This window comes from Saccoglossus kowalevskii, chromosome 17 (assembly GCF_978046115.1).
Source record: "Saccoglossus kowalevskii chromosome 17, keSacKowa6.1, whole genome shotgun sequence".
In the NCBI taxonomy this organism is placed as follows: Eukaryota; Metazoa; Hemichordata; class Enteropneusta; family Harrimaniidae; genus Saccoglossus; species Saccoglossus kowalevskii.
Window position 1 is genome coordinate 18,792,436 of NC_140657.1, and position 72,089 is coordinate 18,864,524.

The window sequence follows — 72,089 nt, forward strand, 5'->3', positions numbered from 1 at the left end:
TTCTATGTGTGGCCATGGTAAATCAAACCACTGTTGTGTTTTGGTATATCCAAGGTTGCCCGTCACAGGTCTCCGGCCTAAATGCAGATACCGTGGAATTGTTTTTTTGTTTTTAATTAATTGGAGAAATAATGAGCTGATGAATTGAGACTTTTGATTCAGTAGAATTTTTTTTTTTTTTAAATTATAGTGATAAACTACTTTTAATTGTCATTATTCTATGTATTATTTCTAGAAATTAATTAAAATTACTAATCATGCCAAACATTGGTCTGTACTTGTTTGTGGTGAATGAGAACATTATATTTTACAGTACTGCATCTAATAATCAGGCTTATATTCATTGCCTACCATCTATTTTGGTGTTATGCTGAGTGTGTATGTTGCCACTTTCTACAACTAATTGTCTGGGTATAGGGCGCCACCAAGTGGTAGATTTTGATAAATAACTCCCAGGGTTTAAATTTTGGGGATTTTTTTTGCATGGGAAATTACTCGTCTAATGATATTCCATCATATATAAGATCAACAAGAACTTTATTAAACCTTCTTATTTCTCTGAAGTAACAGTTTGCCTAGGACCACCTGAGGTTGTTGTTTTAACCATAATTATGGCTCTATTCACTGGAATTTAGTCATTTTTGGCAGATCTCATCTTACATAACCAAAGTTTACTTTGACCTACTTATTACAATTTTTGACCTCTCCTGACCTTGCATAGATCTGATAATTATGAGGTTGTGTGTTCAAGCACACATTTCATGAGATCAGCTCCATTGATTTGGCAGGTATAGTGCAAAGTAACTGGGAATCTTTTTTATTTTTATTTTACCACTTTTCTTGCTTTGTATTCAACTATTTAGACACAATGGAGTAATTTTTTATCCAGAAATGTTATATTTTGCTATGCGTTTCACCCATTTCTGTCAATCTCTTATATCTTGGTTGAAGATTTTGAAAATTTGTAATTCGGTATTTTTTTTGCCCTAATCTTATTAATTGGCTGTGGTTGAGCTGTGGTCTGTAAATATAAATGTTTTTATTAAACTGGTCCAAAAATTTTATTCATTCATCAATGAATTATTCATGTCACCACTAATTTCAATGGCTCTAGGAATTCTGAGAAAAATGCTTAACCCCATTTTATGGGTTTTTTGTCTTATTTTCACATTATGGCAGACAAACTTAACAATTTGTAGTGCGGTCATTTCTAATGTACCGTATTCAAAGTTTAATGAGGTCAAAATCCCAAATATTTAAATAAATTCTCAAAATTATGTTGTGTATCTTGTCACTGACAAGAGATTTGCATACTGTCAGTATATTAGCCAAGTATTACAACTCTTTCAATTTCACAATTATTGCTCTTTTCTCAGAATTTTTGTGAATAGTTAGCTAATTAATCCCATCTTGAGTTTATTATTGAACAGTGCATGTACCCCCCCCCCCCCCAATTAATCAGAAATCCTGTTGATTTGAATTTAATTTGACCAGGGATGTGTAATACAAGTATTTTATATTTAGATCCTTTTCTTGTTTGTATATTTTTATTTTTATTTCTTTTTAAATCATAAAATTGTTTCGTTGAACTACTTTTTTTCACATAAGATTTGATTAAGTATTTTATGTTGAGCAAATTCTATGTGTGGCCATGGTAAATCAAACCACTGTTGTGTTTTGGTATATCCAAGGTTGCCCGTCACAGGTCTCCGGCCTAAATGCAGATACCGTGGAATTGTTTTTTTGTTTTTAATTAATTGGAGAAATAATGAGCTGATGAATTGAGACTTTTGATTCAGTAGAATTTTTTTTTTTTTAAATTATAGTGATAAACTACTTTTAATTGTCATTATTCTATGTATTATTTCTAGAAATTAATTAAAATTACTAATCATGCCAAACGTTGGTCTGTACTTGTTTGTGGTGAATGAGAACATTATATTTTACAGTACTGCATCTAATAATCAGGCTTATATTCATTGCCTACCATCTATTTTGGTGTTATGCTGAGTGTGTATGTTGCCACTTTCTACAACTAATTGTCTGGGTATAGGGCGCCACCAAGTGGTAGATTTTGATAAATAACTCCCAGGGTTTAAATTTTGGGGATTTTTTTTGCATGGGAAATTACTCGTCTAATGATATTCCATCATATATAAGATCAACAAGAACTTTATTAAACCTTCTTATTTCTCTTAAGGTCTCATGCCACTAATTAACCAATGGCTGCTCGTAGCCCTCAATTTAAATGCCCAGCAAGAACCAATGAAATTTTTTATATATTATTTTTCTCAGGTGCTCCCTGTTTGAGGGCGTAATCACCTGGGTCAGAGGTGAGACCAACATGTGGTCTTTTGTTTACTACTTAGCGGCTGTGTACCTGTGGGTTTATTCTGTGTGTTAATGGATGTTCTAATCTTGGTGTTTTTCCAGTGATTTCTCTTGGTGCAATCCAAATACAGTAGGTGTGTCTTGTTTACCTGAAATTTGCAAGAGTTTGAGCTGGCCAACATGTTAGTTTTTTTCATATGGTTGATTACTGGCATGTTGATTTCCCATTTTTGAGCCATATTTTCAACTTTCTTCGTCATTTTCATATAGCAATCTCGTCATATGTTAACATTGTCGTCTATGGAAATTCAATTAGTGGTATGAGCCCTTCTGAAGTAACAGTTTGCCTAGGACCACCTGAGGTTGTTGTTTTAACCATAATTATGGCTCTATTCACTGGAATTTAGTCATTTTTGGCAGATCTCATCTTACATAACCAAAGTTTACTTTGACCTAATTATTACAATTTTTGACCTCTCCTGACCTTGCATAGATCTGATAATTATGAGGTTGTGTGTTCAAGCACACATTTCATGAGATCAGCTCCATTGATTTGGCAGGTATAGTGCAAAGTAACTGGGAATCTTTTTTATTTTTATTTTACCACTTTTCTTGCTTTGTACTCAACTATTTAGACACAATGGAGTAATTTTTTATCCAGAAATGTTATATTTTGCTATGCGTTTCACCCATTTCTGTCAATCTCTTATATCTTGGTTGAAGATTTTGAAAATTTGTAATTCGGTATTTTTTTTGCCCTAATCTTATTAATTGGCTGTGGTTGAGCTGTGGTCTGTAAATATAAATGTTTTTATTAAACTGGTCCAAAAATTTTATTCATTCATCAATGAATTATTCATGTCACCACTAATTTCAATGGCTCTAGGAATTCTGAGAAAAATGCTTAACCCCATTTTATGGGTTTTTTGTCTTATTTTCACATTATGGCAGACAAACTTAACAATTTGTAGTGCGGTCATTTCTAATGTACCGTATTCAAAGTTTAATGAGGTCAAAATCCCAAATATTTCAATAAATTCTCAAAATTATGTTGTGTATCTTGTCACTGACAAGAGATTTGCATACTGTCAGTATATTAGCCAAGTATTACAACTCTTTCAATTTCACAATTATTGCTCTTTTCCCAGAATTTTTGTGAATAGTTAGCTAATTAATCCCATCTTGAGTTTATTATTGAACAGTGCATGTACCCCCCCCCCCCCAATTAATCAGAAATCCTGTTGATTTGAATTTAATTTGACCAGGGATGTGTAATACTAGTATTTTATATTTAGATCTTTTTCTTGTTTGTATATTTTTATTTTTATTTCTTTTTAAATCATAAAATTGTTTCGTTGAACTACTTTTTTTCACATAAGATTTGATTAAGTATTTTATGTTGAGCAAATTCTATGTGTGGCCATGGTAAATCAAACCACTGTTGTGTTTTGGTATATCCAAGGTTGCCCGTCACAGGTCTCCGGCCTAAATGCAGATACCGTGGAATTGTTTTTTTGTTTTTAATTAATTGGAGAAATAATGAGCTGATGAATTGAGACTTTTGATTCAGTAGAATTTTTTTTTTTTTTAAATTATAGTGATAAACTACTTTTAATTGTCATTATTCTATGTATTATTTCTAGAAATTAATTAAAATTACTAATCATGCCAAACGTTGGTCTGTACTTGTTTGTGGTGAATGAGAACATTATATTTTACAGTACTGCATCTAATAATCAGGCTTATATTCATTGCCTACCATCTATTTTGGTGTTATGCTGAGTGTGTATGTTGCCACTTTCTACAACTAATTGTCTGGGTATAGGGCGCCACCAAGTGGTAGATTTTGATAAATAACTCCCAGGGTTTAAATTTTGGGGATTTTTTTTGCATGGGAAATTACTCGTCTAATGATATTCCATCATATATAAGATCAACAAGAACTTTATTAAACCTTCTTATTTCTCTGAAGTAACAGTTTGCCTAGGACCACCTGAGGTTGTTGTTTTAACCATAATTATGGCTCTATTCACTGGAATTTAGTCATTTTTGGCAGATCTCATCTTACATAACCAAAGTTTACTTTGACCTAATTATTACAATTTTTGACCTCTCCTGACCTTGCATAGATCTGATAATTATGAGGTTGTGTGTTCAAGCACACATTTCATGAGATCAGCTCCATTGATTTGGCAGGTATAGTGCAAAGTAACTGGGAATCTTTTTTATTTTTATTTTACCACTTTTCTTGCTTTGTATTCAACTATTTAGACACAATGGAGTAATTTTTTATCCAGAAATGTTATATTTTGCTATGCGTTTCACCCATTTCTGTCAATCTCTTATATCTTGGTTGAAGATTTTGAAAATTTGTAATTCGGTATTTTTTTTGCCCTAATCTTATTAATTGGCTGTGGTTGGGCTGTGGTCTGTAAATATAAATGTTTTTATTAAACTGGTCCAAAAATTTTATTCATTCATCAATGAATTATTCATGTCACCACTAATTTCAATGGCTCTAGGAATTCTGAGAAAAATGCTTAACCCCATTTTATGGGTTTTTTGTCTTATTTTCACATTATGGCAGACAAACTTAACAATTTGTAGTGCGGTCATTTCTAATGTACCGTATTCAAAGTTTAATGAGGTCAAAATCCCAAATATTTAAATAAATTCTCAAAATTATGTTGTGTATCTTGTCACTGACAAGAGATTTGCATACTGTCAGTATATTAGCCAAGTATTACAACTCTTTCAATTTCACAATTATTGCTCTTTTCTCAGAATTTTTGTGAATAGTTAGCTAATTAATCCCATCTTGAGTTTATTATTGAACAGTGCATGTACCCCCCCCCCAATTAATCAGAAATCCTGTTGATTTGAATTTAATTTGACCAGGGATGTGTAATACAAGTATTTTATATTTAGATCCTTTTCTTGTTTGTATATTTTTATTTTTATTTCTTTTTAAATCATAAAATTGTTTCGTTGAACTACTTTTTTTCACATAAGATTTGATTAAGTATTTTATGTTGAGCAAATTCTATGTGTGGCCATGGTAAATCAAACCACTGTTGTGTTTTGGTATATCCAAGGTTGCCCGTCACAGGTCTCCGGCCTAAATGCAGATACCGTGGAATTGTTTTTTTGTTTTTAATTAATTGGAGAAATAATGAGCTGATGAATTGAGACTTTTGATTCAGTAGAATTTTTTTTTTTTTTAAATTATAGTGATAAACTACTTTTAATTGTCATTATTCTATGTATTATTTCTAGAAATTAATTAAAATTACTAATCATGCCAAACGTTGGTCTGTACTTGTTTGTGGTGAATGAGAACATTATATTTTACAGTACTGCATCTAATAATCAGGCTTATATTCATTGCCTACCATCTATTTTGGTGTTATGCTGAGTGTGTATGTTGCCACTTTCTACAACTAATTGTCTGGGTATAGGGCACCACCAAGTGGTAGATTTTGATAAATAACTCCCAGGGTTTAAATTTTGGGGATTTTTTTTGCATGGGAAATTACTCGTCTAATGATATTCCATCATATATAAGATCAACAAGAACTTTATTAAACCTTCTTATTTCTCTTAAGGTCTCATGCCACTAATTAACCAATGGCTGCTCGTAGCCCTCAATTTAAATGCCCAGCAAGAACCAATGAAATTTTTTAAATATTATTTTTCTCAGGTGCTCCCTGTTTGAGGGCGTAATCACCTGGGTCAGAGGTGAGACCAACATGTGGTCTTTTGTTTACTACTTAGCGGCTGTGTACCTGTGGGTTTATTCTGTGTGTTAATGGATGTTCTAATCTTGGTGTTTTTCCAGTGATTTCTCTTGGTGCAATCCAAATACAGTAGGTGTGTCTTGTTTACCTGAGATTTGCAAGAGTTTGAGCTGGCCAACATGTTAGTTTTTTTCATATGGTTGATTACTGGCATGTTGATTTCCCATTTTTGAGCCATATTTTCAACTTTCTTCGTCATTTTCATATAGCAATCTCGTCATATGTTAACATTGTCATCTATGGAAATTCAATTAGTGGTATGAGCCCTTCTGAAGTAACAGTTTGCCTAGGACCACCTGAGGTTGTTGTTTTAACCATAATTATGGCTCTATTCACTGGAATTTAGTCATTTTTGGCAGATCTCATCTTACATAACCAAAGTTTACTTTGACCTAATTATTACAATTTTTGACCTCTCCTGACCTTGCATAGATCTGATAATTATGAGGTTGTGTGTTCAAGCACACATTTCATGAGATCAGCTCCATTGATTTGGCAGGTATAGTGCAAAGTAACTGGGAATCTTTTTTATTTTTATTTTACCACTTTTCTTGCTTTGTATTCAACTATTTAGACACAATGGAGTAATTTTTTATCCAGAAATGTTATATTTTGCTATGCGTTTCACCCATTTCTGTCAATCTCTTATATCTTGGTTGAAGATTTTGAAAATTTGTAATTCGGTATTTTTTTTGCCCTAATCTTATTAATTGGCTGTGGTTGGGCTGTGGTCTGTAAATATAAATGTTTTTATTAAACTGGTCCAAAAATTTTATTCATTCATCAATGAATTATTCATGTCACCACTAATTTCAATGGCTCTAGGAATTCTGAGAAAAATGCTTAACCCCATTTTATGGGTTTTTTGTCTTATTTTCACATTATGGCAGACAAACTTAACAATTTGTAGTGCGGTCATTTCTAATGTACCGTATTCAAAGTTTAATGAGGTCAAAATCCCAAATATTTAAATAAATTCTCAAAATTATGTTGTGTATCTTGTCACTGACAAGAGATTTGCATACTGTCAGTATATTAGCCAAGTATTACAACTCTTTCAATTTCACAATTATTGCTCTTTTCTCAGAATTTTTGTGAATAGTTAGCTAATTAATCCCATCTTGAGTTTATTATTGAACAGTGCATGTACCCCCCCCCCCAATTAATCAGAAATCCTGTTGATTTGAATTTAATTTGACCAGGGATGTGTAATACAAGTATTTTATATTTAGATCCTTTTCTTGTTTGTATATTTTTATTTTTATTTCTATTTAAATCATAAAATTGTTTCGTTGAACTACTTTTTTTCACATAAGATTTGATTAAGTATTTTATGTTGAGCAAATTCTATGTGTGGCCATGGTAAATCAAACCACTGTTGTGTTTTGGTATATCCAAGGTTGCCCGTCACAGGTCTCCGGCCTAAATGCAGATACCGTGGAATTGTTTTTTTGTTTTTAATTAATTGGAGAAATAATGAGCTGATGAATTGAGACTTTTGATTCAGTAGAATTTTTTTTTTTTTTAAATTATAGTGATAAACTACTTTTAATTGTCATTATTCTATGTATTATTTCTAGAAATTAATTAAAATTACTAATCATGCCAAACGTTGGTCTGTACTTATTTGTGGTGAATGAGAACATTATATTTTACAGTACTGCATCTAATAATCAGGCTTATATTCATTGCCTACCATCTATTTTGGTGTTATGCTGAGTGTGTATGTTGCCACTTTCTACAACTAATTGTCTGGGTATAGGGCACCACCAAGTGGTAGATTTTGATAAATAACTCCCAGGGTTTAAATTTTGGGGATTTTTTTTGCATGGGAAATTACTCGTCTAATGATATTCCATCATATATAAGATCAACAAGAACTTTATTAAACCTTCTTATTTCTCTTAAGGTCTCATGCCACTAATTAACCAATGGCTGCTCGTAGCCCTCAATTTAAATGCCCAGCAAGAACCAATGAAATTTTTTAAATATTATTTTTCTCAGGTGCTCCCTGTTTGAGGGCGTACTCACCTGGGTCAGAGGTGAGACCAACATGTGGTCTTTTGTTTACTACTTAGCGGCTGTGTACCTGTGGGTTTATTCTGTGTGTTAATGGATGTTCTAATCTTGGTGTTTTTCCAGTGATTTCTCTTGGTGCAATCCAAATACAGTAGGTGTGTCTTGTTTACCTGAGATTTGCAAGAGTTTGAGCTGGCCAACATGTTAGTTTTTTTCATATGGTTGATTACTGGCATGTTGATTTCCCATTTTTGAGCCATATTTTCAACTTTCTTTGTCATTTTCATATAGCAATCTCGTCATATGTTAACATTGTCGTCTATGGAAATTCAATTAGTGGTATGAGCCCTTCTGAAGTAACAGTTTGCCTAGGACCACCTGAGGTTGTTGTTTTAACCATAATTATGGCTCTATTCACTGGAATTTAGTCATTTTTGGCAGATCTCATCTTACATAACCAAAGTTTACTTTGACCTAATTATTACAATTTTTGACCTCTCCTGACCTTGCATAGATCTGATAATTATGAGGTTGTGTGTTCAAGCACACATTTCATGAGATCAGCTCCATTGATTTGGCAGGTATAGTGCAAAGTAACTGGGAATCTTTTTTATTTTTATTTTACCACTTTTCTTGCTTTGTATTCAACTATTTAGACACAATGGAGTAATTTTTTATCCAGAAATGTTATATTTTGCTATGCGTTTCACCCATTTCTGTCAATCTCTTATATCTTGGTTGAAGATTTTGAAAATTTGTAATTCGGTATATTTTTTGCCCTAATCTTATTAATTGGCTGTGGTTGAGCTGTGGTCTGTAAATATAAATGTTTTTATTAAACTGGTCCAAAAATTTTATTCATTCATCAATGAATTATTCATGTCACCACTAATTTCAATGGCTCTAGGAATTCTGAGAAAAATGCTTAACCCCATTTTATGGGTTTTTTGTCTTATTTTCACATTATGGCAGACAAACTTAACAATTTGTAGTGCGGTCATTTCTAATGTACCGTATTCAAAGTTTAATGAGGTCAAAATCCCAAATATTTGAATAAATTCTCAAAATTATGTTGTGTATCTTGTCACTGACAAGAGATTTGCATACTGTCAGTATATTAGCCAAGTATTACAACTCTTTCAATTTCACAATTATTGCTCTTTTCTCAGAATTATTGTGAATAGTTAGCTAATTAATCCCATCTTGAGTTTATTATTGAACAGTGCATGTACCCCCCCCCCCCAATTAATCAGAAATCCTGTTGATTTGAATTTAATTTGACCAGGGATGTGTAATACAAGTATTTTATATTTAGATCCTTTTCTTGTTTGTATATTTTTATTTTTATTTCTTTTTAAATCATAAAATTGTTTCGTTGAACTACTTTTTTTCACATAAGATTTGATTAAGTATTTTATGTTGAGCAAATTCTATGTGTGGCCATGGTAAATCAAACCACTGTTGTGTTTTGGTATATCCAAGGTTGCCCGTCACAGGTCTCCGGCCTAAATGCAGATACCGTGGAATTGTTTTTTTGTTTTTAATTAATTGGAGAAATAATGAGCTGATGAATTGAGACTTTTGATTCAGTAGAATTTTTTTTTTTTTAAATTATAGTGATAAACTACTTTTAATTGTCATTATTCTATGTATTATTTCTAGAAATTAATTAAAATTACGAATCATGCCAAACGTTGGTCTGTACTTGTTTGTGGTGAATAAGAACATTATGTTTTACAGTACTGCATCTAATAATCAGGCTTATATTCATTGCCTACCATCTATTTTGGTGTTATGCTGAGTGTGTATGTTGCCACTTTCTACAACTAATTGTCTGGGTATAGGGCACCACCAAGTGGTAGATTTTGATAAATAACTCCCAGGGTTTAAATTTTGGGGATTTTTTTTGCATGGGAAATTACTCGTCTAATGATATTCCATCATATATAAGATCAACAAGAACTTTATTAAACCTTCTTATTTCTCTGAAGTAACAGTTTGCCTAGGACCACCTGAGGTTGTTGTTTTAACCATAATTATGGCTCTATTCACTGGAATTTAGTCATTTTTGGCAGATCTCATCTTACATAACCAAAGTTTACTTTTACCTAATTATTACAATTTTTGACCTCTCCTGACCTTGCATAGATCTGATAATTATGAGGTTGTGTGTTCAAGCACACATTTCATGAGATCAGCTCCATTGATTTGGCAGGTATAGTGCAAAGTAACTGGGAATCTTTTTTATTTTTATTTTACCACTTTTCTTGCTTTGTATTCAACTATTTAGACACAATGGAGTAATTTTTTATCCAGAAATGTTATATTTTGCTATGCGTTTCACCCATTTCTGTCAATCTCTTATATCTTGGTTGAAGATTTTGAAAATTTGTAATTCGGTATTTTTTTTGCCCTAATCTTATTAATTGGCTGTGGTTGAGCTGTGGTCTGTAAATATAAATGTTTTTATTAAACTGGTCCAAAAATTTTATTCATTCATCAATGAATTATTCATGTCACCACTAATTTCAATGGCTCTAGGAATTCTGAGAAAAATGCTTAACCCCATTTTATGGGTTTTTTGTCTTATTTTCACATTATGGCAGACAAACTTAACAATTTGTAGTGCGGTCATTTCTAATGTACCGTATTCAAAGTTTAATGAGGTCAAAATCCCAAATATTTAAATAAATTCTCAAAATTATGTTGTGTATCTTGTCACTGACAAGAGATTTGCATACTGTCAGTATATTAGCCAAGTATTACAACTCTTTCAATTTCACAATTATTGCTCTTTTCTCAGAATTTTTGTGAATAGTTAGCTAATTAATCCCATCTTGAGTTTATTATTGAACAGTGCATGTACCCCCCCCCCCCCAATTAATCAGAAATCCTGTTGATTTGAATTTAATTTGACCAGGGATGTGTAATACAAGTATTTTATATTTAGATCCTTTTCTTGTTTGTATATTTTTATTTTTATTTCTTTTTAAATCATAAAATTGTTTCGTTGAACTACTTTTTTTCACATAAGATTTGATTAAGTATTTTATGTTGAGCAAATTCTATGTGTGGCCATGGTAAATCAAACCACTGTTGTGTTTTGGTATATCCAAGGTTGCCCGTCACAGGTCTCCGGCCTAAATGCAGATACCGTGGAATTGTTTTTTTGTTTTTAATTAATTGGAGAAATAGTGAGCTGATGAATTGAGACTTTTGATTCAGTAGAATTTTTTTTTTTTTTAAATTATAGTGATAAACTACTTTTAATTGTCATTATTCTATGTATTATTTCTAGAAATTAATTAAAATTACTAATCATGCCAAACGTTGGTCTGTACTTGTTTGTGGTGAATGAGAACATTATATTTTACAGTACTGCATCTAATAATCAGGCTTATATTCATTGCCTACCATCTATTTTGGTGTTATGCTGAGTGTGTATGTTGCCACTTTCTACAACTAATTGTCTGGGTATAGGGCACCACCAAGTGGTAGATTTTGATAAATAACTCCCAGGGTTTAAATTTTGGGGATTTTTTTTGCATGGGAAATTACTCGTCTAATGATATTCCATCATATATAAGATCAACAAGAACTTTATTAAACCTTCTTATTTCTCTTAAGGTCTCACGCCACTAATTAACCAATGGCTGCTCGTAGCCCTCAATTTAAATGCCCAGCAAGAACCAATGAAATTTTTTAAATATTATTTTTCTCAGGTGCTCCCTGTTTGAGGGCGTAATCACCTGGGTCAGAGGTGAGACCAACATGTGGTCTTTTGTTTACTACTTAGCGGCTGTGTACCTGTGGGTTTATTCTGTGTGTTAATGGATGTTCTAATCTTGGTGTTTTTCCAGTGATTTCTCTTGGTGCAATCCAAATACAGTAGGTGTGTCTTGTTTACCTGAGATTTGCAAGAGTTTGAGCTGGCCAACATGTTAGTTTTTTTCATATGGTTGATTACTGGCATGTTGATTTCCCATTTTTGAGCCATATTTTCAACTTTCTTCGTCATTTTCATATAGCAATCTCGTCATATGTTAACATTGTCGTCTATGGAAATTCAATTAGTGGTATGAGCCCTGAACAGAGTGATTGCGTAGACGAAAACGAGGCTCTCCAGCAATATAGCGCCCTCGTAGTTTGAACCCTCGCGTCAGACTGGTAGCGGCGGCACGGGGGATGTTGGGGGCGTCGCCTCTTCAAAATCAAGCTGATAACGTGGTCACAGAGTTGGGATAGATCAGACCAGTTGTGGTCCAAGCTGCAAGTGAGCTGTCACCTTAGGAGGAAATGCGAATACAATACAGTGACTCCCTCGCTAAGGTAAGTTGCGGGTAGTTGTGTTCCAAAAATTCTATTGGGTCTTGCTGGCAGTTTTGAAGTGAAGAAACTAATGTTTCGTTGTATAGCGAATTTGAATGGCCGTTAAAGTTAGAGGAGAAAACTCAACACCTACTGACCGTCAATTACTGAGATACAAAGAGTGACGTTACGAAGAAAATTGTCTTCAATAAAGAAAACTTACTATAAATAGACCCGTGTGTGTATAAGTGCTTTTTATCCATTTTCAATGCACGAAGTAAGTCGCGATCCCCGATAAATCGCGGTGTTTGTTTTTCTCTCGGCACCCGCGACTTAGCGAGGGGCCACTGCACACACAACTGAAAAAACAAGATCGCCAGTGTCATGGCAACGTCCATTGAATTAATCGACACTAATATCACTCCTGATTTGTCGCATTTTTTATAGTTAATTTACCCAATTTTTACATAAGATGGCTGTTGATCAAATCCTCTACAAAATGTTACATTGATTTGCCGCGGAGTCTACATTAACCTATGGTAATACCAAAGTAGTGGCTGTGATCTGATCGCCAAATAAATACCACATTCACATTAACACGTGACATTCACAAGTTTGTTGATAAAATAAAAACAACACAACGATATTCAAACCAAACAAGTCCTGATGGTACTACTACATTATCCTGTAAGTTGCGACTGTTGTCACAGCCACTGAACAAACAATATAACTCCTGGGCTACGGTTATTAAGATAAAAACAAACAAAAAATTACAATAAATCACACTAATTCGTGAAAGCAGTTTTGTTGTACAAGCTGACACAAACATATTCCTGTTCTACTATGTCGAAATCCAGTTGGTGATTTGTACGACTGGTTCTCATTCACCATTCTGACATATCGGCCACATACGGAAACCAAGTACTCACGGGCAGATTCCTATTGAAAAAAGCACATTGTTTTGTTCCTGACCATAACACCAGATAATGCAAATCATGCTCATGGATGTAACACTAACGAAAATATTTATGTAGCGGGAATAATAATAATGATAAATAACAAACCTGTATCTTTTCATCAAAGTCATGCAATGTGGTTGGTTCAATTAACTCGCGCTCCTCATTGCTGCCATCATCACCGACTTCTTGAAGGCACTGCTCGGACGAATTTCTACCCTATATGTAGCGAATGTGATTTATTTCATATTGTTGTGACCCATGGCATAAATAATGCAAAAATAATAACGCCACACTTGATAATAATCGGCAGAGGAAAATCAATTGGTTTGATGGCAAAAAAGTAATTATTTGATGAAATTTGTTTAGTAAACGCATTTTTATAGTAGTTGTTTGTTGTCGAGTTGGAGCAACCAATTCAGGAAATTAAACGTTTTTCTATACAAAACATGTATGGCCAGCTTACACCCATTGGTAGGTGTGCTATAATTGGTTTATATAATTAATATTAGTATACATCTGTCACCGTAACGCCATAAGTTACAGCGTGCCATAATTTTGCGGTATTTTACGGGGTATTTTCATCCTACCATATAGGAAATGCGAAATTCCAAATACGGAATGATTACGCGCGTAAGCCTCCTCTAATGATAAAAAACAAACATGACTGCCATCGGGGTTTGACCGGACTCCACACAAAAAAGTTCACTGATTCTGTTCTAAAGTTCGACATTGCAATAATGTATCATTGGAAAGAAAAGATGTAGAATAATAAGGTTATTACGTGGATACCTCAAAGTATGCACTCAGTACTGTCTTCGTGCATACTTTGAGGTATTCTCGTAATAACCTCATATTTGTTTATATTAATCAATATAATTATTATATTAATATACCGGTGTTACACATCCATATTTTTATAATAATCAATATTTTGAAAGTGGAACATAAACCATTTTGTATTTATTATAAACATCATGACCACAAATGCAAACTAAGTAATTTGTGAAAGAGGTCGATGCATTCACTACTTACTGCATTAATTCTGGGAGTTGAATGTCTAGCTTTGTCTCTTAGATATCGCTCCAGTGTGTGCTGCAAATAGATTGACAGTATCATAATTGTCGTGGCGTTTCTGGCTGACTTCTGTGTTATACTTATAAAGTAAAATGATATATTTAAGAGTATTAGGTGAAACCGTTGTCGGTTATGGGGTTAGATGATTTTGTTTTGACATATTGCGTTGTAATGTGTTTCTACGCGATTTGATGCGATGCGATACGATGCGATGTGATGCGATGCGATATGATGTGATGCGATGCAATGTGATGTAATGTGATGCGATGCGATGTTATGTGATATGTGTTAGTACTTGACCAATTCAACTTTTCTACAGCGAGACAATATTGGGAAATAGAAAGCATACTCACCAAGCATCTTGAAGTTTGAAAATAGACAAAATATATCTACTCAAATATAGGAAAATTATAGCGATCAAGTGAAAGACAGTGATAACATTATTCTGACTTTGTCGAATTTGTCATCACTTAAAAAGGATACACCAAAATTAGCAGACCTCTTATCACTACGGGCTATTCCAACAATTAACCCATGATCGATCAGATGCATATTTGCTTGACGTTCAGATGTTCTGTGGATTCGACGGCACTAATAGAACATAAAGTATAAACATTGTAGTGTTAGTTTAAAGCACACCTTCGTTAGTTTCAGTTCTCATTTGTTAGAAAACCCATATTATTGCTATAACAGCCATTAGTAGTATATCATGACACTTCTACAGCTTGTACTGATAACCAATTCGAATCTTTCATAGTGTTTTGAACATATCTGCGTGTATTTAATTTAATCTGATTTTTTGAGTAGAATATTTAGGCAATTAAACTTAATTGTGTGTGTCATCTCACAACCTTACCTTCATAAGACAAGTTATGGCGGCAAAACTTCCAAACATTGAGAGCATCAGCCCGAATGCATTATTGATCTTGTCCGTCGTACTATCATACACCGACAGAATAGACTCCATAAGTGCCAAAAACATTGCAAATGTTCCTAAAGTGAGAAATCCAAACACTGTCCACAGGATAACTTTTGTTACAAACGATCCACAACAACCATAACAACTATCATGTTGAACCGGGAAGCTTGTCAGCAAGGATTGAGCTGCAGCATTTATGTTTTCTCTCGGTACCTAAGAGAAGATCATACAAATTAATGTACGTGTGTTGTATTCTAACACATACAATGTTCTTTTCAGGGAAACTTTATTGTAGTAATAGTATATGCAATAAATATAATACATACTCGGATTCCCTTCGCTATGAGCAATTCATAGATACTGTTCGAGTCAAATTTGGAATTCTTATCAATTCGGATAATTGTTTTCCCATTATATGTATCTGTAATGAATGAATGAATGAATATAGATATATTGAGGATGATGATTCAATTTTTCTATAGCTGGTATCACAGAGGCGATGTGGTGCTCCAGTATGCTAGTTGATAATCTCACCTATTTCCGATAGCGACTCCTGCACAATTTCGTCAGTAATATCTGCAAGAAAGTATTTCACATATATATTATGTATTGATGGCTCTGTCAAATCCAGGTCAAGATGAGTGTTTCGAATCATGTATTAAATCACAGAATTTTGAAAATTGTTCATGGATCTGAACGCGTTGGGGTCAATAAATACTAATATATGTTATGTTGAGTTACCTGAAGTAATTCTTTCCAGGAACTTCTCCCAGAACTGTGGATCTCTAACATCAAGGTAAGTAAGATGTTTGATAAAATCTGGTACAATGCACTCACTCAGCAAAACGGGAATCATTACCTTTTGTTCTCGACAAAGATGCTCATTGAAAATCACCTGAGCTTCATAGCCACACCATGGGCTATCAAGAAAATCAGGAGTCAACACCAATACTGTTCTATCGGTGTTTCGGATGCATCTAATAATATTATCAACTATGGGTCTGCCCCCAATGAAATCTCTTTCATCAAACAGACACTCAATGCTATGATTTTGTTCTAGTCGCTCTACAGTTTCCTCGACCCAGGCACGATCTTTGCTACTATGCGAAAAGAACACCTTTGTCGCACCTTCTCTGGCAGTGGTTGATAATCCATCATTCCGAGTAATGTCCGTGACATGTTGCACACTTCCTTCATGGCAAGCGGATGCTGGAGTATAATGAATACGTTAATCACAATAAATACAAATATGAAAATTGGCTCTTAAGTTATGTTTGTGTCTGACGCAGGATTTAGTCATTAATGTGTGAAGGATAGCTTGAGTAATTTTGTATACAAAAAAATTCAAACATAGTTATACAGATCATGGTCATAAAATATTTCCCAGGTTCGATTGTCCTTGTCTAATTGTAAAATACTATGAGATATTGACAAAATTAAGCCCCAAATCTTTGAATATTTAACAAACAAGGATATTTTCCAATTCTTCTTAGAAACTAGCAGCAATTGCGTTGATACTTAATATATCTTGAGTGGTTCTCATATTTATGTTTGTGAGTTTGGTTTACACGTGTACTTTCAAATTAGCACTAGAAAACAACAACAAACTCAGGTGAGAGCAGTGAATTAATTTTCTAGAAATTTCTTCTGACACGCAAATATTTAATAAAATAATAGGTGAGAGAAATATGGATGGCTATGGATGAAGAATGCTTTGTCGTCTGAGCTATACAAACATCTTGAAGCATAGAACCGGAGTTGGTGGCTCTATAAAATGTCAACGTATTTGTAGGCTCAAACGACCAATAGGAAGTGTTACAGTCTTATAAATAATAGATAGTCGAGACAGATATATGGTGGTTCTTCATGATCAATGTTTTCGTATAATAAATAGGACATTTAAATAATATTCATGAGATATTCCTACGTCCTAACCTCATTGTTAACATAGTTAGTAAAAAACTGCGTTATTTTCCGGTGCATCACATGACTTGAGCTTACTAAAATACACATCAAACCCGAACATCTTAACAAATGGCTGACTCTAGAGTTTAGTAATTATTATATAAATTATGTTTTTTTCTTTAAAATTGCAGAATTATAGTGCATAGCTTATAGTTTCTTATTCTTTAAACATGGACTGCCGCCTAATAGTGAGAAGATGCATTCGTGTTAAATGGGTGCTTAGACTACCAAATGTCGGTTGTCTGTAATATTAATTCAATATTTACTAAGACGTTGTAGTTCCTACTATGAGAAATTAATTGTACAGTTTTCAGTTTCAAATATTTCATATATTTGCTTTATTCCTCCGACGGTTTTATATATTAAACATATAATTGCCATGATTACTACCGACTCATTTTTAAAATCCAGGCCACAGTCCCTACTCCTATTCCTAATTCTGATCGCCATAACTCTAAGTAGCTTGTGACGAAACATGCGCTGTTAACATGAATCCACCGTGAACTTTGAACCAAGTTAATATGTAATCAAATACAATTAAACGTCGATAACAGCAGGGAATATATGCGACTGAAATAATGCAAAATGTAAATAAAGTCAAGAATTATCGAACCTGCTTTCAGCTCAGTATTTTTTCGACAGTGTTCACAAAGTGTGTATATGACATAAGCGTGAGAATACAATACAGATAAAACATATACATTTGTTGCTACTGGACTTTGGCCATACACGTATTGACAACAACTACGTTGTCAATACGGTTATGTCAGCCATTGGTAAAAAAGGTGCTAACAACATTTTTGTATGTTCTGCATAAAAATATTATATCATTTCAGTTACACTTGGCCGTTACAATTGATATTGTTATCGTCATACTATTCTTCGTGTACCTACATAGCAGTTTTCCTAGATGGGACGTCGGTGCCATTCAACAGCTGATAGGTTGTTCATGATTCGACAGATAAAAGTTGTGATCATCATGCTTACCATTTGCATTATATGCAGTGTCTTCATAAACTTCGACCTCGGTGTGCAATGCAGCTGCGTCATTCATCGCGATCTTCGCACAGTGGCAGGTGTGTGTGTAAGAGCTTTGATATCAAGATTTCAGTGTTTGTTTTTTGCGTGTGATGGATACCAGTATGTCAGCTTATTTACATCATAGTTCCTGTGGACATAATGGTTTTTCTCGGAAATGTGCACGTGACGTGGTGTCATCCTCGTTCGATATAAGTAAAATGGGACGATTAAGTCCTTATATCCGTACGTAAAAAGAACACAGTTTTCTGTGGACGCATTTTAATTTAGCGTGATACTTTGAAGCACTAGAAAGTTTAATGTTTCCCATTGCTGTGTAATTAACAAACGATAACGAGACACACCGTTAACTATAAGATGTTGTTTTATTTGATCTGCGTACATATAATATAGATAGAAGCACGGTTACTAGAAACCGTGGTAGAAGCTCATTCGTGCCCTTACAATACAAGATATTATTGAAAGAGTCTAGTAATTTTTTGTGATAAATATGATATTATGAGCTCTCAATATGAAAACTAATAATCTAGAACACATTAATCGTTATTTGTGAGCGCGTATTCAAGAAATCAATCGGGACCCATCTCATTACCGTGGTCATAGTTAAAATACAGCTATATATATTACGGTTTTAGGGAAGCACTGGTAATATGATTACTAGCTTCGGAGTGAATGGGAAATGGCCACGACATATGTGTTCAGCAAACGTAGTATTCATGAAGTAGGGGTTGGGAGAATACGAAATGGTGGATCATGTGTATATGCTTCTTTATAACACATACATTGTATGTTTTAACCGACACCGTCTTATTACACGAGTCTGCCATGATATACAAGAGAAATATACACAATTGTTTGTATGTCCATTTACAATAAAGTATACTTGAATTAAGCTTCCAAGGATATTTTAATGTAATTTAATGTCATGAAAAGTTGTGTGACTGAGTAAGAGTCTAATGTGAAAAACTGGAAATATATTACACAAGTTAAACGTAAAAACACAAATGAGCAAGAAACAAATATCATAATCAATATGAATTTACTATTTTATCAAATCATAAAGCTATTCATTAGTATTGCCAATCCAGGAAACAACTCAAAGGTACAAAACACTTCACCATAGCAACTGTGGATTAATAAAACTAGCATACCAAGTCAATTACATATTGCCCGCATCATCACAAAATGAGGGTTATACAAAGGAGTTTAAATAAATGATATAGCTATAATCGTACGGAATTATTACTACATTTAAGCTTAAGTTAACCGTAGTTACGTATAGAAAAAAAACTTTGAACTACAACTAGATGTCATTTAAGTTGATGTTGTTCCTTTGAATCAAAATTCGACCACATTTCTAGAAAAAATATGTTAAATAATGTTCCACTATTCAGTTACAGGCGAAATCAGACATACATTCAACTGTCGTTATATTAATCCATATATCTACTCCCAGACAAATATATAATACTTAGTGCTGCTAAATTAATCGAGCAAAATAATTAATTAAATGATGGTTAAAATAAAGACAAAACAATACAATATCTTTTATAACTTCTACATTTCTAATTTATTTTACATAATTTTATTTAATAAATATACAGCACTCATATTTTCTAATAACTATTTCCCCCAAAACATATTTGGAAACTATTTTTATCATCCCAATATCATATGTGTTCCACAAAACCTACAGTACTTTTCCAGATTAAGTCATATATACAACATATATGTAAATAAATAAATACGTGAAATATTTCGACTCTATGCTATGTGGTATATAAAATACATTCAGAGAACCTGTCAAAATAAGAACTCGAGTTCAAACAGGTGTACATGGAATTAGAGGTTTGTGCATAATTATGTTGTACTAAATGACAGTTCTATAGGTCGCCCGCAATTACATCACTCTATTGACTCAGATGGTTTCTTCGTACACTTCCGCTTGTACAAGTTGACACAGGCACATGCCGGTTGTGGCGTGACGATGTCCAGTGACTGGATGTAGTAACGTTCGATTCATTAGCTTGTGTACATACAGACTACTAATCTTGATCAATTCTTTCTTGGCAATGTCCTGGTTGAATATAAAATATAAAATATTATTGTTAGTATCTAATCTGGGTGGCACATAATTGTTTGTATGTTCATGATTATAGTGCAACTATATCTCCATGTGTTATGCGAAGTCGGGAAAATGCCATTTACAGTAGCGATAATGTTACTCTCATTGTTATCTTGGTCGATGATATGTTAGCATATATGTAAAACAATATTAGTACTTACAGATGTATTTTTTATCTCGTCTTTTGGTTCTCTCCGGAAGCGTTGAGAAATAGAAAGCAAGGGTCGTTTTTCATTCTGCATAATAACCATTGTAATACTAACATAAATTATGGTGTCCATGTTTTGCATGGTATGTGGGCTACCTATGCCATGAACAAAATGTTAGCGGTCACTCTTTCGCCATATTTTTACAACGAAAAACGACAAAAAAAACTTGACAATAACATCTATGTATAATGTTCATTAAAGTTTGCAAACCTCTGTGTGATCGCTTACGTGGTTTGGCTGCCATCTTTATTTTTACTAAACAGGAAGTGGTTATGTACGAGTGCAATGTTCATCTTGGATTTTCGCCAACAATGGGACAAATTAGGTCATTTTTTTAATCGATCACCTGGATATTGGACATTTAACATATACGGACGTAGCTTCTTGTAGGAATAATAAATATTAAAGTCACAAGGTTGAGCCGCCATCTTGGATTTTTGCAAAAAAGCCCCAGTTTGTGTTTCATGAATGATTTAACTGATCAACTTGATATTGTGCATGTAGCAAGTATGACAGAAACATTTTCTGGGAAAAATAACATACCGGTACACCAGTGGCTACATAATAAGGCATATTCAACCTTCAAACTTGGACCCGACAAGACTGCTCTGCAGCTTTAATTCTTTGTCTTCTGTCTTGTATCCACCCAATTTCAACAGCATTCATTTATTAGGACAAATATAGTAATGTGTCTATGAACTTACTTCTTTTTTTTCTTTCTCACATCGTTCATCAAGATACATTTTTAGATATTCCTACAAGTTTTATGTTATGAGAGAATGAATGAAAAAATGTATGATTATAGGGTAATGATAAATTATATGTACTTTTTTACCAATAATAGTTTCTGACAATTTGTCTACTATTTGGCGTATTTATGTCTTTTATCGGAATCATCATAGGTGTCCTTTTGAATATATCATTATACATATTTAACAACAATACGTGAGTGTCAATTTTTGAAACAAACACAATTAAATGAACACTTACTAAGCACATGTTTGATTTGAAGTAGATGAAGTCTAACTGCATGAGATACTGAGAAAAAATATTGATTTGTCTGGACAATGAATAATGTACGCGTATAGAATTGTGACAATGGCTGATGTCTAATCAAAAATGTACATTGGAATCAGTTATATATATATCTTGCAAAATATGTAAATTGAATTTATAGACAATAAAGGATACACGGTAATTAATGTCCACTTCATTCCAATGAAATGCAGTTATTAAACCATGGTCTATTAGGCGTTCATTCACTGTGTATGATAGTTCCTTAAACGAATTAGTTGCCTAGCGAAAATAAAATAATTATAATGTATGATGCAGAACTTATAACACGAATATTTGGAGGAGCGGATTTTCAAACCAAATAAATCATTTAATGTGAAATAGGCAGAGATACGTTGCCCGTCGACCCGCTTTACTTATTTATTTTCTACCCAAGGATATATTTTTTATACATTTTTCGATGGCACTAAATGCAGTACACAAATACAGAAAGATGGCTGGTAAATCCCTGGATAACTTAAGTATAGCGACCCCCCACCACCACTATCTTAAGTAGGACTAGTAATTTGTATCCGTGGAATAATTGCCCTAGGATCTTCGATGTGAGCTAATACGCCACTGTATAAATTACTGTGAAAACAAAAATTACGTGATATATACTAAATTAATTACCCAGTTCAAAAAAATCCCAGATAAGATAGAAATTAATAAAATGCCCAATATTGCGTAGTATATCATGGCAATAATGACATCATTGAATAACTTATAACACAGTACAATTAGTATCAATGGTATTATTAATAATGCTGAATTGAAGTAGTTGGCTAACAGCAGTATTTTGCTAAACCAATTCATGAAGACAAATTGTACGTTGTGCCATACGTGGTCAAGAGCATTTGTTGTTACATTTTTCGGTACCTTAACAAGAGAAAGAAAAACAATATTATTAAAATAATATTATTGTTATTACTATAAATAGCTTACAAACATATTTATATATAGTAACACGTATCATTCTACTAATATATGGATATTAACAGATAATGCGCCATGTTTAAGCGATGCGTAATGCCTTAAGATGTGTTTTATACAGAATAAGCCGAATATTGAATATGACTAAAACAAAACCTGCATTTCAGAAGCTCCTAAAACATCCAATATCAAAATAAATCAAGCTTACGAATGTTAAAAGAAAAATGTCAATTTTGTCCATGGATATCATAAAACAGAAATATTATTTAGCATATCACTGAGATTATCAGCTGTAGTACATGCATTAGTAATACAATGATACAATAAATCGGGCAGAGACAATCAAACATATGAAGCGAAAACCATAGAATAGATACAACGGTATTTCAATGAACGTACCCGAATTCCCTTTGATGAAAGTGTTTTATGTAAACCCTCATAGTCAAAACCGCTCCAGGCATACGCGCTGAACGGTATACACCAGACATTTTTACCATTGTACTTGTCTGTTAAATAAAAAATTATGTGATTAAATGATTTCTGTTTTCACGATTTATATTAGGCAATAAATTGATGATATTCACTCCAGATACTACAGATAACTTACTTAGTGTCGATGCGAATTGGGATCCAACACCTCCTGTTGTGCCTTAAAAAAAAACAGCATAGTTATTTGTCTGTCTGTTCGTTTATTTATTTATTTATTTATTTATTTATTTACTTACTTACTTATCCTAGTTCGAAATGATTCGGTCTCGTCCAGCTGTTCGGAGTCATAACCCCTAGACCGAATCCACCGACTGGCAGTCATTTGTTTTTGCCTATAACTGTTCAATTTGTGATGGGATAATAAATTGACAGGACTAGCTTTTTGGCCATTTTACTTTATCTTAGGCATGAATATTTCCCCTAATTGCAACAGGTGCTGTCGTTAACCATAACTTGTTTTTTTTTATTTATTTTTTTATTATTTTGCCATCTAATAAACACAAGCGTTTGAATAGTCAACTGGTGACATGTGAATTATAAGTATCTAGAGAATGGTAAGCGCATTTAAATTCACATTACGACGATCTGTTGTATACAATACATAATTCTAGGAACATACAATATGAAGCTTGCTGTGTGTTTGTCTGGCAGTAATACTGAGCGGGATGAGAACGGCTACATGAACATGATTTAGTGCGATTTCTCCGGAATAATCACATTTGTAGCACAAGTAATGACGAGACTCGGGCCACTTCTTTTCTTATAACAATTTGACTATACACATGTTATATGTTTTTGGCCAGCTCTTATTGTGAATTTATTTAACATTTGACGTTTGAGTGCATATTTTTGTTTTCCTTGAAAATGTATGTTTTTCATTTTTCCACTCATAAATAAACATAAGCGAACAGTTTTGCAAAAAGAGGAAATAACAGAGTCCAGGTTTTTTTTTGCCTGGCTTTCTTTTTTTTGCAATTAGTCGTCAAAATGGTGATTCCTGAATTTCCAATCAAATTACCGCTAGTGTTTATTCATGTCAGGATTACTTCTTATCTTAGACTAGTCGTTTCTCTCTAAAACCCCCGATGCTATGTTATTGATGTGATATATGAAAACAGTTATTAAAGTATTTGACAAATCGCTTGCAATGGGACTAAACCTCCATTGATGTTCGTGCGAATATGTCAAATGTAAATTACTAATAGTGGGTCAATTTGCATAACAAATATTTTTAGTTATTCCCAAGTTATGAAAAATAAAGAAAAACCTCACATAATCTTGTTTTCTGTAACACATTGAATATGTCAATTCAATGACAATAGACCAAGCTTAATAGGTGTTTAGTGTAAACAAATGCGACATACTTTCAGCATTCAGCTAAAAATGGTGTCTACTACATGAAGTCTACTGTTTGTTAAGTAAATATGATGGAGGTAATCTACAATAATAAACAACAATACCAAAAATCAAATCATTTCGATTAAACGTAATTAATGTTGAAAGTGTAGTTTATTGTGAGGTCAAAATATTACTATTACTAACTTGGAAAACAACACCAGACTGATTATACAGAGTAGCTAGTCATGCAATTAGAAGGAAAAACGACGTTTGCCTCTAACGTTACTTATTGTTACGTCATATTATATGGGGTGAAATAATCTATCACTAGGTGATAACAAATAACAAACTATAAATAAAATATCTCCCAGCCTAATTAATTGTTGCCACGAGTGTGCAACCATTTAGAACTATGCAAATGAACGATGCTCCCGTCACCCATTACTTATATTACGCATATTTCATTGGACTAAACATTTAAAGTAAAAAAAAAACAGTTCTCTTCCTTCCCCATAACATGTTATCTCCATTCGCACTTAATATACTAGAAGAGTTTTGGAATTCATTTAAGTATTAAATACATGAATACATTGACGAAAAACAGCAATTCAAAATTATAGTCTGTACCTGAATTCACGCGCCACTGATTATTTTATTAAAAAATGCCCTTTGTCATTTTGGGACGGGAATTTTTTTCTGCAATGTAACGCATCATGGATTTTAATGTCACTTCTGCATTGATACTGTCGTCCTGTTTTCACTGTCATATCGATTATTTTTTAAACTCAACAATGGTTAGATACTATGATCTGGGTGGCGAAGATATTTAATTTAATAGAGACATTATGAGCTGACCACTCCGATCCCTTCACGTTGATTATTTTATTTCTATAATTGTTCCAGCTTCTTGGACTTTACTGAATTTTCATTATTTTTTCAACTGATCAGGGGGAGTGTAGTTTTCCAAGCGTTCTTGTATATTTAATATATACTCCCGCGTACGATATTTATTTTAATTACCTACAAAAGTAAGCAAGTATTCGGTTTTGTTGGTTTCTCAAATTTGATATTTTATTCGGCTAGTAAACAGTAAATAAATTCCGTCACAATTATACTGTTACCCAGGTCCCCTTGTTCCTCTACAGAGCTAACGGGAAGCTACAGTACTAATTGGCCAACCTGAGTCACAGTCAGTATGTTCTGAAAAAGAAAACTTAAATGCAAACACTTCTATGTGACAAGCTGCATGTATGTATTCTGAAATATGTGTTGTGTACATGTCTTTGTGATGACTAATTCTCCACACATTTACAATCCGTAGACTGAATAGTGTGATAAGTAAACAAACGAACAAAAGCTCACTGAATTTATAATAATTGGACAATCGCTATTATCCTACCTGTTTTCAGAATTAACAAAAACTTTTCCCAGAAGTTAGAATCTTCAACGTCAAGATAGGTGAGATGAGATATAAAATCGGGAATTACACACTCCTTCAATCGAATACTAACAATCTGCTTCGGAGCTGTTGTCAGATGTTCCATAAGGGCCATTTGGGTTTCATACTCACAGAACCGACTATCCAGAAAGGCTGGCGACAACGCTACGATGATTATAGTAGAATTTCTAATGCTGGTTACAATGTTGTCTAATATTGGTTTGCCGGGGTAAAAGTCCCTCTCTGCATAGATGCACCTAATATCATTTTCCTTCTCCAGCTTTGTTATCATTTCCTTAATCCACTCCGCGTCTTCGCTGCTGTGAGAAATGAAACACCTCTTTTCTTTTGTTTTTTCAGTCGCGGGGAATGTGCACGTTGTTGAGGGCAAAGCGGCCCCTGATGAATGAAGAATAAACAGTAAGAAAGCATTACTGGTGATAATATCATGCAAATACCAACACGAACACTGTTGAGGCATAAATTATTCCACATTCTCATCTTTGTGCGTATAACCACCGTTGTGTGTTTAAAATGTGGAATGTCGTCAGGTCATGCCGATTGTCTGTTGATCTGATTAATTAATAAATAAATAAACAATCAAACAAATACATAAATAAATGAATATATTAATGTGAGATAAGTTTAGGGACAATTATTTGCCGTATCCGACAAGTATCAATAAAGTCATCTGTGCCATCAGTAAACATTTCATCATCAGGATTTATCACATCTCACTGCTGTTACGTCTGCTATGATTGAATAAAAATGGGTGTTACATGGTATAATGCCCGCAAAGTGGATATTACATGGGTATATCACATGGATGACGTCACTGAAACAACTGCGCAACGATACTGCGCAGAAAAAAATGTCGTCCGATGCACCCCTGCTACCCGACCGCTGTTTTTTTTTTGGTTGCTTTCAAGGTTTTGAAGGAACTTTAGCCATTCGAAATAGACAGCGAACATGCCAGGGACGTGTAAGGGGAGGGCAATTTGATATCCTGGGGAGCTGGAAGATTAAAATGAAGCCTACTTTTTTTCCCCTATCTGATATGGATTTTTTTTTTCAGCAGACCTTGTTTCTAATTTTTATTTTTGCACTCAACAGTTGTTTATATTTTTTCCACTATTTTAAGCAAAGTAGATGACTTGTATAATAGCCCTCTAACATCATGAAAGGGTTTTGTTATCAGTCCTCCTCCTGGATGTCTTGTCTCAAAACAGGTTTCTAAACAGTACACTAAACTACTTTATTTACCAACCCCACCTAAGCCAACCTATCACACTTTGCTCAGAGACATGTCTATGCTATCTAGGAGAATGTGTATTAAATATTTAATGTGCAATAAACAATCTCAAAAACATCCTTCCACAATGAAATCAACATGGAACCCACCAGACTCACATAACAGTAGCCTCGAAAATTACATTGAGGCAACCAAAGTTGAAATATCCAAAATTACTACCAACAAACAAAACATGAATTCTGCCGAAAGAGCAGCAATAAATAGACTACATCATGATAACACAATTGTAATAAAACCATTCGACAAAGGTCGTGGCGTTGCAATCATGAATACAACTGACTATATATATGAAAGTCTTCGTCAAATAAACAACGAGCAATACTATACTAAAATTAGTGGTAACAACTATTTAGGTCCATGAGCTCATTACAGAAATGTACAATCTGGAATAAATCGATTACGACACATATAAATATACAGACCCATTTAACTACAAAGTTAGAACACCCCAGTGGTATTTACATCACACCTGAAATATTTTAACACGGAATAATACATCTGTTACGTATTCAGTGAGCTAATGCAATACTGCCCTCAGTCGGTGAGACGTTCATCAATCCACCAGTGATTATCAATGCATTGACAGTTTATACAGAAATACAGCAGAAAGTCATTGTGAAAAAAAATGCTAAACAACATAGTTGATGAAATTGAGGGAAAGGATCAATAAAAATCTTTCTTCAAAAATTTTATTTTTTTGTCATGTCTTTTCTTGAAATTTTTTTCAGGGGTTCTGAAAGTTTCAGATTTTTTTTTTACATACATATAGTGTAGCATTTTGTTTCAAGCATTGTCATAGAATTGTTTTTTAACAAAAATCTCCCTGGCCCTCCAAGATATCATGGTCCGCCCCTAACCGAAAACGCTCTAAGCTGTGTAAATTGCGAATAGAAGGTGTAGTACGTTCGTGAGTAAGTAATTTCAATCACTTCGATTCCACGGTACTCTGACATTTTTTTATCTGGCGAGAGGTAAATAACTTGCGTTTGAGAATTTCTCAATTCATTTCAAAAATGTTATACTCGATAAATTGAGTTGTACACACTGTGGAAACACGGTTACTAAAAAAAGTATACGTGGCTGAAAATAGCATTTACTGTGTGTATTTTGCAGTTTTTTCAGCAAACAATGTATGTATGATATTGAATAATGTGAAACTTGTTATAATACATAAAATGAAATATTGCATACTTATATTGCATATAAGTGTTGTTATTTTATTTTAGAGCGGGTGTGTGTGGTGTATGGTAGATGTATTTGTGCATGATGCGGATGGTGGATGTCTGCTCGATGTGATAAATAAATAACACATGGTCATTCGGGCAATATCGCGATTTGTTGTCTTCCCTCGAGCTGTTGGTCATGACCACCATCCCTTGGGCAGGCAACACATCGTGATATTACCCTTACAAACATGTGTTATTATTTAAATATATCACTCTAATATTGCATCCTACCGACCTTGTTTCCATAGTAACTGCCACCTCGTTTTTATACGGTCTGATAACTGTACCATTAGCATTATTGTTATTAATTGATTCAAATTTTAAAAAGTGATTAAGATAAAGTAGAATCCCTCTGTTTCTGGTTCGAAGTCGCAATCAGAACAATATACACATAACAGTAGTGTGTAGCTCGAATCAATCTCGCTGACATATCTCCGAACTTCTGACGTCAAAACATGACAAAATACCATGGCCTTTACCATTTTATATTTATGCAAATTATTCTTACCGAACCAGAATCTTGATGATTACGAATTTTCTGTACGTGCTGCACACGGCGAGGTCGACATAACATGCCGTTCGCACAACCCATCTCACATACAACCCCGGGGGATCACTTTATATAAAAACTTTACACCATGTGCATTCTTGCTAAAAAATAATAGCCCCTAGGGCTGGCAGCACATTGGCAAGCCATACCCCATATTGCGGACGCAATGTAATTTTAGTACCCTAGAGCAGACATATTGAAGAGCCTGGTCGGGCTATGGGTCCGCCAATTCGGGGCCTAGGGCGGTGTATAGGAGTGGTTGTTGCAAGAGGGGGCCTACAGCGGACACAGCACCCCTGTTAGTTTATTCCTGGGGGCCTATTGCAGACATTAGCATTTTAAAGGGGGCCTATTTGCCTCCCGCGCGGGCCCGCTTTAGAAAGTGAAAAACACCCTCCTTTTCCGCTAAATTTGGAACGCACATGGGGTAGTGATGGCATATAGAGTGACCCCCCGGGCTTATAACCTACCATGAATTAATTATTCCTCATATTCACACACAGGCACAAACACTCAATACGCTCCCTATAGCACTCTCACTTAGCAGACTAATCCAACATAAATGTCCAACATACCGCTGTCGTCACTTCTTTCAATCGGCTCTTGCGAATCGAACATAACTCGTGGATTGTTCATGTTGATCAAATTGCCGTGAATTCAGTCGAGACTGGCCCAGAATCAACTTCTCTGGTTAATCAGTGGGGTGTCAGGACGACTCGGCCCTGGTCGCCTACGGTACTGGTAAATAAAGACGTTACGGCCCTGGCTTGAACGTTCCGGCCCAAAAACAGGTTGGTCGTTACGACCCTGGCCGTAAATTATATCGATTATAATTTATGGGGACGGAACGTCCAAACCAGGGCCGTAACGTCTTTTAATTACCAGGGCTGTAAGCGACCAGGGCCTGATCGTCTAGAAATCGACAGTGCCTAGCAAAATGTATTTCAATACTGAGAAATGACGTCATTTTCCACGAATTAACCCGTCGACCTGCTATTTGCGCCCTCTATTCGATGCATTCATCTTTGTATACGGTGTGTCAACGACGAAGGTTTACTTCACCACCCTCCCTCCCTGCCCGATATTCGTCAGTAATGAGTGCTTCAATACCTATCGAAGTCGAAGTGGTTGATGACGGGATGAGTCACGGTAAGTGTCAAGTACACAATGTTGCAGCCACACGGGCTAGACAAAAGGTGGAAAAGCATGGTCAATGCTTATTTCCTTTTGTGTGCAATTAGTATAGTAGCGCGATAATGGTCATCCAGACTTTCATAGATTTGTGGCTCATTGTATACACATAACGATTAATTCCGTGAATTAAAGTGGTAGGTGAATATGACGTGTCTATTTTCGAGTTTGGGAAATGTTTGTGCTACGCAATTTCGTGGTCTCCCATAGACGTACGTGTTCAAAAGTGTGGGGGGGGCACTATAAACGTCAATATATATCTGTTCTATTTTTATAGAAGAACCTTCCCAATTAAAAAAAAAAATCTATAATTTAAAAATATAAGAGGTAGTCACTAAACCATGTACTTTCACACTCAAGCAAGAGAATATACATGTTGGTGAACTAGCCTTGCACTGTTAGTGTTTTATTGTTTACACTAAAGTTTTTTTCACAAATAAAAAAATTTAAAAAAAACGACTGCAGACCATACTTACTTATATTTACTAGTGGGCAAAATCTAAAAAAATTAGTATTGTGAAATTATTGTTTTCTTCCCAGAATCTAACATATTTTAGTGTGTTGCTTGAACGTAGTATTTAATTGCATAATTCATATTAGTTGCATACATTAGTTGCATATTCATATCGTGGTTTCATCGAGCAAGTTTATATATAATAATAATATTTTATAATAATAACATTTATATAATAAGAAACACTGAAAAATAATAACAAAGTAAGCCACATACAAAAACAAATACGGAGAAAAACGAATGGTAAGAATATATATATATATATATATACTGGGTAAAAAGGAAATCAGAAAATAGCTCACTGCTAGTATAGTCTGATTTCCAATATACCCTGGATGTAAATTATAATGTATATAGTGCAAGGCCAAAAATAAATAATAATATTAAGGTAGAGATGCAGTTTATCTGACAGCAGGTATCTTAATTAGTTAATTAGGAAACCAAGATGACCTCCCTTGTCCACAAATCTATATATTTTCGGAAAGCTTATTGTATGAATTTTAAAATTTTGTAAGTATTTTTTTATGGACACTGTAGTTTGAAATATGCACAAAAATGTGCTTTTTTGGTCAAAAGTGATTTAAATTGTTTTTTTGTCTAAACCATGCTTCTTGTTTCCTCTCAAAATTGGTTTACAGGTACATATTTTTACTATGAAGAAAGTGCTGTCTTGAAAACTGTCTACCAGTTGTCAATTTTGCAGGGCAGCTGCTCAAATTTCACTACTTCAAGTTTAGGCATAAATTAACACCCAGGCTAGTTGTCTGTACGATTGTTATAACAAAACAAAAAACAATGCCCCGACGGCGTTTTGAAAATAAACACATTGTCAATAATTTGTGAAAATTTCAAAACAAAAGGTCAAAGCCTCTAGGAGCTATTTTTTTAAAGTTCTGGGATGTGCACTAAAAAGAAGCTGAGATAATTGCTAATTTGCATAACCATTCACTCAGTAAGAAATTTGCTAATGCTCATAATTAAAATGGCTGCAACAGTTCCAAATTCAAATGTATTATCGTTTTGTAAAAAGTTAAATATAGTGCATAGTATGGAGATCCCATCATTACTTTTTTCACCATGTTTCTTTTTTATTATTTATGTACAGCCTTGCTAAATTTTGCTAAGCATTCAAAAGAGAGAATGTTTTCACCTGTTATCTATATTTTAAAATCGCCTTTTGAGTATGTTCCACTATTCAAAAACCAACCTGATGCCATACAGGACTCTGTAGTCTAAGAAAATAAGTTTTAGAAAAATAAATCAGGTTAAAAAATGAGAAAAAAATAACTTGGCAAACAAAATCATATGTGTCTAGTTTTCTGTCAATAATAATTGTTTAACCATTTTTTTGAACGGGCTGCGTGAGATAATTGACCTAATTGTAGCCGGGATATTATTCCATATTTTTGCACCTGAGTATGTCATCGAAAACTGGCCAAAAGTTGTACGGGTGTATTCAACAAAATTATTTTGATTGTGGAGTTGTCTGGTTTGATATGAATGATGGATAGGTTTGAAATAGTCATTAATATTATGGACAGAATTATGGCGGATTGAGTCATGTTTAGATGTTTAATTTTTTGAATAAAGGGTGTTCATTGAACGAACTAAACGTCATTGCACGAACTAACATGACATCATGACATAGGTATGACGTGTCTAAGTTTAAATAATAGGCCACACTTTTTTACATAAACCTATAACCCTATTATTTCATTATACGCTTAGCATCCGCTTTCCATGATGGAAGTGTGCAGCATGTCATCACGGACACTACCCGGCATGATGGATTATCAACCACTGCCAAAGAAGATGCGACAAAGGTGTTCTTTTCGCATAGTAGCAAAGATAGTGCCTGGGTCAAGGAAACTGTAGAGAGATTAGAGCAAAATCATAGCATTGAGTGTCTGTTTGATGAAAGAGATTTTATTGCTGGCAGACCCATAGTTGATAATATTATTAGATGCATCCGAAACACGGATAGAACAGTTTTGGTGTTGACTCCTGATTTTCTTGATAGCCCATGGTGTGGCTATGAAGCTCAGATGATTTTCAGTGAACATCTTTTTCGAGAACAGAAGATAATGATCCCAGTGTTGCTGAGTGAGTGCATTGTACCAGATTTTATGAAACATCTTACCTATCTTGATGTCAGAGATCCACAGTTCTGGGACAAATTTCTGGAGATATTACTCTTAGGTAAATTTATGTTACTATGACTTATTACGAGGATACCTCAAAGTATGCACGAAGACAGTACAGCGGAAGTATCAACCGACGCGCAGCGAAGGTCAATGTGACGAAGTACTGTCTGAATGTATACTGTGAGGTATCCTCGTATTAACCTTATTATTATACATATTTTCCTTTCAAGGATACATCATGGGAATGCCGAAATCCAAAAAGTTTAGAACAGAATCAGCGTCATCTTTGTGTGGAGTCTGGTCAAACCCTGGTGGACGCCATATTTGTTTTATTATTAGAGGACGCTTACGCGCGTAATGATGTCATATTTGGAATTCGCATTTCCTTATACGGTAGAATAAAAATACCCCGCAAAATTACAGCACGCTGTAACTTATGACGTTACGGTGGCAGATGTATAATAAATATATTAATTTTTTTGTCTTTTCATGTTTTTACCGTAGACAATACTGTTTACGCTAGTTTACAGATAGTAGTTCCCGAGAACGGCTTCATGTTAGTTGAACATTTTCTCAAATATAAACACATCATATGTTCTGTTTTAATGCAGAAATTTCTCACTGTTTTTATTTAGACGATACAAATGTGGAAATACACGACTCAATGTTAGAACAGTTTTCTTCCGGGTCTGAAACAGGTGAGACATTAAGTATAGATAAAGTTTAGTTCCCATATAAGGTATTCTGTTGTAATTTCAACTTTTTTAATATTCCATACTTTGCACTTTCGTTGGGTAAAGCTATACATTCTTGACATTGTATCAGCCAAAACACAAGGTCTGGTTTAAAAAGGCCGTTAGTTACATTTAGTTACAGTTATGTAGTTAATACAATGCAAATTTATAATACTTAATTTATAAAATCATGTATTGCCGGTTCACAGTTAACATAAAAATAATGCGTTTATGGCAATGCAGGTAGTGGTTGAACAACGGGTCACGTTACCAAAAGTCACAAATTAATCGATAACACCTGAGTGAAGCGAAACTACTACTCGACTTAGTCACCAATGATGGTGTGTGTGTGTAATAATATTATGACTGTTTCCCATATAACCACTGCGTGGTGTTCACAATAGTGCCATTAGCTACATGCTAGCCAGACCTAGGGAATGTTTGGTCTGAGGTTCGGCATACACCTGAAGCTTTGGTATCGAAGAAAAAACGCAGTAGTATGTGTCCCCCTTCCCACCATAGCCACAGGTGTTATCGCGCAGGTGTTATCGGTAGTAATAGTATTTGTCAGTCACGATGTTTATTATCATTGGACGGGTTATGACTTTATTAGTTTTTGATTGGATATAATTTTATAGTATCAATATTAAATTCCTTATTGTTGTTTATATTATAGTAAAATTTAATGGTAAAAGTATCCTGCCAGTGAACATGAACTTGACTCTTGATACTACTAGGATCTATGAATCTCTTGCATCAAAAGGAATCCGGGTGCGTCTCTCATGAACAATAACTGGGACATTAAAATGTTTCTAGATTACTCTTCGTTATTCGATTTCTTTTTTATTCCTTCTCGTCCCGATCAGCAATGACGTGAGAATTTTGTTTTTTACAGGTCCCTCAAGACAACATACATGCCGCGGTTGAAATTCTGACAAGAAGCTCCCCAGTCCGCTTTAGCTGTTGCTATGGGTGTTGTAAATCACACGCAATGCGAATAATACTATGGATATTTTCTCTTTTGTCTATATCGGTTTCATTGGTTTATTTTCTAGTATTCGCGATTCTCATCCAATCATTTGATGGAATTCCAGGGACTGTATTCTATTGCTTTGCAGTCGCGTTGATTACTAGTATGACATTACTTATATGCATGTTAAAGGTACATTTTGTATATTCAAGTATACGTTTTGTACACATAGCTTATCTCATCAATTATTCTACTCAGATCACCATCTGATCTTATGCGTTTAATGATTACATGATGACTTTGGATTTTTGTTAGATATAATATGGGATTTCGTGGAATTGTATGCAATATCAAATGATCACTGATGCCCTGGTGGCAAGAAATCTTTTCAATGGAAGTATAACTTAATTATTGAATAGTGCATTCATTTCTTTAAGCTCAATTACTTGCTTACAATAACATCACCGTGTTTTTCGTTGCTAGTGTGGTCGCATACATAAAAAGCCTGAACGCGAGGCAAATCTTCTCCTCATGGACCACGGTGTCATTCTTGGAATAGTACCTTCAACGTCAAGAAGATGCATGTATGACGTATCCTTTAATTTGTTACAATCTCAGTTTTGCACTGCATACTACTGTGTCCCATGGGTGTGAAATTTACATCATGAACAAAATCAGTAAATTGCATTAAACATATGGGAATTGTTGTTGATTGAAAAATTTAAACAACAATATTTCCATTAGCCACTTTTAATTTGACCAAATCGACAACAAATAGTAATCCATTTGTTGTATTTCCTATATTGTGATAGATACATTTTGTCCATTTCCGAACTGCTAAATGCTTGGTAAGTATGGTATATAAATATACACCGAATATTCAAACTTTTAATACATCACTCATTGTCGAAGTTGAGTCGTTGGGCATTACAGTAAGTACTATAAGCAACGAAATCGTCCCTGTATGTCCATCCGCCAGCGACGTAAATAGGTGAAAGAGACGTCATTTAGAGCGTTTCTTTATACTGTTACTGTGGTCGTCAGCCAATACAACTATATAATATATATATATGAATGACGCACGCCTGCATAGTCAAACATGGGTTGATATAATAAGATTTATTCAAAATAATAAATATAACTGAGTGATGAATATGAATAATTGATAAAATGTGCATTCACAGCGTACCCTGGAACGATATTTGAAAAGTAAGACCAAGAACAAGTTTCAAAAGGTAAGATAAAATCTATAAATACCATAACAGCTTTACAAAACGTTATCAACATGCATATTGTCAATATGAAGTTCAAGAGCACAACACACATGACTAGCACACAAGTGACAATACACCATAATCCTTCAAATCAAATAACTGACAAATAATTCACAAGGACAAAACAACTGACAACTGAAGTACGCAGGCAATTCAGTAAAAAAAGGTATATGAACCACACGAAGTAGTATCTGGCGTGCTATAAATGGTACCACACGAAGTAGTATCTGGCGTGCTATAAATGGTAGTATGGGTTGCAACATTATCGTCGCCAGTTGAGATTGTGAATTAAGCACACAGGTGACAATACACCATAATCCTTCAAATCAAATAACTGACAAATAATTCACAAGGACAAAACAACTGACAACTGAAGTACACAGGCAATTCAGTAAAAAAAGGTATATGAACCACACGAAGTAGTATCTGGCGTGCTATAAATGGTAGTATGGGTTGCAACATTATCGTCGCCAGTTGAGATTGTGAATTACTTCATTCATGGTCTATCGTGAATTAAGCCTTTTTTTCTTGCCCATTTCGGAATTAGCATACTCTGACTAAGATAAATTTAGAAGATAAAATGTGTGGTCCCTGTCAATCAGCAATCTAGGGCGCGGTTATAATCACATCGAAGAAATAGAATTATTAACAAATCTTGAAAGTGTCGATGCTAACAACTTACGCGGTGAGGCGTCTACGGACAGACCGACAATGTTGTGTTGGTAAAACATACCTGGACACAAATTATCATATCATATCAGCAGAAATTATATTATATTATATTATATTATATTATATTATATTATATTATATTATATTATATTATATTATATTATATTATATTATATTATATTATATTATATTATATTATATTATGCTTTTTGGTTCACGGGTAAAATAAAATAAAAGACGATCACGTAACAGTACAAAAACACCTTGGAACCCCGTAGGCAGGCCGGTGACACCGGTTCGCACTTAAGGGGGTACCAACCCCCCTGCCAAATTCCAAGGGAAAATCAAAACATTTAAAACACAGAACAAGTAACATAAAACATATATGCGCTGCTGTAAGTGTGTGCAATGATAGCCCACCAAGAGGACAAAACTCTTGGCTCCTGTGCGTGTACTAAGTTTGTAAATACAATGATGTTCGTTTGTATCGATGTTTAACAACAAGACAAAGCAACTTCCTGCTTTAAATAGATCGTACCTGCCATGTTTACAGTAGAATGCGAAGTGTGTTATCCTCGATTTTACATAGTGCATCCTCTACCGTCCACATAATCTCAAATTCAGGCAGTTGGTTCATGATCCGGAAACATTCATATTCTGTTTCAAGCCTCGACTTAATACTTTGAATAAAAATGTCCAGAGGCTCACTCGATCCTTTGTTTTGCCTTTTATTACGACGGCTGACATGAATTGCAACCTTAGCCATGCACGCTAAGAAACAAAATAAACCTTGTGCCTTGCTCGACATAAAGTGTTTTGAGCGATGGGGTGGTAAAATAGTGAACCACCAAATCGGAATGCGAAAATCTGGTTGAAGCAGTCGCGACGCGATGTTATTAAAATAATGGAGTAAGGCGCTATTTGATGGACAATCATAAAAAATGTGTTGAAGTGTGTCAACTTCATCACAAAAGGGACATTTATCTGAATTGTTCAAACGAGCTTTGAACAGAAATCTCCCCGTTGGAAAGGCACCATGGACAATACGCCACTGCAGATCCCCATATTTGTTAATGACTGGTGTTTCATAGCAATCCTTGAAGTTGGGTTTAGCACTTTCAGGCAGACTAAGGATGTCCCGCCAAACAGTGTCAAGTTTTTGTAAGTATTGTGTTATTGACTGGACACGTATTAGATATTTATAGATTGCGCCTTTTTCAAACTTATATAGTGGCAAATTTAGTTCATCAGAAAAGTGCAGTTCAAAGCTATGATGTGAAAGAGGTTGATTACACTTCCCATTCCCTTTGAAGTAGGTGTTGATAGTATCTTTCCATTTGGTAGGAATAGAATCGTGAATGACCTTGATACTGAGATGGAGAATACGCTCGGAATGGATTTTAATTTTATCCGACATATCAGCGGCCTCCAACCAAGTTTTATTCGTTTCTGATACCAAATCACATACTTTGGTTATTCCCGCGTCAACAAAATGTCTGAGCGCAAAAGGCTCATTTCGTATGGGATGTATGATGAGTGGGTTGTTAAACAGTGGCTCATTAAGAATATCAGTTACGTTATTATCATTGAACTTACGCACTTTCTCTACAGATTTCCAACACTGGAGGAGCTCATAATAAAATAATGGCAATCTTTGTAAAGGTGCTTTGATAGTGGTGCATAGAAGTTGACTTGCATATGACATATTGCTCGCTTGCATAAAAAAGTAGTCTGTGAACTTAAAACAGGGGTGGTCATGGTTATTATATAGATATCTTTGAATATAGGAAAGTCGCATAGTACTTATGCGTGTTGGAAGATGTGTAACATTTTGTCCACCTCTTTCCAAGGGGAGGTACAGTGTTGCAGCAGATACCCAATGTCGCCCTTGCCAAAAGAAGTCGAGCAGCATTTTCTGTACCTTCAGAACTACGTCCGATGGCGGCACAAGGCTATTAAAGCGATACATTAACTGCGATGAAATCAGATTATTAATGATAAGAGCGCGCGTTCTGTAAGACATGCTGTAAACAAAATGATTCCAGAAGTTGATCTTATTATTTACTTTTGCAACAAGTTCAGCCCAGTTCTGATTCGTATAAGTTAGATTATTCCCAAGATAAACACCCAACAGTTTCAACCCCTCGCTGTTCCATGTTATATTGAGAGGGGAGTAGGTGATGTTGCGCCAGCTACCTACCCATAACCCTTCTGATTTTTCGAGATTGATTTTAGAGTTTGACGCAAGCTCGTAGACATGTAACCAGCGACTTAGTAAGTTGAAATCCTGCTTGCGAGTTATGAAAAATTCCACGTCGTCGGCGTAAGCGGTGAGTTTAGAACGTTGGTTTTTGCTGTGAGGTATAACCAACCCTTCAATGTTTTCATCATTCCTAATTTTATGAAGTAGTGGTTCAATGGCAATGACGTAGAGGGCAGTGGACATTGAACACCCCTGCCTAATGCCACGGGCCACTGTGATGGGTGTAGTAAGGGCGCAGTTAACGCGGACCAGGGACTGGGCATTGGTATACATGAGGCGAATGTAAGAAAGGAAACGGTCACCAAAACCAAAGGCACGAAGCGTATTAAAGAGGTATCCGTGATGTATCCTATCAAATGCCTTTTCCTGGTCAATGGCAACAATAGCCAGGGGCGAGTTAGTTAAGTTGGCATAGTCAATACTGTCACGAAGTAGATTTATATTGTCGTGAATATGCCTGTTTGGTATGCTGCAAGTTTGGTCTGGATGAATAATGCTGCCTAAAACACCGCGCAAACGCAATGCAAGCGATTTAGTGAACATTTTGTAATCGCTACATAACAGACTTACGGGTCGCCAGTGTTTTACGTTGGTAACGTCACCTTCTTTAGGGAGAAGAGTGACCACGGCCCTTGTGCAGGATAGGGGGAGCACATTTTCGTTTGTGGCAGCAGTAAATACATCGCACAGATCACGTCCAATGATATGCCAAAAAGTTTGGTAAAATTCGTTTGGTATTCCGTCGATACCGGGAGTACGCCCATGGGGAAGTAGTTTGACCGTGGCACTCAGTTCGTCAAACGTGATTGGTTTGTCAAGGTCATCACGATCTGTTTCATTTAGTTGAGGTAGCCCTTCAAGGAGGCTATTTTGAGCTTCAATGTCAATGTTATCAGGTGTATACAGGTTATTGTAAAAGGTGTGTATGATTTTCCGTATTTCAGTTTGATTTTCAGTAAGAGTATTATCCTGGTGCCTCAACTGAAAGATCGCCTTTTTGGTTCCCTTCTTTTTCTCTAACTGGAAAAAGAAGGAATTGCAAACATCACTTTCATTTAAAAACTGATGTCGCGCACGCGTAGCACTGCCTTTGTGTTCACGTTGAACAAGGCGTGCGAGAAGTTTTTTCTTTTCAGTGTAACTGTTTAAAAGCGGTGCATCGTGTGCAGTACAACGTTCGATGGTTTTAATTTCCATTTCCAATGCTTGTTTCTCGGTTTTGTATTTATTTTGTTTGAGTGTGCAATACTGTTGTGTGAGTAACTTTATTTTATTTTTGCCAATATCCCACCATGTCTGTATATTTATATAATTATTTCGAAGTGTTTGCCACTTCGCCCAAAAATCAGTTAAGATTGCCACATACACTTCATCGCGCAGAATTTCTGTATTCATACACCACACTGGACTTTTGTTTTTACTGTCACCAATGGCGATGTTGATGTGGACAAGGGAATGGTCAGAAAAAGCTAATGCGCCATTGCTTATGTCAATATTCTTAATTTTCCCACGCATACATTTGCTGACATAAAACCTATCAAGGCGCACAAGCGTACCACCACGCCCCCAAGTAAAGTTTAATGTGTTCCCGTGGTATTGGCGCCATGCATCAAACAGTTTGTGATGATTCAGGACAGATTTGAGGAGCTTTGCAGTGCGCATGTTCGGTTCAGTCCCTCTATTACGGTCAATGTCGGGTTCAGTAGTACAATTAAAATCGCCTCCCATGATTACTGGGTCATTATTTAGAGAACTGATGAATTGTTCAATTTTAGTGAAGCATTCCACACGCTCAGCGCCATTAATTGGTGCATAGACATTAATAATGTGAACAAGATTTTCATTAATTTGAACATGAGCGTGCAACACGTACCCAGGCATGATCTCAGATTGTGATAAAATATTCACAGTTGCTCCTGGCGAAAACAAAATAGCCACCCCCGCACGATTAACAGTGCCATGAGAAAAAATACCAAGGCCACGCCACACAAGTTTCCAAATATTTTCATCGGAGACAAGAGAGTGCGTTTCTTGTAGCATATAAATATTACAGGGATGGTCACGCTTGAGATAATTGAAAACACTGTACCGTTTGAGGGCGTCCCGGCAACCATTGACATTGTAAGTTGCGCATGTAATTGTGTTTGCCATCATAACAAGGGAAATTAAAAATCAGCGATAAAGTTACCCGTTTTGATTTGCTGTTTAATTTTTTTAATGAGTCTGTGCATGCGAGATTTATCAGATGTGTTCAACTGCGTGGTATTGCGGTAGTTTATCAGATGTCGAACCAATATTTTAAGATTGGGGCAAAATTCAAAACACTTGTCTATAAATCTACGTGAGTGAAGTGTAGACACTAAAAAGGTTTTGATATTAGCGTTTGATATTGTTGATTCGCTGTTATCAGTACATGTTGAAACATTTGAAATGATAGACCCCTCATTCTCACTACATTCGCTGGCAGTTTCCTCCATATCATCAGCGGTTTTATTTTGTGACATAGGTGTGCTGAAAAGGTCTTGTGATTGATCAGTTAAACCACTTAAATCAATGGGGAGTTCGGATAGCGGCGAATCGCGCGGGGATTCAACTGTGAACTCAAGTGAGGGAGATGATGGAAATGGGGCCGACTCCGTAAGCTCGGGCTGTGGCTTTGGAGTGCACACTGTTACATTGGCATATACGTGGGGAAAGGGTTTGTGGGGTGGAGGGGGTGGGGGAGGCGATGGTGGTGCAATGGAAGGGGAAGTAGGGGTTCGTACCCTCTCTTCATCAATCGGACAATTTTGTTCAACAATTTCGATTGCATTTTCATCGTTACGCTTTTTAGAACTGGGTTCACATTTATTTTCGTCATTTAACTGGTCATTATTTTGTTCTTCTCTATGAACTGGTGATCTAGAGCGCGTGCGCTTTTTGCTCATATATTTGGATGAATCTGTATTCATTTCAGTTTCAATTTCAATGTTATCTGTTGTACCATCGGTCTCATGATTGTTTATCTCAGTATCTGGTGCTTGGGTGTTAATTATATCAGTTATGTCATCGTCTTTGTCGTGCAATGTGTCAGGGGAATTTAAATTAGTTGCTACATTCACCTGTTGAGAGTCTGTTTGAGTGCTATTTTGAGCACTATTGTTTTCATCATTCATCATTTGCATATTCGTTGTTTGAGAGTTTGGGCAAGTTTTACGTGTATGTCCCTTCATGTTACATGAAAAGCACGTCAATTCGTCAGACGAAACGTAAATATTATATGTCTGACCTTGAAAAGTAATAGGCAATAAACCATTGATATTGAGATCTTTTAAATATACATAAACTTGGCGGCGAAAAGACTTTACATGTTTCAGTGCTGGTCTTTTGCACCCGAGTGGGATCGCTCGCACCGCGCTCATGACACGCCCGTATTTAGCTAAGGCATCTGTAATAAAATTGTCAGGTAAAAAAGGGGGAACATTTGATAGCACAATTTTTGTAGAAGGGCGGACAAGAGGTTCAACAGAAACATGGAGGTCTCCAATGTCAAGGCCAGCGGCAGAAACCATGTCGACCCATGTAACCTTATTTAAAAAGACAACAACCGATCGGTTCATACGGGATGCAGCCACAATATTACCGGCCCCGACTAAATCTGCAACCGACTCCACATAAGTTTCAACAGGAATGCCATCAATGTTTTCACACCGTACCGCATGGTTTCTAGTAAGGTGACCTGTTGGTGTTGACGGTGGCCTTGTGTGAGCGGCAGCCATCTTGGTTGCCGACCACCTTGCCAAGGCAAAGGCAAAAACACTCCAAAACCCACAATAATAACGAAAACAACAACTATAAATTACTCACGTAAAGGGTAGACACACTATATATACAGCAGTGTAGAAACACGGGCGCACAACGAGCGCAAAAACGCAAAACAGGCAGAAAATCGGGGAGCGCTGAAAAGCACCGCGTTCACCCGATTGTATTATATTATATTATATTAAAACTGCATCCGGTTGTGAAGTTTTTGTACTTGGGAGAATGAGGTTACCCTTTGCCACAACTACCTCCAGGTCACCCTTGGGCAAGGTGTAGTACCTGTCAGCCTTGGGTGCCAACTTCCCACATAATAAGTTTGGTTGACGTCAGTAAGGGCATACGGTCGTAAAAGCCTTGCACCAACTCAACCTAAAATGTGAGGTATTACCTGATAAAGACAACGTGTATGGTTTAATTATGTATATATTTATCCTGGGCAAGATTTTAAACTACATCCGGTTGTGGAGTATATGGACTTGGGAGAATGAGGTTACCCTTTACCACAACTACTTCCAGGTCACCCTTGGGTAAAGTGTAGCACCTGTCAGCCTTGGGTGCCAACTTCCCACATAAAATGTTTGGTTGACGTCAGTAAGGGCATACGGTCGTAAAAGCCTGGCACCAACTCAGCCTCACGTCTGAGGTATTACCTGATAATGACAACGTGTATGGTAATTTAAATATGTATATATTTATCCTGGGCAAGATTTTAAACTACATCCGGTTGTGGAGTCTATGGACTTGGGAGAATGGGGTTACCCTTTGCCACAACTACCCCTAGGTCACCCTTGGGCAAGGTGTAGTACCTGTCAGCCTTGGGTGCCAACTTCCCACATAAAATGTTTGGTTGACGTCAGTAAGGGCATACGGTCATAAAAACCTTGCACCAACAGATCCGCATAGGTGGACAATATTTTATGTAAATATGTATATATACGTTTCAGTTTTCCTTAGCATTTGGCAGGGGGGATCGTAACCTCTTGTAGTGAGAACCAGTGTGACTGGCCTGCCAACGGGATGCTAAGGTTTTTATAGTAAAAGTTATCAGTCACGTTCGTTAATGTAACTTCGTTTTATTTATCCGTATATCAAAAATCACTATATTATATTATATTAGAAACGATCTGATAACATAATTACTGTTGAAGACACTGACGACAGCAGTAATTTAATTGACAGTTCAGCGATAATTACAAAAGAAGAAGAACACATTAAGGTTATTTGAATACATTTATTATGTATTTAATTAATACCCGCATATATCTTATGTTAACATACTGACCACACTTATAATTAACAAATGCCATATAAAATATTGATAGATATTGATGTTATGTGTATTATGTGTTGTATGTATATGACGTATGTGTTTAATTGTCTAGTTGCCATCTTTGTGATCTTGTGCGCCCATGCTGCATTCCACATTTTGATATTTATTTACCTTGAAATAGACGTCATTCTGCTTATTTGACAACAAATTGCAGTACAATGCAACATATATATCTCATACAATAGTTGCATAGAATATCTGTTAAAAGCTGTTGAAGTCAATAAATGATATTTGTATTTTGACTTGATAGGAAACTGCCCGGAATTATGTGGCTAATTTATGTGGACGATACGTTAGACGGATACATCAAGATAAGTTGCGCAATCCAACTGGTGGAGTTCGACATTGCAGTAAAGGAGTCTGTCTTTGTCAGTTTGTACAGATAGAGTACTTTAAGGAGTCTGTTTGAAATGGACGTTAATTTATTTATCATTACATTTTGGTAGCATCGCATCTGTAACGCGTTGTAACGCGCGTAAAACCATTGATTGTTCGCATACAATTCGATTCTGCGTTCTTCCCGACGACCGCCTCCTTTACATGACTGAGAGTATTTTGACGTCATTGATTGGTAATTGTTTTTACAAAGACGCTGATGTTCTAATTCACGTGTTTCCAAATTTATATATTCCTTGATATTCCGATTTTGATCTCACTGATATTGTATTAAGTATAATATATTTTAACTTGGACTTTGGCATGATGTTATTCCTAGCCACACAACCCGTCATCTTAATGATTATACCTTGGTTGACTTTTAGCTGACTTTCATCTGTCAAAATGATTGTTATTACATTGGTATATGTATTGTTTAGTTTGCAGTTCACATACATACAAACCTTGGCTAAGCCACGTTTTTTGGACATTTAGAGGCGAATAGGAATTAAACTCCTTTATTTATAGAAATGTTTTTTTTTCTTTTAGCGTATTCGGGTATAATATTAATGTCTATGCAGGCGAATGTGTGTATTAATAAGTGTTTAGTTAGCGATCAATTGAAGTGCCTGTTAAACACCGGGGTCCTACTTTTCAAAATAGATAATATGAATTTGAACCCGTATTGAATAGTTGGAAGGTGTTACAATAATTATCTGATCTCAAAAAATCGTTTTTATATAGCCGGCTAGGTGTTATGCGTATCTGAGGCCATTGTACTTTAATTGCACCCTTGTGAAAAGAATTACATCGGTAAATGTATTAAATATGTGAAATCCACTTTCTTTTCCTTTTTTGTAATATCACAAATAAACTATATTGCGTGAACTGCTGGCTGATAATATCAAGAATTAGGTTGCAATTTTTAATCATGGATCAGTGCTGTGCCCAAAGTACTAGTATATACAATGTTACTACTAGCACGACAGTTTTAGTTGTCAAGCTTCGCGAGAGACAACGGCAATTAGGAGTAAGTGCTTGCCGACCGCCAAATATCCCAACATCGTGTTTAGTGAAAACAATAGTTTATAGTATGAAAAAGCCTGGAATCCACTCATTCTCAATACACCTAAAGGAAGTCTCATAATAATATACGGCATCTAGTCTGAAACAACAGGCACCTCAAATTTTTATGTTATTTATAAAAACATTTCCGATAGAAGACAAACAAACTTCTAACAAAGTCATTGCCATAACAGTAGAAAGACTGCCCGCCCCACGGCGCAGTGGAACTCAACAATTTCCGTTTGATTAGTAGCTGACTTCACGCTTTTATCGTCCGCTTTTATCTGCCGTTGTTTCCCTCTCGATGCGACCGGCATAAAACAATTTTAAACTGTGCGTACCGTAATATTAAACTAGGCTGTAAATAAATAACAATTAAATTATGTATTACAGATGAACTGAGAAACTCTACCAAACGAGTACGTTCTGATTTGTGTTGCTACAAACACCAAAGACATGACGCTTCACCATAGCGATCGGTTTAGATAATAACACTGGTACTGCACATACGCCGTTGTAGAAAACAGGACTCATACTATGTTTGGAATAGTTAGGGTTTTATGAATGGGCTACTGATACTGATTATACGACTATTTTGTATTTCCGTACATGAACATGGAACCAGTCGGTATCCATAACCGAGAAAGTCAATCCCCGGTGGAATCAGCTAGTTCGCCGAAAAAGAATGTATATTGAGACGTGGAGTATCGGTTATATTTCGTCCAAAACGGCTAATTTTACTGTCGCACACGGAATCAATTATGTGGGTTTATTTTTTGAGTGACTTAGAAGGGAATTAAGTTACGCATTGTCAAGGGTTACATATTAATGGTTCGAAATATAACAAGTTGAACTATTGAAGTGTGCAACTCAATAATATACAACAATATATCCCTTTTGAATTAACTGTTAACACACTATATGCATGTCAGAGTGTACGGTGTCTCAAGCTATGCGTGCTGGAGGGCGCTACTCTCGTCCGGTGAAGAGTGTTAGAGTGGTTATAAACAGACTTCAATAGTTTCGTACGTATGTACACATCTGCATATAAATAAATAGTAGAGTTCAGCAGTTCATCCACTTTGACCCTATTTTCCGAAGGTGACCTCATTACATTGTGTTGTATATATATATATATATATAGCTGCCGCCGCTGTGTGATATATGTGTTAAATGCAGCTTTTGACATGAATTATGTTAATCCTCCGAATCTACTGGTTATCGCTAGTGTTTCCCGCTATTCACGGCTTTACGTGGTATTCCATCCTGCCATGGGAGACGTGCAGTAAAGCGTGGATCACATTGGACACAGACGGTAAGCCGGAAACCGAGCTCAGTCGGCATGCAATGTAGTGTGACCTATCCGATTTCACAGTGATATATAAACTAGATGAGACTATATCCGTGTAGATGTCATCATTTAATAGAACTTGTGATAACAGTAAAGGTTTCATTTTAATAAAGCGAGACTTAAGTTGATAGGTCAACCTTTAATAGCGCTGGTGTTCAACGTGAAGGTCTCTCTTCAACAAGGCCGTTGTTGACCAGAAAGGTCACACTTTATTATGGCTGCTGTTAACCGGAGACGTCTACCTTGAAAAAACTTCAATGAAATAATATGGACGGTGTTCACTAAACGTCGCCATTTAATAGATCTGGTGTTAACTGTAGAGGTATAACATTAATAGGGCTGGTTTAACTAAAGACGTTTCACTTTATTAGAATGGTGTTAAGACTTTAACAAGAGTATATCGGAATATGTGCATTGATTTAAGGTACTTTTTGGCCGATTTAGTTTAGTATACATGTCACCAATGCCAAAATGAACACCTAGAATAAAATCCACATTTGTATTTTAGGACTCGCTCATGACCTAGAAAAGAATGTTTTTGGTCAACACATTGTGCGTACTGTCGTACTTCGATCTGTGTCACGACATATAAACAATCGTAATCCAGACAAGGCACTGGTACTTTCATTTCATGGTTGGGGAGGAATTGGTAAGACGTACGTGAGTCAGTTTCTTGCCAAAAATCTCTATAAAGAGGGTACGAGAAGCAAGTTTGTACATCTGATAACATCGTCTGACTACCCCCATTCTAAGAAACTAGATGATTACAAGGTATGTTGCTATAATTGCCTGTGTTTATATATTTACCTATGCTAAGTGTTTCCTTATAGCTATTATTGTCGACATGTGACAGAGTGTTATATATTATAATTACGCACAAGTATTATTTAAATGGTTATGGGGCCTGTCTTAGCTTCCAGAACAGATAATAAAATGTCAGGTTAATATAAATCATTTTGATAATCACAAAAAAAGACCTTGGGCTGCATATTAACGTTCCTAGGATTGTTTTATTCCAATAGGATGAACTACGATCACGTATTATGGAGGCAGGGAAATTGTGTGACAGACAGCTATTTATATTTGAAGACATGGACAAGATGCCGCCTGGACTGATCGACGTACTTAAACCGTTTATTGACAATTATCCCGAATATTTCAGCGTCGACTACAGAAAGAACATATTCGTATTTACAAGGTAAACCTGTTGCATTGCTCCTGTGAACGCCATCATATGTCACGCAAACATGTATTTTTTATGATGTCTTTGCTACTTTTGGCCCGGGTAGACATAATTTTTCATTGGATACTTCAGCACAAATGGTTGTTAAATGTCGACACAATAGAAGTAAAACATTACATACTTAACCAACCTCTACTTTACTGGGTGACAATGTGTGACTTTGTGTTAGACGCCAACTAGTTATATAAGCTCTCAACAGAAAGTTACTGTTTTCTTTCAATTATATATGAACAAAAGTCATTTCACAACTACCACACTATACTGGCATCCCAAGCCATTCGCGGAGATTGATTGGTAGTAGTAACTTAGAATCTGAATCGCTAATCAGTGTTACATATTTTTTTCTCGGTTGCCATCTTAATGGAACCCATCAATTAAAATGCGTTTTGTAGCAGTGTTTGATAAACTATCTTTGGAAAGAATACTTCGTTCGGGAATTGTCCAAGAATGAATAATTAGCGTTCTTGTATTTTTTCAGTAACAGCGGTGGTCATATTATTAATAACAAGGTCTTCGAAATGTGGAAGCAAGGCACACCGAGAGAACACATCACAGAATACGATTTGCATGAAGTTATTCGCAAGCATATATTCAATATGGATGGTAAGTTTGTTCATCTTTTATTCACCTAGGTTTCTTGGGTTTATACGGGTAGTATTTCCTTTTTACAGACGTATATCAAAGAAAATGTTTATATTCAAACTTAACTACGTGTGTTAATTGTTGTAGGTGGGTTATGGCACAGTGATTTGGTTGAACAGAATTTGATCGACTCTTTCGTGCCGTTTCTACCACTGGAAAGAATCCATGTTAAAGAATGCATCCGTGAAAAATTACGAGAACGGGGCTACCTATATAAACTGAAGAACATCGAAGAAGTTATCGCCACAATTGCAGACCAGCATCAGTATTTCCCAAATGATTCTGAATTGTATTCCTTAGCGGGTTGCAGGAGAGTAAAACAATTAATTGATTTAAATATTCCACCAGACGTAAATGACGAGTTATAGCAATAATGTGGTGGTGAGGATTATAATTCATCGGTGAAGGAAGTTTCAGGAGCAATATTGGAAGCCGAGATGCAACATATACTTATATTTTTATTATTTTATCATCATGTGTGTAAAATGTATTATTACACTATTTCTTGTGGCAGTATATCATTTTATTCATCTTTCGAATGTCGAATGCGCACAATTATTGTACCTCAACCATGAGTTAAATTTAGTGTCTACAGATTGATTAATAGCACAACCGAACTTTGTAATGTAGGCAAAAACTTAGTTGAAAACCTTTTCAAACTGGTCAAAATCCAATCTGTAACCGCAAAATAACCATAAAACATATGTGAACACACATTTTTATGTGCTGAGAAGTTGAGATTGGGAGAATTTGCAATGACATTTTAATATATGCGATTTAAAATAATTATAATAATTCAGGAAATAGTGTGTAAACTACTAACATCATAAGCTTGCATGAATCTATCAGATAGACTCATATATGTACGCAACACAGTAGTATTCATTCATTATCTTAATGTCATACACATTAGATCGTTTTAAAAATCTGTTATTCCTTTATAGATTTGATTAATATTTATTTAATTGCGGGCAATCTAGTGGCCGTATGTAGTATGTAGAAAAATTGCCGTTTGTACATAAGTACCAAGAAACTGAATAATGTATTTAAAATATACTGATGTAAACACACTATCAAATCATCTTTGTTGTATACAAATTATACACATTGCAAAAAATATGCAACATTTTTAACTAACTGTTATCCGATATTAAATTTAAACATTTCAGCAATGTTGTTGGGGTCTTGTCGGATTGCAATATGGCGATACCAATCTACGCTGTTGTATGTCAATTGTTGGCAAAGTGGTGTGTCATGTCTACTTTCATAGAGAAGTTGTTTCGTATTATTTGTTTTAAATATGGCGCATTGGTCGTTGTACTCCTTTAAAAGGTCCCGAAAATGTGCCAATTCGACTTCAAAACGTGGACCAATTTGTCGAACTTTTTCCCACAATGTTCTGTTGAAATGATTATAAAAGAGATAATCTGCATTTGACCACTTATATACGTTGTGTCGAAATGTGTCTGAGATGGTTTCACGTGTGGCACGTTGATTCTTTGTTAAATATATTATGTCTTCAAAACTCCAGCACAGCAAATTTTTCAAAACAATCAGAGATTCGTCGAAGTATTCAATAATAAGAACTAGGTCGAATTCTGTGTCCAGTCTCATGATGGTTTCATTCACAATAGTTTCATTGAGTGTTGATTCAAAGGACAACCCGAATTCTCTCAACTGATTATTTCTTCCCGCCGTAATCATATCAGAACGGGGATTTTTAAAGAAGGTTTGTATGGATGCCATTACTTGTTCTCTATGCTTGAAAAAGTTCATATGTGACTCTAGTTGCGTAGCTGGCTCTCTTAAAATAGTCACATAAATAGGGTTGTACCCCATGAATGAGTTTATTGTTTCTCTCTTGTACAACACATGACCAGTAAGAATATTGTATTTAAAAGATGCATTAACAGGGCCGCCTATCGGTGGCAGTATAACAGACTCATTGATATGCACTTTTCGTATATGTCCGTTCCATTTGTTACGAGTGGAAAACACGAATGAGAGTTTATTTGCATATCCGTAGCGACAAAAAATGCAATGAAGTGAAGTACTTCCTGTTTTATGAGTTTTTATAAAAACAATATTATCTGCTGGTTGGCACGTTGATGGCGTGGTTGGTGACGGTTGTGTGATGTACAATCTAGTACTATGCGACACACTAAGAGGTAGTGGGTTTGGCGAGAATCTGCTGTACCATGTGACAATGGTTGCAATAAGAATTAACGAAGTCAGTATCTGTAAGGAAAAAAAACAGATCAGTAATATAATGAACTGTTTGAAACAATTAAGTCAATAAAAATTGTATTTCAATTTGAAATGCCCTGGGCACCGATCACCAAGTGCATATTTGCAGTACATGTGTTACAGTACCCTTTGAAGTCAGTGTTACAATTATATACCACATTGTTTGCGTAGAATTCTGTCGCATGTAATTGTAAATAAGAAAAGGTGTGCCACAAGACATTGAAGAAACCGATAGTCTTTCTATGACACTACTAACTCTTCAAGCACACTGTATACTGTGTATAGTAAGACAATTCGATGACAAATTAAAACAAAGCTTAGTACCATGTGCGGCGATTGTTATTATGCGTTTCAAAACAATTAGTGCGCATGCGCTTTATGTACTTTCATAGTTTTAGTCAACAAATACTTGCGTGTGAGAATAATTCATAATTGAATCTATCCATCAACAGGCTGTATCGAACAGCATTATTAACAATGCAATGTTCTCATCCATATTGCAACCTCGGTTTAATATATACGCTGCGGAGAACAACGCCACTATGACGATGGTGCACTACAATTTCGTACTTTGATGTGACGTTTGTGCATTCAACATAATTCGACCTTCAAAAGTGCTGATGAAATAAACCCGGAATGGCAAGAAGAAAGATTGTACCGTGTGTTCAATGTACCGAATATTTGTTAAACACGTATTCGATTATGGAGAACCGAATTATGTGCATATTTTAGCGAATATAATAATAACAATAATAATACCAACTTACCACAAGTTGAAACCTTTTAATGTAAAAAGTAGTTCTGATCTTATAACGCATAGTCTTATTTTATAGATATCCAAATATATTCTAAGAAACAAGTAAATGTTTTAATTACTATATATGCAGACGTGTGCAGCATAGCATAGAAACCTTGGGTGGCTGTTGGTCTCATGGTTAGTTTAAATTAACAAGCAAGATGATTGACCCTCACCCCAGCCAAAACCAAACTACAGGCCTTCGCACTGTGACATAATATCTTTATAATATTTCCATCAGTATAATGTGAATCAAAACATGTATTCATATAGAGATTGTAAACCACATGCTTGTAGTTATATAGTGAGGGCCAATCACATACTTGTAATCATGTCTATTGTTATCCACACGCGCATGTTCATATAGAGATTGCTGATTACATACATTGTATGTACATACATTGGGATTGTATCCAATGGGGAGGTGGTTACATGACATGATTTGCTGAACAAATCTTCTCATTTGTATGAATTCATATTTATGAAAAAAAGGTGCTTTCAGTAAAATTGTGCCAACATACTTTTCGATGGCTACTATTGTACAATTGTAGTTTTAAATTGAATACGTAATTCGTTAAAACACAAAAACACAATCGAAAAATGTATGTGTTTAAAAAACGTTTTTATCAGTGTCCAGCAAACTGTTGAAAGTAACGACAGTTTTTTTCTTTAATGTGACCATAATAAGTTTCGAAATTCATGGAGTCTCGTTGATATTTCACTATGGTATTATTGTTCATAATGGGAAAAATTTGAATGTAATAAAATCACTCCCACAGTTATTTTTAAAGTTTCGTGGAGGAGTATTGCAAAAGATAAGTTGTTGGGATTGACGATGGCTTCTGGACGACTGACTTTGAATTGTTCATGCCAGATAGTGTGGCACCATCACTTGTCAAACTCCGATACACAACATACATGTATTCATTACTTATGAAGTAATGAAATATCATTACTTATTACTTACGGTGACGTTTATTTTCAGTGGCTAATGTTTTATAATAAATTCGTACAATGAAATATTACGTTTTGTGAGATATTTACCATAATCTAAATAAGGAATGGCTACACGATCCAACGACTAGTCCTCTGTATAAATGAAAGCACTGATATGCACAACCTTTTGGGAAGGTGATTGTAGTTGTAGGTATCTGATATTTGAATTTACATTTGTTTCTTTCACGACAGAACATGTTGGTATTATAATAAACACTAATTCGTATACACCTACTACTGTATCCAATGAAGTTTCAAAATTAGAAAGTTGAGTCAAAAAACGAAATCAAATTTAGAACATTATTGGATTCAGATCGACCTCTTGACATCATCAAATGATCACCATAAATACCGTTTAATCAGACTAACTTTCAATCAAAAACCTGTTTTTGCATTCACAATAAAATATGAAATCTAAAATTTTCTGACTAACTCTATCAGTAAACTCGAATAATAACGAGAACATTTCGTCAGTTGTGAAGGTATGTCAATGCGCTCAGACGGCAGCTGACCTTCAAAGTTGTTGGTTTCACTCTGTCGCTACTACACTCATTACTACATTCTTCAAATATGCAATAAAGCAATTTCACAAATTGTATGCAAAGTAACAGATTGAATAATGTAATATTATATAACTTTGAATACCTTAAAAATGATTACATATCGCCAGATGTACGTTTAAAACATATGCGAGGGATGTGATTTGATGCTGTCATCTCCTAAAATAACTAGTTTCTGCTCTAAATGGTCATATATGATGCGGGTCTGGTACACACACAAAAGCTTTTCTATGGCGACATAAACTATAAATACGTCTGTCTAGGTAGTTTTGAAAATTTTATTATACAAGATATTAATGTGTTTTTTTTTCTAAAACACTGACGTGACATATAGTGCATATATTATGTATAATTAATAGTTCACACGTGTCATATAAACATTTAATTACACATCTATATTGATAGCAATATTGTCATCGTGTACTGTTTGTGCGCCATATTTGTTCCCAACAATATTTCGAGGAAACGTATTTCACACACTAAATATATTTCTTTGTTAATTTTTCACCAGATGGACAGCAATTACAATTGACTACAAGTCTCGATCAAAATATTTTAGGAAAAATGATGATAGTCTATTCCACGAAATGTGACATGAATTGGCTTTGCCGTTTAAAGGACTAATCTGATATACACTGAGTGGCGATGAAATATATCTGGTGATCATATTCAGAAATATTACCAACACATAGACATTGAATACAAAGGGGATTGAAATACAAGTCTTAACCAAACGATATATTACATTATCTATCACAGTTTAGGTTATTGTTGTGGTAGATTCAAACAAAGACTTGCAGCTAAAAAAACCAGTATCACAGTACTTACTAATAACTGTTCATTAATAGCGATTCGTCCACTGCTGTTGACTTGCTTATAACAGCGACGGTATAAAACAGTGGTGTTAAAAATGTATATGCAAATTAGCATAATGTTATTAATAAAACATCCATATATGTGGATGTTGTGAATATACGTTTAATACATCCTACATCTATTTTGGTTTCTGAATGAAAAAAATAACATGGCATCTCATTCATGCATTAGATACGTATATATCGTGTTCATTTAAAGCATGATTATGCATTAACCAGTCAATGAGAGTTGCTATATTCTCAATCGATGAAAACACAGGATTTTCTGTGTTTTTTTTAGTTTGAGAAACGACAAAGGTGAACATTCCGCATCAGCTACCGTATCTAAGCACTAAAAGCAGAATATGTCGATGTACCAATAACACACGAATCTGTTTTAGAGCGGATGTTGCGGGGTATTTCAAATTGGCATTATAAGGACTTGTTGAAGTAGGTTTTTTTAAATTTGGTCTGGAATTGAGCTATATATATTGATGTAATAAGTTTCTTAAGGTGTAATATTTCTTCGTCTAGGATGAAGCTACAAATAATATAGTAGCTACGAATATATTAACCTTTGAATTCAAATCACATGTCTGTAGCGACCAATTTAAACTAGCTTCGGTTGCGTATAGTTGGATTCATAAATAAATGAACTTTTTCAAACCTCAAAAACCAAAGAAAAAAAAACGCAAATGGATTAAAGCATTTCATGCAGTAATTGTGTGTTTGTCTATCGTTCAGTAAACAGTATGTGAATGTAAATGTCACTCAAAAACATTGATTGACAAACGACAACAGGTCATAAAATAGAGACATTGTGGTCTTCCTGTTTACGACGGCGCTATTTTTAGGGAAAGTGTACTCTTTCCATTTTCTAATGTAAGATTTGCAAAATTGTCCCGTGCACTGTGAGTACTGACGTCATGCCAATACATACATGTTTCACTAACTACATTTTAAGGAGTGAGATCAATAATTATTGTTTAACATTAAGTTATATTATTTATTCATTATTTGCTTTTAGGCATTTTCTGATTACATGAATTCCGATCATTATGACTGTTTGTTTCGACGAATTTTGATTATTTTTTTTTGTTTTGGACTTTTTTATTTTGATCATTTTCTGTTCTGATTTTTTTTTGCTTTTTGCTCCCAAGCTCCCATGATCGCATGATGTAAATCTATGTTTATAACCTTTGGTAAACAATTCAAGTCATTCACTGCCAGGTCAGCTAGCTAAACACAGGAAGCTCCATGCTACAAACAACCTCCAAAATAACTTACTGAGCCAACCAACATCATTCTGTTCTCATGCACTAATGGGGGTATATTTTCACTGAAATGCTGCATTCAAATTATTTTTTGCATTTCACCGTTCATAAGATAACAGAATGTAAAATGAAGCAGAGCATCATGGATATTTTCTATTCAACTGCTTGGAAACTCTAAATGACGGGGGCAAAGCTATTTTAAAATTCCCTACCATCCACCCTTAAACGTAAACTGCTTAGTACACGTAAGGTAAATCTAATTAAGTGTTTCAATGTAAAATTGTATGGTTTGTGTGGATTTTAGTTTTATGTCGTATTTTATTTTCTGTTGAGCTCAACCCCATTTTCACATTTTGCTCTGTTTTTGGAGTAACTTATTGCTGTTTTATTGTACTCACTGTGCACGAATATGGCTTAATCATATGGCTTAATCATACATTGATATAGTGATCTTAAAAAACATCTTTCTATAGAAATTGTCAATATATTACGGACAAATACGAATATACCAAAGGTCAAACAGTTAAACCACAGATTACAAACTAGATAGTGTACGTTAAAATATTCATTGTAATCTAATGGGCAACTTTGTTTCGTAATGTATAACAGGAATAAAGTTTTCTGAACGTTCAACTACTATATATTAGTTTTTATAGCTAATTAAAATTGCTATTTGTATTGTCGGATAGATTCAGCATAAAAAACATCAAACAGGTGGTCTCAAACTGAAGAGGATGTCATGAAACAGTGAATGATGTCAATAAGGAGAACATGAGGAATATTTACTCAAACAATTTTTGGAATGAGTGTTAAATATATTTAAGCCAACAGAGTGGTGCTGCATCTGTATATATATATATATATATATATATATATATATATATATATATATATATATATATATATATATATATATATTTATATTCTTTGAATAATTATATAATTATATAGTTATATATACTTATAGTTATATTGATATAAATGTTTTAGCTGCAGTGAGACTAATTCATCTCGTGATGCCACATGCAAAGGTAACACATTAAAGAGTTTATAAAATATTCCTGCAAGGAATCCAGACAAAATTGACCAAGCTGGATGAAATTGAGAAAATCCATGTATGCGGGTTTGCATACTGACAGTTATGTTGAGCATTTTATCATAAATTCAATTTATTATTCCAAGATTACTAATAATTTAGTAGATTTATTTCAAACTTAGTGCATTTCAGCGTATTGCATCGGTGATATTAGCCTTGTAGCGTAGTGTGATTTACAATAGCAGTTTACAAAATATGACACAGTTAAGTAGCTTAGACATTGCCGGTTTACAAACTATTCTACTATTATCTGCAGCAATTGCACTTATATGAATGCAACTGAGTCACATGACTAAACTTTTTACCAACATCAATGAAGTAAATATTGCATTCCACCACAACTCAAATGCTTAGCCCATTCAGAAGAATAATTATACAACTGTGTAGTTCGTTGATCTGCAAATCGGTTGTTCGAAAAAGGGGTGTTGCTGTTCAAACATTCCCAGTATAGTGGAAAATATTGTATTGACATGATGGTAACAGTCAGTCGTATGAATTGTGCCAGGTACGTTATTTGTAGGTTTATAAAACAGCAGTCTACAATGGTCAGTCAATCTACACTTGCCATGCACCATTTGTTCTAATTTACTCGTATTTTGTCTAGACGAAAGTCGATATCATTCATGACGATATGATTAGGCTAATTTTTAATTAATATCGAATATTCCATATTTATAATTTATATTCCACCATTACTTTTAAGCTCATGGAAGCTCATTCTCAGCTTTCTTTGGCTTGCACTGTTGCTTCTAATTTATAACAAGTTGATAATAACTGTTCATGATTGATTGATAGACCTGCACGGATGTCTAATGTTGCATCAATCTGCACAATACCAATTTCAGTAGAAAATTAGGGGTTCCAACACTCACTAGAATTTAATTTTTCATCTAAAAAAGTTTTAACCAAAATTAAGAAACAAAATCAAGAAACTGTGTCATTCGTCTTTAGTAAGACTTATTCATTATGATTTGTTTATGCAATAGATAAATATAGAACCACGTCAGCAGTGGTCATGTCCTAGTAGGTTCTATTAATTATCGGCAAATTTACAAAACAACTTTTTGTGGTTGGTAATTTGTTCTCAATCTTCATTTGTAATTAGAAGAACATTTACAAATAGCATAAACAACTAAAGACCATTTCTCTGTAGAAAGACATGCATGCAACTCTATATCAAATCTAAAACAGGCTAAAAATTAGAATAGAAACTGATCAAACAAATCTTCAGAATAAATATATATATCAGCAAACGTCGAAAAAACTTATATATAATGATCAATGGACAAGAACATAACTTAAAAAAACTCATTTATCTCTACCCTTAAGATTTCTATATCATTCAAATTAGATTTGCTCATCTATTTTGAATGTGTTTGCAAATTTATTGGGATCTTGTCGGACTGCAATATGGCGATACCAATCTATGTTACTGTATGTCAACTGTTGACAAAGTTGTGTATTATTTCTACTTTGATAGACAAGTCGTTCCAAAGTACCTCTTATAGTGTTATTTGTTTGAAACATGGCGCATTGGTTGCTGTACTTCTTTAAAAGACTCCGAAAATGTGTCAATTCGACGTTAAAACGTGGTCCTAATTGTCCAATTTTTTTCCACTATGTTCTGTTAAAATAATTGTAAAAGAGATAATCTGCATTTGACCACCTATATACGTTGTGACGAAATGTGTCTGTGATGATTTCACGTGTGGTACGTTGATTTTTTGCTAAATATATTATGTCTTCAAAACTCCAGCACAGCAAATGTTTCAACAGAATCAGAGATTCGTCGAAGTATTCAAGTATAAGAACTAGGTCGAATTCTTTGTCCAGTCTCATAATGGTTTCATTTACAACTGCTTCGTTGAGTGTGGATTCAAAAGACAATCCAAAATCCCTCAACTGATTATTTCTGCCCATCGCATTCTTAGTGTTACGTGGTGTTTTAAAGAATGCTTGCATAGACGCCATCACTTCTTTTCTATGATCGAAATAGTTCATATGTGACTCTACATGCGTGGCTGGCTCTCTTAAAATAGTAACATAAATAGGGTTGTCCTTCATTAATGAGTTTATTGTTTCTCTCTTGTACGACACATGACCAGTGAGGATATTGTATTTGAAAGATGAATTAACAGCGCCACCAAACGGTGGCAATATTACAGACTGACTAAGATCCTCTTTTAGCATATGTCCGTTTTTTACGTTATGAGTGGAGAACACGAATGGGAGTTTATTTGCATAACCGTAGCGACAAAAGATGCAATGAAGTGAAGTACTTCCAGTTTTATGAGTTTTTATAAAAACGATATTCTTTGCTGGCTGACACGTTGATGGCGTGTTTGGTGTCGGTTGTCTGTTGTACCATCTCGTGCCATGTGACACACTAAGTGGCAGTGCGTTGGGCGAGATTCTGCTGTACCATGTCACAATAGTTGCAATAAGAATTACCGAAGTCAGTATCTGTAAAGGCAAAAACAGAACAGTGTATAATTAATTTAATGAGGCAAATTAACAAGAACATGTATTTATCGTGCCCTGGTTACAATATATATCATATTGTTGTACATAGTATCGTGTCGGCCGTAATGCGGTTGTCTGTAATTGTATATACGAAAAAGTGTACAACAATTCATCGGAGCAACTGTGGTCTTTCTATAACACGACTTGCAGCTCAATCCTTAAATACCATAGAATTCATTGAATTTTTTATCATTGCTCGTTAGTAAATGAACGCATGTCCTAAAGCTTTGTGAAGGAGTAATTTGAACAAATTATATTTATTAATGATTTATTTGTTGTGATGTGTTGATAGCCAAACTGCATTATACTTTATCAAAGACTAAAAATGTTCCTTTTGAAGCACACTGTTTAGTATTTGTTCGATGAAAAATCTTAAAAACCTAATACATATGTGCGGCGATTGTTATTATGCGTTCCAAGACAATTACGGACTTTCAGTTCAAGTCAACAAATACTTGTGTGAGAGAACGTTATTTAGTTTGTGATAGTACATAATGAAATGTATTTATCAACAGGCTGTATCGAACAACAGTATTAACAATGCAATGTACTTTTCCATATTGCATTTTTAAGAATTTGTAGTCAAAACAATCTCGGTTTAATGTATAACTTGGTTATACGTGTGTTAAGACTTCAATGGTGTCATTGAATTCAAAAGTGTCCCCTTATTTTATGTTGGAATTGATTGCCGTATAATTTGAGAATACTTGTATACATATGTTAGTATAAAGTTGTTAATATTTATATAATGCACATTACCGATCTGTTTTTCGACTCTTTAGTGACAATTACCTCACTTTAATCGTTGTTTTAACTTTCAATATAATTTTATCTTCCGACACTGGTGCGATATTCACGTCGCCATTTTTCACTAGCTTAGGGGGCATGACGAAGGCATTATGGGATATTTCTATTTCGTAGTATGGCCGTTTTTGAGTGAGTGAGTGAGTGAGTGCCGCTGGATGATGTTATTTCATAAGGTAAGTTGTGGCATTTAATTGTATTATTTGACAATATGGTTGATATTAGAAACCGTTTACACTCGTGTGTCAGCGATTGTGCTGTATACCGTATTTTCTACGCTCAACTGCACGCATATTAAGTGCCAGTGATAATCGGGGACCGTGGTGGTAACGGCTTAGAGATCAAACGCCTGTGACAGACTTTAAAATAACTTTTGGATATAACACACCAGCTTTAGTCATTACCAAACCGTAGAGTTGCCAATTTGTTTATTACCATAAATTTCGTATAATAAATCAATCAGTAATTATCGAAAATTGTTCCCTGGAAAAAAAGATTGAAGCTATCCGGCAATCATGTGGCAACATCAAGTCTAGTCGCCAATTTTGCATGCAATTTATTGGCATATGGTCAATTACAGTGTTTTGTGTTGGTAGCTTCCTTCGTCCAAACTATGTCCACACCTCTTATAATTAAATATTTTCAATCACTCAGGAACCAGATCTTGAAGATGCATTTATTAGCATAGTGTTTTTTTATTTTGATGTATTTTGAAAATTATTATTATTATTCCATCATTTGGTTGCATCCATTTTAACAATTATTTTGTGAAGCAATGGAAGTTTTTGCGGTTACCCTGCTTATGTGTGTATGTCTGTCCCACTATTATTTCGAGAACCAATTTTTGCATTTCATTGAAATTTTGTACATCAATGTTTTGGGACAACACGACACAAATAGTTTTGATTAAAGTTAATCACCTAATTTGCAAAGGTAATCTTCATATCTCAATAAAATCTAATTTTAATTAAACTTGTTGGAAATAATCACACTACAAACCACAATCATAAATTGTGAATTTTAAATACTCTATATTTTTACTTCAAATGCCTCCAATACTCTCAGCACAAAGGAGTTCTTCCTGAGTGTTTTTTTTTATTATTAACTAGTTATTAAATGAACAGTTCATACAATTATTTAAACTGTCTTGAAATTGCTCTGCTTATTCATATTCCATAATAATGGGTCCAGAAAACAGGTTGATTTTTACTCTCTTGGTAATTTGATGTGGTTAAGTAGGTACTCATATTAAGTGTCCAATTTTCAGGCGGTTTATGTTTTTGTAATGCTCTGTATGAATTCATGTAGTGAAACTTTAAAGTTAAATCATCTGTTTGCGAGAGAAATAGAACAAGAAAAGCGTGTTGTACAATTAAATGTTTGTTTTATTCATTCATTGATGTAATCTTGACTTTAAATGTAGAAAAGAATAATTTTACAACAGTGAGTTTTTATGGTATTTAGTGCATTGCATTTGCATGGCTTCACATAATTGTCTGCCGTTAATGACGCAGTTTCACAGAATGTAGCCAGACTGAGAATCTCTTTTTAAACATGATTTATTATTTAATCATATTTTTTTTTATCCATTTCTACAAATGTCCATTCCAGCATCTCTAGTGGGAACACATTTTGTGTTGTCATCTAGTAATACTGTTATAAAGACTAATATTTTGTATTTTTCAGAAATGACTCCGTTTGAAGCTTTTTTTGCAAGACCAAATACGGTAATCAGTATGTTTGACAGCCTGATGTAAAAGAATCTGATGAAGAAGTCACAATTTGTGAACAATTTGTCTTTCGTTAGCTACATGTATATATATTAACTTTAGTTCAATTGGCACATTCTCAATGAAAATATATACGTGTAGATGTTTTGTTTGATTATTTTGACAGCAAGATTACCAATGTCATGCACATGCTTTTCATGGGAGTTTACTTTGATCATCATTTGTTGTTTTAAAAATCTTACATCTGTGAATGATGTCTCTATGATCTGTCTGTGTAAATGTTTTCTTTCCACATGATCAATCACTAGTGTGTCCATTGTAGGTATTTTTTAATATTTTTTTTTATATCTCAAGTGGAATCTACAAAATAAGTTTCCAACACTTGAAAGTAAGCAAGCTTTCATCAATTGATTAGATTTGGCAAATGCAATTCATAGAAAAGCCAGTAAAACAAGTTTTGAAGCAGCACAATGTTGCATCGAGATATAGCAAAGCATACTTCTACATTATATGAAATAAATGACAAGGTTATGATAAAGCTCCAAGCTAAAACAAAGCTGACCAGAAAAAATAAGTCTATGTTAGCTGAAGGGATAGTTATTGATTACAATGATGACATGTTTAAAGTGGAAATGCTAATAAAACGAAGAAAATATGTCAGCGATTCTCTCTTTCTGACCTAACTAGCACCACTCGTGCTAAAGATCGGCATATAGTCTCAAAATAGATTATTTAATTCGTGTAAGCATAATGAGTTAATAGCGTACAGGCAATAAAACATCGAAGATTAAGTGTTATAATATTAAACATTTTAATATATGTCATAGCAGACACTGATAGGGTTTAAAAAAATTGTGTCCTGAAACAAGACATTACTGGTAATACACATCAGCTTTTATTCAATTTGTATCATGTATCAGTTATAGTCTAAAGTTTATTTTTTCACTAAAGTATCAAATTACGTATGAACAGATACCGCATTAGTGTCTTCTAACAATGCATTGAGTTTTGCATGATAAAATTAAACCAATTGTTTTAAAATATAAAAAGTAACAATAACTGTGATTTTGACACGAACATTTTTTTTTAAATTAACAAGTCTTAATGAAATATTGTTTTAGACAAATTGCATAGGCAAATTAACACTACCAGCACAAGGCCAATATGAAATGTGATGTTGTAACTAAGGGTCGAGTAGTCACCATTTCATCGATTTTGGCCTTGTGACTGTAAAAAATAATGTCTTATGACACACACTATATCATCATCATCAATAAGAGGCTGTTAGAGGCCTCTCAAGATTACGACATATTTTGGTTGTCTCGTACCATACTCCTTGAAGTTTAATTGACAAAACTGGATTTCAATAGAAGATGCCCTCCGGGAATCTGGACACAACCCCACGACAGCAATCTTTTTTCATTTGCAAGTGATTTAATGTAGAATATTGGTACATGTATATAGCGTATAGAATATGCTTTCAGTGTTCCCATTTTAACAGTGGTCGTTACAAATTGGCACCAATGACACAGGAGATGTGTTAGGCCAGATTGTTATCATCCCTAGTTTCGCGAACCCACCGAATGAACAGGAGCCGAAAATGAAATAAAAATAAAATTTTATTTCAGCGTAATTTCTCGCGCCCGCCGACTTGTGAGTGAAAAATATTGCTAAAAGAATTATTTTATCTTAACTTTTCTTCCGCCCGCCGCCTAACAAATTCAAGTTGCATTTTCATGGGAGTATCATGATCAAAGTACCGAAGACTCGCGCAGATCTATAATTTATGCGCGTTGGTTGACAGTGAATCTCGGGTATTGGCCTCTCCGCGTGCTGCTTGAGACTACAAGGCGAACATGGCGGCGACGTGGTTTGTGGTAACACGCCGTGAAACTCTGTCGTCAAAAAACGAGAAATCCCTCAATAATGCTGAAGATTGTGCCACAATTGGCGACATTGCCAGCCAGGTTATACATAGAATAACATTTTATTTCATTTCTTCTCTTCGACCAATAATCTCACTTACACACAATCACTCAAATCTAATGGAAAAAAAATATTATTAAATAATGTCTTTTTGATTTCCACAACACTTTTTACAATGAAGAAACAAATATGTTCATAAAAATACACACATTTTATTACAATACGATTTACATATTGTCTTAATTTACGTCTTTCGTTAACCAATCAAAATGCTGTGTCGTACAAACGAAGTATTCCGATTATTGAAGAAGTATTTTTTCAACGCAATGCGGAAGTGAATTACCGCGATGTTAAAATGCGATCTGATTTCGACAAAAAAACAGTGATTTTTTCCCTAAAGCTGTTGATTCGTAATTTTCGAAAAGTAAACTGAAGGTGGAGGAAGTATTTAAACGTTTCACGGTCGCCAACAAGTCATGTGGAAGAATTGTTTGCTCGTTCACATCCCATTCACGAAGGTCTCAATGGACAAGATTATTCGGAAAAGTAAAACGATGTTTAATGACCATTTTTGTCGTTTTTAAAACCACTACTCAAAAGGAATATGGATTAATTACTTCAGTATTGCAACATCGGGATTCATCGTGAGTAAATAACAAAATAGAAAAGGTGCGAACCATGTTCCGTCCATTCGCCGGCCATGCACTCTGAAATTAATGGAGCTTTCTCGTAAAAGCAGGAACCAAACTGCCCTACCAATCACGATTATTATGCAATGAAATACACTTTTTACTTGCATATTTTTATAAATGTCGTCGACGCCGGCACAACTCCCCTGGGCCTATACTTGGGGATGCCCTCAACTTGTTAAATGTCTAAAAACGGAGGGGTGGGCTCATACTCGGAGAAGTACGGTATCTCCCAAATCTCATGGGAATACTAGACTGGGTTTCAATGCCAACTCATGGAGAGATTGCACAGTCTGATACACATTTGCAAACCTACCAATACAATTTTAACAGAAAACAAGATGTCAGATAATCAATTTAAGCACTCCTATGACTTGGGTGCCGAATTTTTGATCAAGATCTGAAGCCAATAGAAAATCTGTTTAGTCCAAAGTTATGAAAAAAAATATCTAAAAAACAAAACATTACATCCACATTTTGAATAGTTCATTCGACAAAAAATGTTTTGTTGAAATATATAAATTTTGAAAATCAAAATTCACAGTAACTTGTTTCAGCTATTAGAACTGTATGATAGAGCTTGTATGATACTTATTTAAAAACGTACTTCAAAAACAAAGATTGCAGTGTTTGAAGATGTAGCTTCTCAGGAGGCAAAGCAGATCTTTTCAAACAACACAGTAGTCACACAATGAATATAATAAGGCTGTTCATATTTGTCTCAGTAAATCATTAATTTTTGACACCTGTACAAAATACTTGGGCAAAGCCAGCTAGGATTTTCTGTTATCTTGCATGTTTTACGAATCTATTCATGTCTAAATGAAGTACTTTTTTCTGAGATGAGGCATTTGTTTTCATACTAAAATGTCTGAATTTCTTTGAATAAAGCTGGAAATTATGTCCCTTAAAATATTTAAACAAAAATGTTTTTGTAAGATATTTACATCAATCAAGAACATTCGGTAGACTGCTTTCCCACTGCTGTTTCAATCCTAAAGCTTGTTTCAATTAAAAAGTAATTATGACATTGCATATTCAAACAAACTATAATAAAGGAATATTATACAACAAAGGGCAAGGTCACCAGAGTTCAACTATGTTTTTATCTTCAAGTGCGAATACTTTGTTATAACCAGCCAGTTACTGTGCACACATACATACCGAAAATGTAAACCATTAAGATAGCATATAACCCCGCTAATCAGATTGCCCTGCATCACTTCTAATTACCAATGTCTTTAAAGTTTCTTGAAATGAATTTAAATCATGTAAAAATGATTGCTTCCAATCATGTAGATATTCATTGCAACATTCAATTTATGAATTGTGTCACTTATAGTCTTTGCTTTAAAAGGCGTAATTTTGCTAAACTACTATCTCCTTCTTTTGCTTTGCCAGTGTTCAAAGTCATATTTAAAGAAAGTAAATAAAAGTGTTCTTACCAAATGAACAGAGTTTGCTATAGAAAGAACACCATGAAGAAACACTACCCATGTGCAATTGCACAACACAACCATGCAAAGCAGTTGTAAGTATTTCAACATAAATTTCCATATAAATTTCCATTTAAATCAATTTCAAATCTCTTAATATGAATAATTAAAGCCACAAGTAGTATCAGTTGGGCCCAAGCTTTCAGGCATCTGTTTCATAATTAATGAGGTCACATGTTGCCATATTTTTACCATGCTAAATACTCAAAATCTATTATTTATCGTGGCATGTCAATCTATTAAGGATGGGAATGGATGGGGACTAAATCAGTGACAATGAATTGTTCTGTTGAAGTTGTTTGTCCTTACATTAGTACTGTGTTGAATAGTGAATAACTTAAAGATTGAATGTAAGTTCTGAGTACATATCATACAGAAAATGTACTGTTTCAGGTTTTATATGCTCTACTGTTAAAGATGCACTTTTGATACAAGTACAGTATACATATTTAAAAAGGTTGAAATATTTGTAATTCAGAATATGGACAGAAGCATTCCATTGCATACTGAGTGAAAGCCGATTTTATTTTGAATTAATGCCTTTTAGGTAAAACACATGTTTCCACCTATTTAGAATTTCATTTACTCCATAGGAATACATACAAACTGAAAACAAATATGGGAATTTTTTTTTACTAAATCCTTCTAAAAATTACATACAAATTGCAAAAACCACCTAATGAGGCACAAATACTTCATAAAAAAGTACACTGCAACATATTGTAACAGGAAACCCTTAATTTGCTATGGTTATGGCAGTGACTGCATATCAATACCAGTTAGAATATGTGACAATTGTTATGAAATACGAGTAGTAAAATTATTCTGCCTGTTACTGCAAAGGGGCATGTATGCATGATTGATTGGAAAGTATCATGTGTGGAAATTACAAAAAACTTTGGGAAGAAAATTGTATGTAGGACAGCAAGATCTATTAATCTCTAGAAGAGATCTTTTCCTCCCCAATATGTGTATAAATATATTTGAAAAGGCTATTCTTTTGTTTCAGGGTTCAGAACAACTCTTCAACTGGCGAAAAAAAATTTTGCTGAAGACAATGAGGAAAAGGTATTTAATTTAATGTCCCTTAATAGTTTTAATTCAATAATTTGCATTGATGTCACGATTACTTGTTCGTGAATATAACAAATTAACATGAATTCAAAAGTGTCCCTTAATAGTTTTAATTAATAAATTGCATTTATGTCACCATTACTTGTTCATGAATATAACAAATTAATGACTTCAAAAGTGTCCCTTAATAGTTTTAATTCAATAATTTGCATTTATGTCACCATTACTTGTTCATGAATATAACAAATTAATGACTTCAAAAGTGTCCCTTAATAGTTTTAATTCAATAATTTGCATTTATGTCACCATTACTTGGTCATGAATATATCAAATTAATATGACTTCAAAAGTGTCCCTTAATAGTTTTAATTCAATAATTTGCATTTATGTCACCATTACTTGTTCATGAATATAACAAATTAATGACTTCAAAAGTGTCCCTTAATAGTTTTAATTCAATAATTTGCATTTATGTCACCATTACTTGGTCATGAATATATCAAATTAATATGACTTCAAAAGTGTCCCTTAATAGTTTTAATTCAATAATTTGCATTTATGTCACCATTACTTGTTCATGAATATAACAAATTAATGACTTCAAAAGTGTCCCTTAATAGTTTTAATTCAATAATTTGCATTTATGTCACCATTACTTGGTCATGAATATATCAAATTAATATGACTTCAAAAGTGTCCCTTAATAGTTTTAATTCAATAATTTGCATTTATGTCACCATTACTTGGTCATGAATATATCAAATTAATGACTTCAAAAGTGTCCCTTAATAGTTTTAAGTTAATAATTTGCATTTATGTCACCATTACTTTTTCATGAATATAACAAATTAATATGACTTCAAAAGTGTCCCCACGTCTTCAAAAATGTCCCTTAATGGATTTAATTTAATAATTTCCAATGATGTCACCAATACTTGTTCATGAATATAACAAAGTAATGACTTCAAAAATGTCCCTTAATAGATTTAATTTAATAATTTCCAATGATGTCACCAATACTTGTTCATGAATATAACAAATTAATATGACTTCAAAAGTGTCCCCATGTCTTCAAAAGTGTCCCTTAATAGTTTTAATTTAATAATTTGCTTTTATGTCACCAATATTTGTTTCTAAATATAACAAATTAATGACTTCAAAAGTGTCCCCATGTCTTCAAAAGTGTCCCTTAATAGTTTTAATTCAATAATTTGCATTTATGTCATCATTACTTGTTCATGAATATAACAAATTAATATGACTTCAAAAGTGTCCCTTAATAGTTTTAATTTAATAATTTGCATTAATGTCACCATTAGTTTTTTGTGAATATAACAAATTAATCTTACTGAATTTCCGCTCTGGGACACTTTTGAAGTAAAGGACATTTTTGAAGTCTTAACATACGTGCCGTGGTCACGTGCCAGTGCGTGACAATAATACATAAATTGCGACAGTGACATAGAAGTGATGACTTTTGTTATTCGAGTACATTTGACAAAAATCAATGATTGTGAAATTAATTCCGTATTGCAACGTATTTGTTACGTTGCACTGTGGTAAACAAAGCCCCTAACTACGGTTTGCGGGTTACACTAAATTAATAATAAAAATCCAACTTACCATCAGTTGAAACCTTTTAATGTAAGAAGTATTTCCCATCTCATGAAACATAGTCGTATTTTATAGATATCTCAATATAATCTAAGAAACAAGTAAATTTCTATATTACTATGTATGCAGACGTGTGCAGCACATTAGAGGCCTAGGGTGAACGTGTGTTCCATGGCAAGTTTGAATACCCAAGCAAGATTATTGACATTCAGCCTAGCCACTAGTGTTTAATTGAAACATAACGCGATGGACAATAGTTTGCGTTTTCGCCACATCACTTGCACATATGAATGTAATTATATAACCGCTGTACACTTGTGTGTATGTATTGAAAGTGGCTCACAATCTTGTGTGACAACATTCCCATAAGTTTGTTTACCAACAAGAAAACATACATGTAACAACAGCAGCGAACAACGCCATTCTTTTACATTTAAATACTAACGAACACATACTTATATTCACATGTTGATTGTAAACCACACGCGTATATCCATTTAGAAACTGCTGCTCACACACTTGTCTTTATATAGAGATCATTACTCACATACCTATATTCACGTGCGGATTGTAAATAATATTCCTGTATTTTGTATGTAGATTATAATTGACACACGTGTATTCACATGTGAGTGTGTAAACCATACAATTGCATTCATATATAGACAACAAACAAAACAATTATATTATACAGAAATAAGGAAGCACATAATCGTACGTATTCGTACAATGGAATTATTACGTTTTGTGTGATATTTGCCATAATCTAAATAACGAACGGCTCCACAATCAAAACGAACAATCTACTGTATGAACAGAAGCGTTTCATTTTTGATATGCACAACCTCTCGGGAAGGTGATTGTAGATCTCTGACTTTTCAATAAACATTTGTTTCCTTCTTGACAGCACATTTTGATATTGTAATACACACTAATTAGTATAAATTTACTACTGTAAGCTTGAGTTTCAGAATACAATTACATGTATCTGCAGTCAATAATTTGAATGTAGAGTGTGATAATTAAAGTAAATTTACAACATTATTTGATTTAGATTTCATCTGTTGACACATCAAAAGATCAATATCCGACAATTTATTTTAGCATTTAAGATGAAATATTAATGATTCAAAATCTAAAATCTGTACACCGACTAAACGTAAACGTGACGTAAACTCGTGTGAGAACGACAATATTACGTCAGTAATTAGGCTTTGTTAAGGTGGTTGGCCCGCAGCTGACCTTCAAAGTAGATCGCTTCTCCCGTTCGCTCCTTAATGTATTGCTGTATTCTGTTATTTCATAAATGTTATGCAAATTAACAACGTGAATAGTAGAATGTTACTTATATAACCTTGAAAATGATAACAGATCGTCTGATTGATCATGTATGATTGAAACGAGAGATGCGATTTGATGCGGTCCTCTCCCAAAATAGTTAGTTTCTACTCTATTTGGTCAAATATGATGCAGGGTTGGTAACCACGTAGTAGCTTTTGTATGGCGACTTAAGCGATACATACGTATTTGTGGACAGTTTCGAAATAACTATTATGCAAGAGAAAGATGTTAATGTTGTTTTTCAATTGAAACGTATAGTGCATATATGTATAATTAATTGATCATACGTTTCATACACACATTAAATTACAAATCTAAATTGATAGCAATATTGCCATCGTGTACTGTTTGAGCGCCATTGTTGTCCCCACCAATATATTGAGGAAACACATTTCGCACATTAAGTCTATTTCTAGGTGTTTGTTAATTTTGAACGAGGTCGACTACAGATTTCGATCGAACTCGTTTAGCATAAACAAGTGATGCTAGTTTATTCAGCGAAATATGATATGAATTAACATCTGTGTTTAATAGATTAATCTGACATATACAGAGTGGCAATGAATATGAAGCAAATCTGGTTACCAGAAATAATAACAACACTTAACATAACAATATATTACATTATCTATCACGGTTTAGGTTACAGAAGTTGCCAGTCCAAACACAAACACAGACAAAGCTAAAAAAACAATATAACAGTACTTATTAATAACTGTTCATTAATAGCAATTCAACCAGTAATGTTTGTAATGACGACGACATGAGAAATGTATATGCAAATTTAGATTTTGCGAATATTCACTTAAGGTAGCGAGACTATTATTTGTGTTGAAAATTACGATTTTCACATTTATTTATTAATTGATGAAATGCACCATAAACTTTCATATGATAAAGTCAATATAACATAGAATGTCATGTAAGTTGGTTAAAATATAGATTTTCTGAAGGGAAGCAAGGCAGCCTCAGTAGTGTTTTCCAAAATCAACAACACAGGTTTAATCTGTGTGCCTATAAGTTTCAAAGATAAACTCAAGACAAAGCAATGTTAGGATGTGTTATCAGTAGCTATCTGACACACAATGAGTGTTTCCAAACATTTGAGTGGTTTGTCTCCGCCCCTGTTTGTTTCACAGATTAGTCATTTGCATATGAATGTGTCAGACACAAGGTCACACAGCCACTGAAAAAAATCATTGATTTTGGTGTTTTCATATGCCGAATTTATCCAATTATAGCTATTCCATTCTTTTATTTTTTTGGTTTCCAATAGCCTTACACATGTGGATGCCCCTGCACGTGTTAAAACAGACCTTGATGGGAAAACAAATTGATTGTGCCGATAAACAAGCTTGAAAATCTTTGCTGTTACTTTATGGACGTTTTCTAGGAGTTTATGTTTTTCAAAATACAAGGTCTTTAACAAAAAATAACGTATACTTATTGTCGTCGGATTAACACCAAATTTTCACAGCTTTAAGGTGACAATGAGAGGAACTTGAATGTGTCCAGACAAACTATTTCATCGATTATTTACCAACGAGTTGTGGTTTGAGTTGGGGGCAATGCGACTAAAACAGTAATTGAAATTCAGGACACTATTTTTTAAAACGCGTTGCTTGAATAAAACTAACCAGACACATTCAATTTACCAGACTATTGAGCAACTAGGAAAAGTGAAAAAAATACTTCTTATCGCCAGCATAAATGCGTAATTATTTTTTTTACAGAAAAAGTAATTTTTCACCTTTGATTGAGTAACGCGTCGTAGATTGCAGATACGGGCATGCAAAATACACTTGTGAAAAGCTTGAAGTCTGGCGATTCTAAAAATATATACTTTCCCGGGTCTATTTGTAGTCATTTAGTCACAATTAGAAGATGAAAACAAGTATGCAAATAATAGTCCCGCTACCTTAATCCACCTTATATCTATTTTGGTTTCCGAATGTACACATGACATGACAAATCACTTGTATGCAATTTGCATTAGATAGTACATATCGTATAATATTATTGTGGGTTCATTAAATTATGCATTCATTTAATCAGTCAATGAGAGTTTTCTAAGCGTACTACTCGTTCTTCCGGTTGAAGGACATCGCCATATACGAATAATAATGAATAAGCAGGAGGCGTAGATATTTTTCCTTGCTACTTTTTAATTTGAGGAACAGGAAAGGAAAACATAAACTATCCCAGCTACCGCCACCTAAAGCAAAATATGTCACAATGTAGCAATGTTGCACGAAGCTGTTTTAAATGAGCGGATGCCGCAGAATTGGGATATAAATTTGTGTATATATATATCTAATAAGTAATAATATTGGTGTAGAATGAAGGTACGAATAATAATATTACAACCCCGCTTGCCTTCTTTTATGCAGTAATTCGCACATAAATATTAGATATAA

At 34.5% G+C, this 72,089-nt stretch overlaps 4 protein-coding genes and 1 long non-coding RNA gene across 5 annotated transcripts; 3 read left to right on the top strand and 2 right to left on the bottom strand.

Moving 5' to 3' along the window:
* Nucleotides 1-12,880: 12,880 nt before the first annotated feature.
* Nucleotides 12,881-18,426, bottom strand: LOC144347807 (uncharacterized). Its single transcript, XM_085491922.1, has 10 exons — nt 18,360-18,426; nt 16,144-16,616; nt 15,942-16,047; nt 15,734-15,828; nt 15,345-15,620; nt 14,972-15,079; nt 14,842-14,877; nt 14,447-14,506; nt 13,520-13,630; nt 12,881-13,394 (listed from the first exon to the last, which is right to left on the bottom strand). Exons 1-10 carry the CDS (start codon nt 18,424-18,426, stop codon nt 13,236-13,238), a joined length of 1,491 nt encoding a protein of 496 aa, XP_085348048.1. The 3' UTR covers nt 12,881-13,235.
* A 1,530-nt stretch (nt 18,427-19,956) lies between these two features.
* Nucleotides 19,957-30,039, bottom strand: LOC100366444 (uncharacterized). The gene is made up of 10 exons (XM_085492082.1): nt 29,659-30,039; nt 25,957-26,394; nt 23,338-23,379; nt 23,130-23,236; nt 22,431-22,676; nt 21,936-22,040; nt 21,735-21,770; nt 21,449-21,499; nt 20,697-20,771; nt 19,957-20,487 (listed from the first exon to the last, which is right to left on the bottom strand). Exons 1-10 carry the CDS (start codon nt 29,717-29,719, stop codon nt 20,329-20,331), a joined length of 1,320 nt encoding a protein of 439 aa, XP_085348208.1. The 5' UTR covers nt 29,720-30,039; the 3' UTR covers nt 19,957-20,328.
* A 40-nt stretch (nt 30,040-30,079) lies between these two features.
* Nucleotides 30,080-45,191, top strand: LOC100366292 (uncharacterized). The gene is made up of 10 exons (XM_006813835.3): nt 30,080-30,232; nt 32,517-32,987; nt 33,568-33,630; nt 34,343-34,437; nt 34,562-34,828; nt 35,120-35,227; nt 35,449-35,484; nt 35,821-35,871; nt 43,764-43,862; nt 44,227-45,191. Exons 1-10 carry the CDS (start codon nt 30,097-30,099, stop codon nt 44,383-44,385), a joined length of 1,485 nt encoding a protein of 494 aa, XP_006813898.2. The 5' UTR covers nt 30,080-30,096; the 3' UTR covers nt 44,386-45,191.
* A 108-nt stretch (nt 45,192-45,299) lies between these two features.
* Nucleotides 45,300-49,722, top strand: LOC100378952 (torsin-1A-like). The gene is made up of 5 exons (XM_002732582.4): nt 45,300-46,731; nt 47,276-47,538; nt 47,790-47,965; nt 48,489-48,613; nt 48,740-49,722. The coding sequence occupies exons 1-5, from the start codon at nt 46,611-46,613 to the stop codon at nt 49,018-49,020; spliced, it is 966 nt and encodes a 321-aa protein (XP_002732628.1). The 5' UTR covers nt 45,300-46,610; the 3' UTR covers nt 49,021-49,722.
* A 10,193-nt stretch (nt 49,723-59,915) lies between these two features.
* LOC146732704 (uncharacterized) lies at nt 59,916-65,584 on the top strand. The gene is made up of 3 exons (XR_014926904.1): nt 59,916-59,978; nt 61,489-61,529; nt 65,549-65,584. It is a non-coding gene; the product is annotated as an uncharacterized LOC146732704 (long non-coding RNA).
* The last annotated feature ends 6,505 nt before the right edge of the window (nt 65,585-72,089 follow it).

Coding starts and splice junctions, on each gene's coding strand:
- LOC144347807 (XM_085491922.1), bottom strand. CDS start 18,426: ATGAATGACGCAGCTGCATTGCACACCGAGGTCGAAGTTTATGAAGAC. Junction 15,080..15,344: donor CCATAACTTGTCTTATGAAG/GTAAGGTTGTGA, acceptor ATGTTCTATTAG/TGCCGTCGAATCCACAGAAC. Junction 13,631..14,446: donor CAACTCCCAGAATTAATGCA/GTAAGTAGTGAA, acceptor CGCTACATATAG/GGTAGAAATTCGTCCGAGCA.
- LOC100366444 (XM_085492082.1), bottom strand. CDS start 29,719: ATGAACAATCCACGAGTTATGTTCGATTCGCAAGAGCCGATTGAAAGA. Junction 22,041..22,430: donor CTGGGATTTTTTTGAACTGG/GTAATTAATTTA, acceptor TATTTTCGCTAG/GCAACTAATTCGTTTAAGGA. Junction 21,771..21,935: donor AAGTGGACATTAATTACCGT/GTATCCTTTATT, acceptor TATCTCATGCAG/TTAGACTTCATCTACTTCAA.
- LOC100366292 (XM_006813835.3), top strand. CDS start 30,097: ATGCATTCATCTTTGTATACGGTGTGTCAACGACGAAGGTTTACTTCA. Junction 35,485..35,820: donor TCCGAACTGCTAAATGCTTG/GTAAGTATGGTA, acceptor GTGCATTCACAG/CGTACCCTGGAACGATATTT. Junction 43,863..44,226: donor AAGAAGAAGAACACATTAAG/GTTATTTGAATA, acceptor TTGACTTGATAG/GAAACTGCCCGGAATTATGT.
- LOC100378952 (XM_002732582.4), top strand. CDS start 46,611: ATGTTAATCCTCCGAATCTACTGGTTATCGCTAGTGTTTCCCGCTATT. Junction 47,539..47,789: donor AGAAACTAGATGATTACAAG/GTATGTTGCTAT, acceptor TTATTCCAATAG/GATGAACTACGATCACGTAT. Junction 48,614..48,739: donor GCATATATTCAATATGGATG/GTAAGTTTGTTC, acceptor TAATTGTTGTAG/GTGGGTTATGGCACAGTGAT.